Below are 70,636 nucleotides of genomic sequence, written 5' to 3'. Positions count from 1 at the left end.
TGAAGCTGTCTGCTTTGTTACGCCCACAGCTGTTGCTGCTCACTGGCGGTGTGCTGGCCACCTGGTCCAGGGTGCGAGTTCCCCAAGTGTCTTCCTGAGGACAGAGGGTAGCAGGACTCTCCCCTGCCCAGCGGCGGGAACTGGCACCCTGAACGTCAAGACGGCGTTTGTATTGACCTCCTTAACGAGCTCAGTAGACAAGCAATAAATGGGACAGCGATGGTGAGCTCGGCGGGGGAGTTGGCGTCTTCTCCTCGTGGTCGTGGGGATCTCTCCAGCGGGTGGGGAGGGCGTTGCCGTGTGCACAGGTCACTGCGGGCGGTTCTGCCACCTCCCGACGGACTCCAGGCGCACGCGTGGGGTTGCAGGCTCCCAGTCCGCGTCCCGGAGCCGCTCCATCCCTCCTGGTTTGTGTTCCGGCCCTGTGTGCGCAGCCGAGCCCTGAACTGCCTGCCTGCCTGGCTGTTTGTTTTCACCTGTTGAGAGGTTTTAACGAGAGCGGGCTTCGGACTTCGGAGTAGGATAGATAATAAGTGACGCTATGTATCCGGTCCTCGGGACGGGAGTGTGTCCGCCTTCTAGACCTGCGTGTTGTTTCTGCCCAGCGGGTGGAGGAGAGGGCCGGGAGAGTTCTGGGGGTCTCTCGGGGCGCCGTGCTGACACGCAGGACGGGGACCCTTCCTCGGAAAGCAGCCGGTGTGCAGGATCCCGGTCTCTTGTTTTTTATGGATTTTTGGACTTTGTGGACTGGGGCCAGGGGCCGAGAGGACAGCGGGCTTTAATTTATTGTTCTCTCCTGCGGTGGGTCAGCGGTGGATGGGAGAGGGGAGCCGAGGCCCAGGTGGGCCCTCCCCCTCCCCCCTGCCCGCCGCTCTGCGTGTTCCTGAAGGAGCCCCCCCCGGCGAGCACAGAGCCTGTAAACCCTCTCGCAGGGCTGCTTGGTACTGCACTGTCATTTTGTACGCGTTTCTAATAAACTGACCGACGCTCTCAGAGTGGCTGTGCTGTCTCTCCCCCTCCTGCTTCAGAGACACACGCATACACCCCCCCCCCCCTCCCCCCCCACACCCACACACACACACACACACACCCCCTTCTCCACACACACACACACGCACTGACACACACCCTTCTCCCCCCACACACACACACACACGCGCACTGACACACACCCCCTTCTCCACACACACACTGACACGCACACGCACTGACACACACCCTTCTCCCCACAAACACACGCACTGACACACACCCTTCTCCCCACACACACACACACACACACACCCCCTTCTCCACACACACACTGACACGCACACGCACTGACACACACCCTTCTCCCCACAAACACACGCACTGACACACACCCTTCTCCCCACACACGCACTGACACACACCCTTCTCCCCCCACACACACACACACACACCCCCTTCTCCACACACACACTGACACGCACACGCACTGACACACACCCTTCTCCCCACACACACACGCACTGACACACACCCTTCTCCCCACACACATACAGAGAAGAGCTCCAGCCTGCGCTCGTCGCTCCACACAGGGGACGCCCGGTGCTGGACTCTTCACTTTATTGGCTTACACGTTGCCCGGCCCTGTGGCGCTGAAAGACTGCGGCGAGGCACCGAGCCCCTCGAGGGCACTGGGGAGAACTGGGGGGGCCACAGTGAGGCCTTGCCGGCGGGTCCCCCATCGCGGCAGCAGCGACAGACCGTTGCACTAGTGTCCAGGATCCCGGCTGGCCGGCCGGGTACTGAGACACGGTTCTGGTCCCCCGTCCCTGGGGTGACGGGTCGAGGGAGGACGCTGGGGACCCCCGGGGTGGGGCGAGACGGAGAGCCAGCCGGTTCAGGATCAGGGTGCAGGCCCTCTCCTCGCTCCCCGGCGTCCTCACAGCGCCAGGCTGCCCTCGTATCTCGTGGGCGTGTCTGAAACGGTTTGTTAGAGCGCTGTTCGTTAGGATTGTCACGAAGACTCCGAGACGAAACACAGTCAAGACAGACGCGCGCACACACACACACACACACACACACACACACACACACACACACCAGTCCATCACAGACCCAGAGACACACACCACACACACACCAGTCCATCACGGACCCAGATACACACACACCACACACACACCATCACAGACACTGACTCAGACTCACACTCACACTCACACCAGTCCATCACGGACACTGACCCAGAGACACACACACACCAGACACACCAGGGCCAATATTCACCCCTGTGTGTCCCCAGAACTGCGGGAGGACAGCTGAGGACACAGAGGAAACCCCCACACACGCAGAACAGTTATATGCTCAGACGCATGGAGAGGACAGAGGGAGACGCAGGAGCGAAGAGACAGGCTGCTTACCACTGTACTGAGATCTGGGCCCTGCCTGCTGACTGACAGGGGAGTGGAGCCAGGACACTGAGCCGGACTGGAACAGAGACGGAGTCAGAGAGCCTGGCCTGAGAGACGGAGAGAGAGAGCCATACCAATACAGACACGGACTGTATGTACCCTACAGCACTAGCACTAACACACCAGCCCAAGAAACCTCATCATTTGAATGAGGATTAATTCATACGAATAAGACATGACAGTAATAAAAGCAGTTTTACCTGTAAACAACAGCACTTCCTGTTGAGTTTGTTGGAGTTCCTGCACATTTCAAATACAAACGTCAGATTTCTCCAATGGTCTTAACTATTATTTTGAATTCTTACTATTTTTTACACATATACTCACTGAAGGTCAAATTATATGGCGTACTTCTGCCTGACACACTGGTGGAGGAGCTAGGAGACTGAGAAAGAGAGTAATCAATACACACTGACTGGACACTCCAGTACATTAACACTGCACTGAGAGAGAGGGGTTCATACAGACACACTGACTGACTGGACACTCCAGTACATTAACACTGCACTGAGAGAGAGGGGTTCATACAGACACACTGACTGACTGGACACTCCAGTACATTAACACTGCACTGAGAGAGAGGGGTTCATACAGACACACTGACTGACTGGACACTCCAGTACATTAACACTGCACTGAGAGAGAGGGGTTCATACAGACACACTGACTGACTGGACACTCCAGTACATTAACACTGCACTGAGAGAGAGGGGTTCATACAGACACACTGACTGGACACTCCAGTACATTAACACTGCACTGAGAGAGAGGGGTTCATACAGACACACTGACTGACTGGACACTCCAGTACATTAACACTACACTGAGAGAGAGGGGGGTACGACTCACAGTAATATTGTCAGACAGGTTGGCTCTGTATCTCTCCAGTGAGTCAGTGTTGGAGTGGCTGAAAGATAAGACACACCTTGAAGTGATCTCTACCCCCTGACGGTGGAGGAGACTCTGGACTGAGACAGCGGGTGTGTGGGCAGCTCCCGTGGGAGCCTGGTCTCTCCTACCTGTCTGCGAGGCCATGGGGCCTGGGAGTCACTGCGGGAAACAGGGAAACAGGAGACTGAGCCCGGTCAGCACACACACACACACACACACACACACACACACACACACACACACACACAGACAGTGAAACAGCAGGGAGTCCTGGGGGACCGGCGCAGGACTGGAGGTGCCGAAATGGGGCGCTCGGGGAGGGGTCTGCTTCCCTGCAGGGGGGCCTGGGAGCCTGGCCGGCCGGGGACACTGAGGATCTGGCTCAGAAATAGGGAGACCCAAAGTGGGGTTGAGGGACTGAGGGGTTCAGGGGTGGAGGGGCTCAGGGGTTAAGGGCCTCAGGTGTTCAGGGATGGAGGGGTTGTGGGGTTCAGGTGTTCAGGGGATGAGGGGCTCAGGGGTGGAGGGACTGAGGGGGCGCAGGGGCTGAGGGGTTCAGGGGCTGAGGGACTGAGGAGCTCTGAGGGGCTCAGGGGCTGAGGGGCTCTGAGGGGTACAGGGACTGAGGGGCTAAAGGACTGGGGGGCTCAGGGGTTCAAGGGCTCAGGGGTTCAGGGGCTGAGGGGCTAAGGGTTTCAAGGGCTCAGGCAGCTGTTCGGTGGAGACAGAGTTTACTGCTCAGGCGCAGGATCACAAGTACGAACATAGAAAAGATCAGGAATTGACCAAGCGTAATAATCAGTAGGTAAACTAAATAATCGTAACCCCCTTGGAAGTGATTCCTCCAGAACATACCCCAGCGGTTGGTCTAGACAGAGGCACAGCTTGGGTGAAAAGAGTAATAATTCAAGCTCACTGGGCTAACCCAATATTTATTAATGGTGACGATACACACACAACACACAAGTTTCCCTGTGTACAAACTTTCAAATAAGGCGTCCCAGAGACCCACTGTTACAGACCCACATACAGACCGCTGCTCAAACGTGCCACACCGGTTCTGAAACAGATCAGGGTATGGCCAGAGGGAGCCACCTCAGCATCACAGGGACTGCTTTGAGCACACAGACTGGAGTATGTTCAGGGAGGCCGCTACCTATGAAAACGACATCGATCTAGAGGAGTATGCAGCACCTGCGTCGAGCTACATCAGCGAGTGCGGAGATGATGCCCCCGTCTCTAAATCCGTCATCACACGGGCCAGCCAGAAGCCACGGCTGAGAACTCGCAATGCAGCATTCAGATCAGGTGACCAGGAAGCCCTCGGGACTGCGAGGGCCAGCCTGTCTGGCGCCACCAGGGAGGCAAAGCGCAACCACGCGCGCAGGACCCGCGGTCACCAGAGACCCGCGGCGCCTGTGGCCGGGTATCCAGGCCAGTACCGACTACGGGACTCCTCCACGCGCCAGTGAGGGAGGTGCCTCCCTTCCGGCTGCGCTGAATGACTGCCGCGCGCGATCTGAAGCACTAAACACAGTGCCTGCGAGAGAGCCCGTACCTCCTGTCCGCAGCCGGTGTGAGGGAGACGCTAGCAGAAGTTAACCCAGGTCAGGCTGCTGGACCTGACCATGAACCTGGTCAGTATCTCCCTGGGCCAGGCGGTCATTCCTGTATGTTTCAGGACCAGCATGACTGGACCAGTGCCGAAGAAGTCTACTGTGTCCTGTCTCAGTGACTATCGGCCCATGGCGCTCGCACCAGTTATCACAAAGTGCTTCGAGAGGCCAGTCATGGGCCACATCAAGTCCAGACTCCCCACCCCTCCGGACCCCCTCCAGTTTGCGCATCGTCCCAGCCGGTCTACCCATGATGCAGTTTCCCTCACCCTTCACCTGGCCCTGGCCCTTCTGGATAAGAGGGACGCTTGTGTAAGAACGCTGTTCATTGACTTCAGCTCGGCATTCAACACAATCATCCCCCAGAAACTGATAGAAAAACTGAGCTTGCTGAACCTTAACACCTGCGTCTGTAACTGGATCCTGGACTTTCTGACCGAGAGACCTACAACAGTGCGGATTGGACACAACATCTCTAGTACCACGATAGTCAACACGGGAACCTCCCAGGGCTGTGTACTCAGCCCACTCCTGTTCACGCTGATGACTCATGACTGCACTGCTAAGCACATTGCAAATGACATCATCAAATTTGCTGATGACATGACAGTGGTGGGCCTCATTAGGAACAACGATGAGGCACCATACAGAGAGGAGGTGGAGCAACTAGTGGACTGGTGCCTAAACAACAATCTGTCTCTGAATGACAAAAGAGATGATAATTGACTTCAGGAGGGCCCGCGCTGATCACTCTCTACTGCACATGAACGGCTCCTCTGTGGAGACAGCTTCCACACAGATTCTACATAATTGAAAGTTCATCACCCTGTGTGTCTCTTTACACCAAGAAGAGGTGCTTTGGCAGCCTCTGCTAGAAGTTCTGCTGTAACACCAGCCCCATCTTAGGCTGCTCTGCCACAGTGTCTATACCTGTAATTGCTAAGAAGAGCGACACCCTTGTGAAGACCACACTGGGTTTAAGTCTTACAGTAGACTAAAGACACAAAGGAACCGGTTCCATAAGACTCAGCCACACTGTCAGAATCAGCCTCAGCTTGTTCTACATGTTCCACACTCACAGCAGATCCCTTGTGTCTCAAACACAGCACCACAAAACCTGCACACTGAGAAACAACAGAGGCTCCATCTACACCAGGCTTCTAAACTGACTCCCACTGATGTTACTGGCTCTGTAATGAAGAGGATCTGACAGAGAGCTCTGCTGCCACATCCCAGTTCAGCAGTGGACATAACAACAGTTCTCATGTGTTTATGGTAGAAAAGGTGACCTTGTGAGGGACATTAAACACAATCTAGAAAACAACCAGGTGAAACTCACCTTCAGCAGAGGGAGTGCCTCAACAACAATCTGTCTCTGAATGTCGATAAGACAAAAGAGATGATAACTGACTTCAGGAGGGCTCTCCGGTGGGGATCGACACTTGATCATTTACATGAGCGTTCGCTTTGATCACTGAATCTGGGACCACTGCATCTCAGCCAGCATCCCCTTGTTGTGAAACTGGACATGTTGACACTGCCAGGAGCTGCCCATTGTATCTAGATTCTCAGAGACCCTTCAGCACGATACCCATGACGTTGTGCAGGAAGCCAGGGGGGCTTCAGAGGGGTGTCAGTACCTGGGGAGGTGATGGCCACCGGTCGAGTCAGCCTGTCGGGCCTGGAAGAGAGACACAGCGTTTGACACAATCACCCCTCTCCTGTCACTACAGCTACACTCCTGTCACCTGGAGACACTGCGTCACTGTCACTACAGTCTCAAGCTACACTCCTGTCTCTCAGAGACACTGTGTCACTGTCACTACAGTCCCCAGCTACACTCCTGTCAACTGGAGACACTGCGTCACTGTCACTACAGTCTCAAGCTACACTCCTGTCTCTCAGAGACACTGCGTCACTGTCACTACAGTCTCCAGCTACACTCCTGTCACCTGGAGACACTGCGTCACTGTCACTACAGTCTCAAGCTACACTCCTGTCTCTCAGAGACACTGCGTCACTGTCACTACAGTCTCCAGCTACACTCCTGTCACCTGGAGACACTGCGTCACTGTCACTACAGTCTCAAGCTACACTCCTGTCTCTCAGAGACACTGCGTCACTGTCACTACAGTCTCCAGCTACACTCCTGTCACCTGGAGACACTGCGTCACTGTCACTACAGTCTCCAGCTACACTCCTGTCTCTCAGAGACACTGCGTCACTGTCACTACAGTCTCCAGCTACACTCCTGTCACCTGGAGACACTGCGTCACTGTCACTACAGTCTCCAGCTACACTCCTGTCTCTCAGAGACACTGCGTCACTGTCACTACAGTCTCAAGCTACACTCCTGTCTCTCAGAGACACTGCGTCACTGTCACTACAGTCTCCAGCTACACTCCTGTCACCTGGAGACACTGCGTCACTGTCACTACAGTCTCCAGCTACACTCCTGTCTCTCAGAGACACTGTGTCACTGTCACTACAGTCTCCAGCTACACTCCTGTCACCTGGAGACACTGTGTCACTGTCACTACAGTCTCCAGCTACACTCCTGTCTCTCAGAGACACTGCGTCACTGTCACTACAGTCTCAAGCTACACTCCTGTCTCTCAGAGACACTGCGTCACTGTCACTACAGTCTCCAGCTACACTCCTGTCACCTGGAGACACTGCGTCACTGTCACTACAGTCCCCAGCTACACTCCTGTCTCTCAGAGACACTGTGTCATTGTCACTACAGTCTCCAGCTACACTCCTGTCACCTGGAGACACTGCGTCACTGTCACTACGGTCTCCAGCTACACTCCTGTCACCTGGAGGCACTGTGTCACTGTCACTACAGTCTCCAGCTACACTCCTGTCTCTCAGAGACACTGTGTCACTGTCACTACAGTCTCCAGCTACACTCCTGTCACCTGGAGACACTGCGTCACTGTCACTACGGTCTCCAGCTACACTCCTGTCACCTGGAGACACTGCGTCACTGTCACTACAGTCTCCAGCTACACTCCTGTCTCTCAGAGACACTGTGTCACTGTCACTACAGTCTCCAGCTACACTCCTGTCACCTGGAGACACTGTGTCACTGTCACTACGGTCTCCATCTACACTCCTGTCACCTGGAGACACTGCGTCACTGTCACTACGGTCTCCAGCTACACTCCTGTCTCTCAGAGACACTGTGTCACTGTCACTACAGTCTCCAGCTACACTCCTGTCACCTGGAGACACTGCGTCACTGTCACTACAGTCTCCAGCTACACTCCTGTCTCTCAGAGACACTGTGTCACTGTCACTACAGTCTCCATCTACACTCCTGTCACCTGGAGACACTGCGTCACTGTCACTACGGTCTCCAGCTACACTCCTGTCTCTCAGAGACACTGTATTTGCTGTCACTACTTCCCCTTAGTCAAACCGATGCAGCGTTTTTCTCCCTCATCCCCCTGATCCACGCAGTGGGGCTGCTGGTGCATAATGTCTGCTGAGTGTCATCCAGGAGGGGGGACACAGCACCTAAGTGGTAAAGCGATCTGGAATCCATGAGAAGTGTTGTACTGAGGGATGAAAAGTGCATGAAAAGTGTTGCAGTGGAGGATGAAGAGGGGTGGAGAATCTACAGCAGTCTTGTTATTCACAGCAGGGTGACAGACACAAGCTGGGTCCTGTGCGCTGTAACGCACACGGCCTCCATCGCTTGTGAGAGCCGGCTTACCAGCGCGGTGACGTCACCGCCCTTCCCTGTGGACAGCAGGGACCGCAGCCGCCGGGCTGAAGGGAGATCTCCCTTTGGCTCAAGCGGCTGGGTCCCTGTTGAGTGAGACCGGAGGCCTGGGTTTGAGTCTCCAGTGGTGGGGGGCTGACCTGCTGTGGCAGTGGTGAGGGTGCCTGTGTGAACCCTGAAGTGTTACAGTGTGCTATCACACTGAATGGGGATGTCCATGTACTGATATTGGAGAACTGACCCTTTGTCAACAAAAACATGAAACTCATCAGCTTTCACTGTCATTATCTCATTACCTGCCCTTGGACCTGAAAGTAAAGCACAGAAGAATGTTCTTTTTTTAAACTAAATCAAGAAAAGCACATTGCCACACACTGTGCAAACAAAAGAGAAGAGCTCACAATCATAACTGCCGCATTCTAATGTACTAATATTATTACTTTATAGAAACTGCAAGTAACACCAATACCTGTTTGCTTGCAAAGGTAGAGGTGAGATCTAAAAGCAAGAAATGAGAGAGGAATTAATCCAATAGAAAATGACTGACTGGACACTGTACAGAGAGGGAAAAAATTAAATTGTACAACACACCTTGCTCTGAGACAAAAGCTTCTTCATCTCGGAGATCTGCTTTCTCAGTTCAGAGACCTCCCTGAGAAAAAAAGAGCAACACACTCACTGACTGGAAACTCCAGTACATTAACACTGCACTGAGAGAGAGGGGTTCATACAGACACACTCACTGACTGGAAACTCCAGTACATTAACACTGCACTGAGAGAGAGGGGTTCATACAGACACACTGACTGGACACTCCAGTACATTAACACTGCACTGAGAGAGAGGGGTTCATACAGACACACTGACTGACTGGACACTCCAGTACATTAACACTGCACTGAGAGAGAGGGGTTCATATAGACACACTGACTGGACACTCCAGTACATTAACACTGCACTGAGAGAGAGGGGTTCATACAGACACACTGACTGACTGGACACTCCAGTACATTAACACCGCACTGAGAGAGAGGGGTTCATACAGACACACTGACTGACTGGACACTCCAGTACATTAACACTGCACTGAGAGAGAGGGGTTCATACAGACACACTGACTGGACACTCCAGTACATTAACACCGCACTGAGAGAGAGGGGTTCATACAGACACACTGACTGACTGACTGGACACTCCAGTACATTAACACTGCCCTGAGAGAGAGGGGTTCATACAGACACACTGACTGACTGGACACTCCAGTACATTAACACTGCACTGAGAGAGAGGTCTAGAACCTGTGTCTGTCCTTGTGCAGCTGCTCCAGCTGCTTCTCCAGCTCGCAGTGCCGGTGCTTGAAGAAGGCCACCGCTCTCTCCCTGTGGCTGCGCTGGAAGGCGGAGACCTGCGGGGCCGGCAGGAGAGAGCCCCTGGTCACTCACACGAAGTCCTCTAGACCAGTGTGGCGCGCAGGAATTGACAGGAGACAGAAACCAGGGTGCGTGTGACCCCCGGAGGCGCCGGTATGAGGGAGACGGTTAGTGAGCAACCCGGCCAGTGGGGGCTCCTCCCCCCTGTGTCTGTGGGTCAGAAACACGGGAATAAGGACTGCTGGGACAGGGAGTGAGCGAGTCACGGGGCTGCTGCCCTGGGCTCCTGAAGTGGTTTGGGTTTTCACAGCCAGCAGTATCACCCTGCAGCTCACAGCTGACAGTCCCTTGAAGCTCAGCGGTGTGAGCCTGGCCAGTACCTGGGTGGGAGACTCCTGGGAGAGCTGTGAGTGGGGCCAGTAGGGGGCGCTCACCCTGCGGGCTGTGTGGGTCCTAACGCCCCAGTACAGTAACAGGGACACTAGACTGTAAACAAGGCGCCGTCCTTCAGATGAGACGTGAAACTGAGGTCGCGCCTCTCTGTGGTCAGTCAAGACCCCAGGGTGTCTCTCAGAAAGAGTAGGGGTGTGACCCCAGTGTCCTGGACAGACTCCCCCTGGTCTTTACCAGTCATGGCCTCCTGATACCCCCCCTCTCTGAACTGGCCTCATCACTCTGCTCTCCTCCCCACTGAGAGCTGGAGCATCATCACACTGGGGGGATGGAGGGGATCCCCAGTACTGGACAGCGCCGGGAGAGGGGTGGAGGGTCCAGAAAGACGCTGTAGAGGTGCAGAGGAGTCTGGTTGTAATATTCCTGGGGGGTCCTCCCTCAGGGACAGAGGGGGGCAGGGACTGACCTTGGAGATGTGCTGCAGGCGGCCTCTGCACAGCTCCCCCAGGTCTTTAAAATACACCTGCTCCTCGGGCTTGAGCTGCAGGAGGGAGCGGAGGACAGGCAGTGAGAGACAGGGGGCGCCCCCGGGCCCTGAGGGCAGCGGCGCCAGCGCTGTGCTCACCTTGCCGGACAGCTGGAGGTACCTGCAGGCCGCTCCGCACACGCTGCACTTGTCTGCAGGAGACACACACACTCACTCACACAGGAGGGGCTCAGGAACAACCAGCTCACATCCGCGTGACTGTCAGGGTGTCAGTCCTCGGGGTGTCTGTCAGTTCTCAGTGTCAGTCAGGGTGTCAGTCCTCGGGGTGTCTGTCAGTCCTCAGTGTCAGTCAGGGTGTCAGTCCTCGGGGTGTCAGTCAGTTCTCAGTGTCAGTCAGGGTGTCAGTCCTCGGGGTGTCTGTCAGTCCTCAGTGTCAGTCAGGGTGTCAGTCCTCGGGGTGTCAGTCAGTTCTCAGTGTCAGTCAGGGTGTCAGTCCTCGGGGTGTCAGTCAGTTCTCAGTGTCAGTCAGGGTGTCAGTCCTCGGGGTGTCTGTCAGTCCTCAGTGTCAGTCAGGGTGTCAGTCCTCGGGGTGTCTGTCAGTTCTCAGTGTCAGTCAGGGTGTCAGTCCTCGGGGTGTCTGTCAGTCCTCAGTGTCAGTCAGGGTGTCAGTCCTCGGGGTGTCAGTCAGTTCTCAGTGTCAGTCAGGGTGTCAGTCCTCGGGGTGTCAGTCAGTCCTCAGTGTCAGTCAGGGTGTCAGTCCTCGGGGTGTCAGTCAGTTCTCAGTGTCAGTCAGGGTGTCAGTCCTCGGGGTGTCTGTCAGTCCTCAGTGTCAGTCAGGGTGTCAGTCAGTTCTCAGTGTCAGTCCTCAGTGTCAGTCAGGGTGTCAGTCAGTTCTCAGTGTCAGTCAGGGTGTCAGTCCTCGGGGTGTCTGTCAGTCCTCAGTGTCAGTCAGGGTGTCAGTCCTCGGGGTGTCTGTCAGTCCTCAGTGTCAGTCAGGGTGTCAGTCAGTTCTCAGTGTCAGTCAGGGTGTCAGTCCTCGGGGTGTCTGTCAGTCCTCAGTGTCAGTCAGGGTGTCAGTCCTCGGGGTGTCAGTCAGTCCTCAGTGTCAGTCCTCAGTGTCGGTCAGTCTGGGTGTCAGCCAGTCGGGGTATCAGTCAGTGGGGGTGACTGTCAGTCGGGGTGTCAGTTAGTGGGGATATCAGCCAGTCTGGGTGTCAGTCAGTCGGGGTGTCAGTCAGTGGGGGTATCAGTCAGTCGGGGTATCAGCCAGTTGGGGTGTCAGTCAGAAGGGGTGTCAGCCAGTCGGGGTGTGACTCAGGCGGGGTGTCAGTCAGTGGGAGTATCAGAGGGGGTGTCAGCCAGTCAGGGTGTGACTCAGGGGGGGTGTCAGTCTGTTGTGGTGTGAGTCAGTCTTGGTGTGAGTCCTCAGGGTGTCACTCAGTGGGGGTGTCACTCAGTCAGGGTGTCAGTCAGGGAGTGAGTCAGTAGGGGTGTCAGCCAGTCGGGGTGTCAGTCAGAGGGGGTGTCAGCCAGTCGGGGTGTGACTCAGTGGGGGTTTCAGTCAGTGGGGGTATCAGAGGGGGTGTCAGCCAGTCAGGGTGTGACTCAGGGGGGGTGTCAGTCTGTTGTGGTGTGAGTCAGTCTTGGTGTGAGTCCTCAGGGTGTCACTCAGTGGGGGTGTCACTCAGTCAGGGTGTCAGTCCTCGGGGTGTCTGTCAGTCCTCAGTGTCAGTCAGGGTGTCAGTCCTCGGGGTGTCAGTCAGTTCTCAGTGTCAGTCAGGGTGTCAGTCCTCGGGGTGTCAGTCAGTTCTCAGTGTCAGTCAGGGTGTCAGTCCTCGGGGTGTCAGTCAGTTCTCAGTGTCAGTCAGGGTGTCAGTCCTCGGGGTGTCTGTCAGTCCTCAGTGTCAGTCAGGGTGTCAGTCCTCGGGGTGTCAGTCAGTTCTCAGTGTCAGTCAGGGTGTCAGTCCTCGGGGTGTCAGTCAGTTCTCAGTGTCAGTCAGGGTGTCAGTCAGTTCTCAGTGTCAGTCAGGGTGTCAGTCCTCGGGGTGTCAGTCAGTTCTCAGTGTCAGTCAGGGTGTCAGTCCTCGGGGTGTCTGTCAGTCCTCAGTGTCAGTCAGGGTGTCAGTCCTCGGGGTGTCAGTCAGTTCTCAGTGTCAGTCAGGGTGTCAGTCCTCGGGGTGTCAGTCAGTTCTCAGTGTCAGTCAGGGTGTCAGTCAGTTCTCAGTGTCAGTCAGGGTGTCAGTCCTCGGGGTGTCAGTCAGTTCTCAGTGTCAGTCAGGGTGTCAGTCCTCGGGGTGTCTGTCAGTCCTCAGTGTCAGTCAGGGTGTCAGTCCTCGGGGTGTCAGTCAGTTCTCAGTGTCAGTCAGGGTGTCAGTCCTCGGGGTGTCTGTCAGTCCTCAGTGTCAGTCAGGGTGTCAGCCAGTCGGGGTGTCAGTCAGTCCTCAGTGTCAGTCAGGGTGTCAGTCCTCGGGGTGTCAGTCAGTCCTCAGTGTCAGTCAGGGTGTCAGTCCTCGGGGTGTCTGTCAGTCCTCAGTGTCAGTCAGGGTGTCAGTCAGTCCTCAGTGTCAGTCAGGGTGTCAGTCCTCGGGGTGTCTGTCAGTCCTCAGTGTCAGTCAGGGTGTCAGTCAGTTCTCAGTGTCAGTCAGGGTGTCAGTCCTCGGGGTGTCTGTCAGTCCTCAGTGTCAGTCAGGGTGTCAGTCCTCGGGGTGTCAGTCAGTCCTCAGTGTCAGTCCTCAGTGTCGGTCAGTCTGGGTGTCAGCCAGTCGGGGTGTCAGTCAGTCGGGGTATCAGTCAGTGGGGGTGACTGTCAGTCGGGGTGTCAGTTAGTGGGGATATCAGCCAGTCTGGGTGTCAGTCAGTTGGGGTGTCAGTCAGTGGGGGTATCAGTGGGGGTGTCAGTCAGTCGGGGTGTCAGTCAGTGGGGGTATCAGTCAGTCGGGGTATCAGCCAATTGGGGTGTCAGTCAGAAGGGGTGTCAGCCAGTCGGGGTGTGACTCAGGGGGGGTGTCAGTCAGTGGGAGTATCAGAGGGGGTGTCAGCCAGTCAGGGTGTGACTCAGGGGGGGTGTCAGTCTGTTGTGGTGTGAGTCAGTCTTGGTGTGAGTCCTCAGGGTGTCACTCAGTGGGGGTGTCACTCAGTCAGGGTGTCAGTCAGGGAGTGAGTCAGTAGGGGTGTCAGCCGGTCGGGGTGTCAGTCAGAGGGGGTGTCAGCCAGTCGGGGTGTGACTCAGTGGGGGTTTCAGTCAGTGGGGGTATCAGAGGGGGTGTCAGCCAGTCAGGGTGTGACTCAGGGGGGGTGTCAGTCTGTTGTGGTGTGAGTCAGTCTTGGTGTGAGTCCTCAGGGTGTCACTCAGTGGGGGTGTCACTCAGTCAGGGTGTCAGTCAGGGAGTGAGTCAGTAGGGGTGTCAGCCGGTCGGGGTGTCAGTCAGAGGGGGTGTCAGCCAGTCGGGGTGTGACTCAGTGGGGGTGTCAGTCAGTGGGGGTATCAGAGGGGGTGTCAGCCAGTCAGGGTGTGACTCAGGGGGGGTGTCAGTCTGTTGTGGTGTGAGTCAGTCTTGGTGTGAGTCCTCAGGGTGTCACTCAGTGGGGGTGTCACTCAGTCAGGGTGTCAGTCAGGGAGTGAGTCAGTAGGGGTGTCAGCCGGTCGGGGTGTCAGTCAGAGGGGGTGTCAGCCAGTCGGGGTGTGACTCAGTGGGGGTGTCAGTCAGTGGGGGTATCAGAGGGGGTGTCAGCCAGTCAGGGTGTGACTCAGGGGGGGTGTCAGTCTGTTGTGGTGTGAGTCAGTCTTGGTGTGAGTCCTCAGGGTGTCACTCAGTGGGGGTGTCACTCAGTCAGGGTGTCAGTCAGGGAGTGAGTCAGTAGGGGTGTCAGCCGGTCGGGGTGTCAGTCAGAGGGGGTGTCAGCCAGTCGGGGTGTGACTCAGTGGGGGTTTCAGTCAGTGGGGGTATCAGGGGGTGTCAGCCAGTCAGGGTGTGACTCAGGGGGGGTGTCAGTCTGTTGTGGTGTGAGTCAGTCTTGGTGTGAGTCCTCAGGGTGTCACTCAGTGGGGGTGTCACTCAGTCAGGGTGTCAGTCAGGGAGTGAGTCAGTAGGGGTGTCAGCCGGTCGGGGTGTCAGTCAGAGGGGGTGTCAGCCAGTCGGGGTGTGACTCAGTGGGGGTGTCAGTCAGTGGGGGTATCAGAGGGGGTGTCAGCCAGTCAGGGTGTGACTCAGGGGGGGTGTCAGTCTGTTGTGGTGTGAGTCAGTCTTGGTGTGAGTCCTCAGGGTGTCACTCAGTGGGGGTGTCACTCAGTCAGGGTGTCAGTCAGGGAGTGAGTCAGTAGGGGTGTCAGCCGGTCGGGGTGTCAGTCAGAGGGGGTGTCAGCCAGTCGGGGTGTGACTCAGGGGGGGTGTCAGTCAGTGGGGGTATCAGAGGGGGTGTCAGCCAGTCAGGGTGTGACTCAGGGGGGGTGTCAGTCTGTTGTGGTGTGAGTCAGTCTTGGTGTGAGTCCTCAGGGTGTCACTCAGTGGGGGTGTCACTCAGTCAGGGTGTCAGTCAGGGAGTGAGTCAGTAGGGGTGTCAGCCGGTCGGGGTGTCAGTCAGAGGGGGTGTCAGCCAGTCGGGGTGTGACTCAGTGGGGGTGTCAGTCAATGGGGGTATCAGAGGGGGTGTCAGCCAGTCAGGGTGTGACTCAGGGGGGGTGTCAGTCTGTTGTGGTGTGAGTCAGTCTTGGTGTGAGTCCTCAGGGTGTCACTCAGTGGGGGTGTCACTCAGTCAGGGTGTCAGTCAGGGAGTGAGTCAGTAGGGGTGTCAGCCAGTCGGGGTGTGACTCAATGGGGGTTTCAGTCAGTGGGGGTATCAGAGGGGGTGTCAGCCAGTCAGGGTGTGACTCAGGGGGGGTGTCAGTCTGTTGTGGTGTGAGTCAGTCTTGGTGTGAGTCCTCAGGGTGTCACTCAGTGGGGGTGTCACTCAGTCAGGGTGTCAGTCAGGGAGTGAGTCAGTAGGGGTGTCAGCCGGTCGGAGTGTCAGTCAGAGGGGGTGTCAGCCAGTCGGGGTGTCACTCAGTGGGGGTATCAGTCAGTTGGGGAGTGAGGCGGGGCTCTGCCGGTGGTACCCCAGCCTCCTGAGAGCTGTCCCGGCGGGCCTGCCTGGCGGTACCTGGAGTGGCACAGGCCCCTCCACAGAAGATGTGCCCACAGCTGGACACGCAGAAGCCAGGCCCCTCTGTGCGGAAGCAGCTGTTGCAGTGGAACCAGTCCATGGCCCAGTCACTGCAGCGCTGGGGAGGGGAGGAAGGACACAGACCGGGCCGGTGAGACTCTGCTCCCTCCTCTGCCTCGCTCTGCTGCCGCCAGCAGCCTGTCGCCAGCTACAAGCACGCGCACATGCTGTCTACAGACACGCCATTCCTCCCAGAAAAGAAACATCTCTGTAACGCAGCAGGGTGGCGCAGTGGTCAGGATTGCTCCCTCAGAGCGCTGGGGCCCTGGGTTCAACTCCAGACCTGGGGTGCTGCCTGTGTGGAGTCTGCCTGTTCCCCCTGTGGGTGTCCTCCAGGTGTTCTCTTTTCCTCCCACAGTTCAAAGTCTTGGTGTGTGTGTGTCTCTGTGTCCAGGCTGTACCCTGTCTCTGTGTCTGGTGTGTGTGTGTGTGTGTGTCCAGGCTGTACCCTGTTTCTGTGTCTGTGTCCAGGCTGTACCCTGTTTCTGTGTCTGGTGTGTGTGTGTGTGTCCAGGATGTACCCTGTCTCTGGTGTGTGTGTGTCTCTGTCTCTTGTGTCCAGGCTGTACCCTGTCTCTGTGTGTGTGTCCAGGCTGTACCCTGTCTCTGTGTCTGGTGTGTGTGCGTGTGTGTGTCCAGGCTGTACCCTGTCTCTGTGTCTGGTGTGTGTGTGTGTGTGTGTCCAGGCCGTACCCTGTCTCTGTGTGTGTGTGTGTGTCTCTGTGTCCAGGCTGTACCCTGTCTCTGTGTCTGGTGTGTGTGTGTCCAGGCTGTACCCTGTCTCTGTGTCTGGTGTGTGTGTGTGTCCAGGCTGTACCCTGTCTGTGTCTGGTGTGTGTGTGTGTGTCCAGGCTGTACCCTGTCTCTGTGTCTGGTGTGTGTGTGTGTCCAGGCTGTACCCTGTCTCTGTGTCTGGTGTGTGTGTGTGTGTCCAGGCTGTACCCTGTCTGTGTCTGGTGTGTGTGTGTGTGTCCAGGCTGTACCCTGTCTCTGTGTCTGGTGTGTGTGTGTGTCCAGGCTGTACCCTGTCTGTGTCTGGTGTGTGTGTGTCTCTGTGTGTGTGTGTGTGTGTGTCTCTGTGTCCAGGCTGTACCCTGTCTCTGTGTCTGGTGTGTGTGTGTGTCCAGGCTGTACCCTGTCTCTGTGTCTGGTGTGTGTGTGTGTCCAGGCTGTACCCTGTCTCTGTGTCTGGTGTGTGTGTGTGTCCAGGCTGTACCCTGTCTCTGTGTCTGGTGTGTGTGTGTCCAGGCTGTACCCTGTCTCTGTACCCTGTAGCTTACAGTGTTGGTAGACTCCAGCTCTAGTGACCCTGTATTGGATGAAGCTGTGAGAGGATGAATGGAACAGCTCTTTTTGACAACCTTCTGGGACTTTTCAATGTCAAGGTCTGTCAAGGTCAATGTAAGTCATGAATGGATATTGCATTAATTTTCTTTTCCTTTTTCCTTTTGTTTTAAAAAAGATGCATTTTCTTATTTGACTGAGTAAATGACTGGGTCTGCTTCAGTAACCGAACCAGGGCAGGTCTTGATCTTCATGTTCACCTGTCACAGTCCAGACTGCCCGCTCCCCACAGTATCACTGACGGTGAGCCGTTTCTGTGTCAAAAACACGCCGGGGCGTCCTCGGTCTGTCGATTTTGGATCAAAATGCGCCTTTACAGACATCAGGCTGACACGTAATCTAAAAACCGCGCTACCCTTCACGGAAAAAAAAACTAAAATGAAAAAAAATCTCGAGGGATAAGCGCGACCTCCTAAAACCAGTACGAAAAGAGGAAGCGAGCGGCGTCACGTACCCGGTCTCTGGGGGTAGGAAGGCCCTGGGGGGAAAGTTAAGTGAAATAAAGTGATAAAAACTCGTCAGTTGTCTCCGCGCTCGGAGACGGCGCCTCGCTCACGCGCACCTTCCCGCCGAAAACCCGACCTCGCGGGCAGAGGCGCGGGACGGCTCATGGCAGCGCGCATGCGCTCTGGGGGCGTGAAGAACACGAAGATGCTCGCCGGGTCTTGGGATCGCGCCTGCGCACTGTGAGGACCACTAAGGGGGAGGGCGCTAGCCGAGGGAGCTCGACGCCAGGGCGGAAGTGTGTGCGGCCGGAACCGGAAAGAGAGACTGTGACGGACTCTGGTCACTCTCTTTTCTGGACAAGGTTTGTTTACAAAAACAAACACGGCAACAGCAGTAATATGACCTTCAGAATAGACGGTATCATGAACATACGCTTGAGTTTAAAAAATCTGTCTTTGTCCTTGGAGATATATGGAGTTTTTTTTATTTTGTCTGACTCTAAACATCTGACTCTCAACAGTCTGACCCAACTATTATGACACACACTGACAAACTGACACAAGCAAAACATCTATTTGCTCTAATGTTGGGTAGGTTATTTTTGTGTTTATTATTTCAATATGTAAGAAAATAAAAACAGTCACAGGTCAGACAAAGGCATTAGGCCCATGCAGCCTCTTTGGTACTTTGTATATTATTGACAAGTCAGGGTATCGGCTTCAACAACATGCCTGGGCAACTTGTTCCCCACCCCCACCACCCTCTGTGTAAAGAAGAGCCTCCTGTCCTGACTGGAGGAGCTCACCCAGCTGTGTCTGGAGAGGAGCCAGGGTATCGGCTTCAACAACACGGCTGGGCAGCTTGTTTCCCACCCCCACCACCCTCTGTGTAAAGAAGAGCCTCCTGTCCTGACTGGAGGAGCTCACCCAGCTGTGTCTGGAGAGGAGCCAGGGTATTGGCTTCAACAACATGGCTGGGCAGCTTGTTCCCCACCCCCACCACCCTCTGTGTAAAGAAGAGCCTCCTGTTCTTGGTTTTAAACGCTGAAATGTGTGACTCCCATCCCCCACCCAGAGGGGCAGCCGTGTGGAGCAGTGGTCAGGGTACCAGGAGGGTCGTGGGCTCAAATCCCAGGTGAGACTCTGCTGTTGTTCCCTTGAGCGAGAAATATCACTCGAATGAAAGTACCCAGTTCTGCAAAATTGGGCAAACGCAAGTTACTTTAGACAAAAGTGTCGACCCAATAGATGAGGAGTAATTAATATAGATGGACAGAAAGATGAATACAGGTCCTTGAATATGGAGATTAGATTAATCTGGGCGGCAGGGGATGGCGCAGTGGTCAGAGCGCTGGGGCCCTGGGTTCAACTCCAGGCCTGGGGTGCTGTCTGTGTGGAGTTTGCATGTTCCCCCTGTGGGTTTCCTCCAGGTGCTCTGGTTTCCTCCCACAGTTCAAAGACATACTGGTAGGCTGATTGGCCTCTGGGAAAGCTGGCCCTGGGGTGGGAGTGTGTCTGTGTCCTGGGCGAGTGACACTGCAATGCCTGAATCTTATACCCCAACCAGCACAGAGCACACTTCTCCGCACACAGACCGCACAGCAGGACGACAGAGCAGCAGGGCCAAGGAAAACAGGACGAGCACGGGCGCAGTTCCCGCAGGGAATCGAGGGAGGCGGGATCAGAGTTCTGTGGCAGCGGGATCGTGGTCGACGCTCAGTCCCAGCTCTCCTGCAGCTCCGCGGGATCGTGCCACTGGTCCGCACCTTCGATGACGCGGCGAATCAGAGAGGCTGACGCCATCAGCAGGTGACCCAGAGCTTGGAGGAGAGTGGAGGAAAGACGGAGGACTTCCCTAAGAGAGAGAGAGAGGGGTTCATACAGACACACTGACTGACTGGACACTCCAGTACATTAACACTGCACTGAGAGAGAGGGGTTCATACAGACACACTGACTGACTGGACACTCCAGTACATTAACACTGCACTGAGAGAGAGGGGTTCATACAGACACACTGACTGACTGGACACTCCAGTACATTAACACTGCACTGAGAGAGAGGGGTTCATACAGACACACTGACTGGACACTCCAGTACATTAACACTGCACTGAGAGAGAGGGGTTCATACAGACACACTGACTGACTGGACACTCCAGTACATTAACACTGCACTGAGAGAGAGGGGTTAATACAGACACACTGACTGACTGGACACTCCAGTACATTAACACTGCACTGAGAGAGAGGGGTTCATACAGACACACTGACTGGACACTCCAGTACATTAACACTGCACTGAGAGAGAGGGGTTCATACAGACACACTGACTGGACACTCCAGTACATTAACACTGCACTGAGAGAGAGGGGTTCATACAGACACACTGACTGACTGGACACTCCAGTACATTAACACTGCACTGAGAGAGAGGGGTTAATACAGACACACTGACTGACTGGACACTCCAGTACATTAACACTGCACTGAGAGAGAGGGGTTCATACAGACACACTGACTGGACACTCCAGTACATTAACACTGCACTGAGAGAGAGGGGTTCATACAGACACACTGACTGGACACTCCAGTACATTAACACTGCACTGAGAGAGAGGGGTTCATACAGACACACTGACTGACTGGACACTCCAGTACATTAACACTGCACTGAGAGAGAGGGGTTCATACAGACACACTGACTGACTGGACACTCCAGTACATTAACACTGCACTGAGAGAGGGGGGTTCATACAGACACACTGACTGGACACTCCAGTACATTAACACTGCACTGAGAGAGAGGGGTTCATACAGACACACTGACTGACTGGACACTCCAGTACATTAACACTGCACTGAGAGAGGGGGGTTCATACAGACACACTGACTGGACACTCCAGTACATTAACACTGCACTGAGAGAGAGGGGTTCATACAGACACACTGACTGACTGGACACTCCAGTACATTAACACTGCACTGAGAGAGAGGGGTTCATACAGACACACTGACTGGACAGACCTCAGGACTTTCTTGGGTCCGAGGCACTTGAAGTCAGCGCTGACGGAGTACAGCCCCTGGAAAGTGGCCTTCACGCTCAGACTGCCGAACATGTCGCGAGGTGAGAGGCGATACAGGTCAAAGGTCACTCTGGCAATATCTTTAGTATTCCGAGGCTTGCGGTTCGCAGATGAAAAGGAGAGGACACTCTTCTGGAAGAGAAAGAGAGAGAAGGTCATCTATAATCTGTTAACCCATCCTTTATCTGTACAGGCCTGAGGGAGCTGGTCTACCAACACTGTAAGCTGCAGGGTACAGAGACAGGGTACAGCCTGGACACACACACACACCAGACACAGACAGGGTACAGCCTGGACACACACACACACCAGACACAGAGACAGGGTACAGCCTGGACACACACACACACCAGACACAGAGACAGGGTACAGCCTGGACACACACACACACCAGACACAGAGACAGGGTACAGCCTGGACACACACACACACCAGACACAGAGACAGGGTACAGCCTGGACACACACACACACCAGACACAGACACAGGGTACAGCCTGGACACACACACACACCAGACACAGAGACAGGGTACAGCCTGGACACACACACACACACACACACACACACACACCAGACACAGAGACAGGGTACAGCCTGGACACACACACACACACACACACACACACTCCAGACACAGAGACAGGGTACAGCCTGGACACACACACACACACACACACACACACACCAGACACAGAGACAGGGTACAGCCTGGACACACAGACACACTCCAGACACAGAGACAGGGTACAGCCTGGACACACACACACACACACACACACACACACACACACACCAGACACAGAGACAGGGTACAGCCTGGACACACACACACACCAGACACAGAGACAGGGTACAGCCTGGACACACACACACACACACACACACACACACACACACACACTCCAGACACAGAGACAGGGTACAGCCTGGACACACACACACACACACACACACCAGACACAGAGACAGGGTACAGCCTGGACACACAGACACACTCCAGACACAGAGACAGGGTACAGCCTGGACACACACACACACACACACACTCTCCAGACACAGAGACAAGGTACAGCCTGGACACACACACACACCAGACACAGACACACTGAGCAGACACAAACACCAGCAGACAGCAGACACACACACACTCACACCAGACTCACACACTCACACCAGTTTCCTCAGATACCAAGGAATGTCCCGTCTTGTCTCTGTAGGAGCAAACTGGAGCACACAGGAAGACCCCGCGCGGGTGGGGGGGGTGAACGTGCAAACTCCCCACAGACAGACCCCCCCGGAGCTGACGCGAGGGTCCGTGCTGCGAGGCGGCGGGTCAGACCAGGGCTAGTGCGGACGGACTCCGGGGCACAGCGGCCCGTCCCCCACCCACCTTGCTGGGCGTCCAGCGCTGGCCGGGCTCCAGCGCCACGAGCGCCGCGCCGTCCTGCAGGGAGGCCAGGAAGTCGTCCGACTCGACTTCCGTTCCGTCCTCCTCACATACCAGGGAGAGGAGAGAGGACAGGAGGAGGACTTCGGCAGCCTGAGAGAGAGAGGAGAGAGAGTCCTGACCACCCACAGACCAGCACACTGACTGACTGACCAGCACACTGGTGACTAATCCACACACTGACTGACTGACACACTGGTGACTAATCCACACACTGACTGACTGACACACTGGTGACTAATCCACACGCTGACTGACCGACACACTGCTGACTAATCCACTTACTGACTGACCAGTACACTGACTGACTGATACACTGGTGACTAATCCACACACTGACTGACTGACACACTGGTGACTAATCCACACGCTGACTGACCGATACACTGGTGACTAATAAACACACTGACTGACTGACACACTGGTGACTAATCCACACACTGACCAGTGTATGTCACTCACGGTGATTGACACACACTCACAGTGAGAAACACACACACTCTCACAGTGACTGACACACACACTCACAGTGACAGACACACACTCTCACAGTGACAGACACACACTCTCACAGTGACAGACTGACACACACACTCTCACAGTGACTGACTGACACACACACTCTCAGTGTGACTGACTGACACACACACTCTTACAGTGACTGACACACACACTCACAGTGACAGACACACACTCTCAGAGTGACAGACACAAACTCTCACAGTGACTGACACACAGTCTCACAGTGACTGACTGACACACACTCTTACAGTGACTGACACACTCTCACAGTGACTGACTGACACACACACTCTCACAGTGACAGACACACTCTCACAGTGACTGACTGACACACACACACTCTCACAGTGACTGACACACTCTCAGAGTGACTGACACACACTCTCACAGTGACTGACTGACACACACACTCTCACAGTGACTGACACACTCTCACAATGACTGACACACACACTCACAGTGACAGCCACACTCTCACAGTGACTGACTGACACACACACTCTCACAGTGACTGACACACACTCTCACAGTGACTGACTGACACACACACTCTCACAGTGACTGACACACTCTCACAGTGACTGACTGACACACACTCTCACAGTGACTGACACACACACTCTCACGGTGACAGCCACACTCTCACAGTGACTGACACACACTCTCACAGTGACTGATTGACACACACTCTCACAGTGACTGACTGACAGCCACACTCTCACAGTGACTGACACACACTCTCACAGTGACTGAAACACACACTCTCACAGTGACAGCCACACTCTCACAGTGACTGACACACACTCTCACAGTGACTGACACACACTCTCACAGTGACTGACTGACACACACACTCTCAGTGTGACTGACTGACACACACACTCTTACAGTGACTGACACACACACTCACAGTGACTGACACACACTCTCAGAGTGACAGACACAAACTCTCACAGTGACTGACACACAGTCTCACAGTGACTGACTGACACACACTCTTACAGTGACTGACACACTCTCACAGTGACTGACTGACACACACACACTCTCACAGTGACTGACACACTCTCAGAGTGACTGACACAAACTCTCACAGTGACTGACTGACACACACACTCACAGTGACAGCCACACTCTCACAGTGACTGACTGACACACACACTCTCACAGTGACTGACACACACTCTCACAGTGACTGACTGACACACACACTCTCACAGTGACTGACTGACACACACACTCTCACAGTGACTGACACACTCTCACAGTGACTGACTGACACACACTCTCACAGTGACTGACTGACACACACTCTCACAGTGACTGACACACACACTCTCACGGTGACAGCCACACTCTCACAGTGACTGACACACACTCTCACAGTGACTGACACACACACTCTCACGGTGACAGCCACACTCTCACAGTGACTGACACACACTCTCACAGTGACTGATTGACACACACTCTCACAGTGACTGACTGACAGCCACACTCTCACAGTGACTGACACACACACTCTCACAGTGACACACACACTCTCACAGTGACAGACACACTCTCACAGTGACTGACACACACTCTCACAGTGACTGACACACACACTCTCACAGTGACTGACACACACTCTCACAGTGACTGATTGACACACACTCTCACAGTGACTGACTGACAGCCACACTCTCACAGTGACTGACACACACTCTCACAGTGACTGACACACACACTCTCACAGTGACAGCCACACTCTCTCACAGTGACTGACACACACTCTCACAGTGACTGACTGACACACTCTCACAGTGATTGACTGACACACACTCTCACAGTGACTGACACACACTCTCACAGTGACTGACTGACACACACACTCTCACAGTGACTGACACACTCTCACAGTGACTGACTGACACACACACTCTCACAGTGACTGACTGACACACACACTCTCACAGTGACTGACACACACTCTCACAGTGACTGACTGACACACACACTCTCAGAGTGACTGACACACACTCTCACAGTGACTGACACACACACACTCTCACAGTGACTGACACACACACTCTCACAGTGACTGACTGACACACTCTCACAGTGACTGACAGACACACACACTCTCACAGTGACTGACACACACTCTCACAGTGACTGACAGACACACTCTCACAGTGATTGACTGACACACACTCTCACAGTGACTGACAGACACACACTCTCACAGTGACTGACACACACACTCTCACAGTGACTGACTGACACACACACTCTCAGAGTGACTGACACACACTCTCACAGTGACTGACACACACACACTCTCACAGTGACTGACACACACACTCTCACAGTGACTGACTGACACACTCTCACAGTGACTGACAGACACACACACTCTCACAGTGACTGACACACACTCTCACAGTGACTGACAGACACACACTCTCACAGTGATTGACTGACACACACTCTCACAGTGACTGACAGACACACACTCTCACAGTGACTGACACACACACTCTCACAGTGACTGACTGACACACTCTCACAGTGACTGACAGACACACACACTCTCACAGTGACTGACACACACTCTCACAGTGACTGACAGACACACACTCTCACAGTGACTGACACACACTCTCACAGTGACTGACAGACACACACACTCTCACAGTGACTGACACACATTCTCACAGTGACTGACACACATTCTCACAGTGACTGACTGACACACACTCTCACAGTGATTGACTGACACACACTCTCACAGTGACTGACACACACACTCTCACAGTGACTGACACTGAACCGGTTGCTCTCTCACCCTCTCTTTCAGTTCTCCCAGAGTCCCTGCTGTCACGCCCTTCCTGACGGTGCGGTCGTGGGTGCACACCCGAAATGGGCGCTGGGGGGGCGACCACACTCTCCGAGAGACCGACCTGTGACAGAGGGGGGAGAGGGGCTGTGTCTGTGAGTGACGTGTTTGTCTGGTGCAGCAAGCAGCAGGTCAGGCCACTTACCTGTTCAATCTCTTCACCGACTGACACACCTGAACACACCGCTACAACACTCACCCGATCACACACAGCTACAACACTCACCCGATCACACACAGCTACAACACTCACACACAGCTACAACACTCACTCGATCACACACACAGCTACAACACTCACCCGATCACACACACAGCTACAACACTCACCCGATCACACACAGCTACAACACTCACCCGATCACACACACAGCTACAACACTCACCCGATCACACACAGCTACAACACTCACACACAGCTACAACACTCACCCGATCACACACAGCTACAACACTCACCCGATCACACACAGCTACAACACTCACCGATCACACACAGCTACAACACTCACTCGATCACACACAGCTACAACACTCACCCGATCACACACACAGCTACAACACTCACCCGATCACACACAGCTACAACACTCACTCGATCACACACACAGCTACAACACTCACTCGATCACACACACAGCTACAACACTCACTCGATCACACACACAGCTACAACATTCACCCGATCACACACAGAACACACAGCTACAACACTCACCCGATCACACACAGCTACAACACTCACCCGATCACACACAGCTACAACACTCACTCGATCACACACGCAGCTACAACATTCACCCGATCACACACAGAACACACAGCTACAACACTCACCCGATCACACACAGCTACAACACTCACTCGATCACACACAGACCACACAGCTACAACACTCACCCGATCACACACACAGCTACAACACTCACCCGATCACACACAGCTACAACACTCACCCGATCACACACAGCTACAACACTCACTCGATCACACACAGCTACAACACTCACTCGATCACACACACAGCTACAACACTCACCCGATCACACACAGCTACAACACTCACCCGATCACACACACAGCTACAACACTCACCAGATCACACACACAGCTACAACACTCACCCGATCACACACAGCTACAACACTCACCGATCACACACAGCTACAACACTCACTCGATCACACACACAGCTACAACACTCACCCGATCACACACAGCTACAACACTCACCCGATCACACACAGCTACAACACTCACCCGATCACACACACAGCTACAACACTCACCGATCACACACACAGCTACAACACTCACCCGATCACACACACAGCTACAACACTCACCCGATCACACACAGCTACAACACTCACTCGATCACACACTGCTACAACACTCACCCGATCACACACACAGCTACAACACTCACCCGATCACACACACAGCTACAACACTCACCCGATCACACACACAGCTACAACACTCACCCGATCACACACAGCTACAACACTCACTCGATCACACACAGCTACAACACTCACTCGATCACACACAGCTACAACACTCACTCGATCACACACGCAGCTACAACACTCACCGATCACACACAGAACACACAGCTACAACACTCACCCGATCACACACACAGCTACAACACTCACCCGATCACACACAGCTACAACACTCACCCGATCACACACACAGCTACAACACTCACTCGATCACACACACAGCTACAACACTCACTCGATCACACACACAGCTACAACACTCACTCGATCACACACGCAGCTACAACACTCACCCGATCACACACACAGCTACAACACTCACCCGATCACACACAGCTACAACACTCACTCGATCACACACACAGCTACAACACTCACCCGATCACACACACAGCTACAACACTCACCCGATCACACACAGCTACAACACTCACTCGATCACACACGCAGCTACAACATTCACCCGATCACACACAGAACACACAGCTACAACACTCACCCGATCACACACAGCTACAACACTCACTCGATCACACACAGACCACACAGCTACAACACTCACCCGATCACACACAGACCACACAGCTACAACACTCACCCGATCACACACAGAACACACAGCTACAACACTCACTCGATCACACACACAGCTACAACACTCACCCGATCACACACAGCTACAACACTCACCCGTTCACACACTGCTACAACACTCACCCGATCACACACAGAACACACAGCTACAACACTCACCGATCACACACAGACCACACAGCTACAACACTCACCAGATCACACACAGAACACACATCTACAACACTCACCAGATCACACACAGAACACACAGCTACAGCACTCACCCGATCACACACACAGCTACAACACTCACCCGATCACACACAGCTACAACACTCACTCGATCACACACAGACCACACAGCTACAACACTCACCCGATCACACACAGAACACACAGCTACAACACTCACCCGATCACACACAGCTACAACACTCACCCGATCACACACTGCTACAACACTCACCCGATCACACACAGAACACACAGCTACAACACTCACCGATCACACACAGACCACACAGCTACAACACTCACCAGATCACACACAGAACACACATCTACAACACTCACCAGATCACACACAGAACACACAGCTACAGCACTCACCCGATCACACACACAGCTACAACACTCACTCGATCACACACACAGCTACAACACTCACCCGATCACACACAGCTACAACACTCACTCGATCACACACAGCTACAACACTCACCCGATCACACACAGAACACACAGCTACAACACTCACCAGATCACACACAGAACACACAGCTACAGCACACACCGATCACACACAGAACACACAGCTACAGTACACACTGATCACACACAGAACACACAGCTACAACACTCACCGATCACACACAGAACACACATCTACAACACTCACCAGATCACACACAGAACACACAGCTACAGCACTCACCGATCACACACAGAACACACAGCTACAACACTCACCGATCACACACACAGCTACAACACTCACCCGATCACACACAGAACACACAGCTACAACACTCACCGATCACACACAGACCACACAGCTACAACACTCACCAGATCACACACAGAACACACAGCTACAGCACTCACCGATCACACACAGACCACACAGCTACAACACTCACCGATCACACACAGAACACACAGCTACAACACTCACCAGATCACACACAGAACACACAGCTACAACACTCACCAGATCACACACAGAACACACAGCTACAACACTCACCCGATCACACACACAGCTACAACACTCACCCGATCACACACAGAACACACACTACAACACTCACCAGATCACACACAGCTACAACACTCACCGATCACACACACAGCTACAACACTCACCCGATCACACACACAGCTACAACACTCACCCGATCACACACAGAACACACTGCTACAACACTCACCCGATCACACACACAGTTATATAACTAACCTGATCAAGGATGAAGTTGCTGACAGAGTCTCCATTGTTCTCTCTTGGTCTCTCTTCAGAATTCCCGTCCTGTCTGTCCTTCCTGTGTGTGAGAGGCTGTATCTGTCTGTGTCCTGCTGGGAGATACTGGTGATACTGGTGTGCGCAGTACTGGTGCTGGGAGGTGTGCAGCCAAGGTTTGTGTGAGTCCGTTTACAACAACAGGGACTTTAGACTTTTCCTATGTGATGACATTGCATAATCAGATAGAGCAGACCAAAGTCCTCACCAATAAAGTCTATTTTAACCCCTCTCTCTCAGTGCAGTGTTAATGTACTGGAGTGTCCAGTCAGTCAGTGTGTCTGTATGAACCCCTCTCTCTCAGTGCAGTGTTAATGTACTGGAGTGTCCAGTCAGTCAGTGTGTCTGTATGAACCCCTCTCTCTCAGTGCAGTGTTAATGTACTGGAGTGTCCAGTCAGTCAGTGTGTCTGTATGAACCCCTCTCTCTCAGTGCAGTGTTAATGTACTGGAGTGTCCAGTCAGTCAGTGTGTCTGTATGAACCCCTCTCTCTCAGTGCAGTGTTAATGTACTGGAGTGTCCAGTCAGTCAGTGTGTCTGCGTGAACCCCTCTCTCTCAGTGCAGTGTTAATGTACTGGAGTGTCCAGTCAGTGTGTCTGTATGAACCCCTTTTCTCTGTTGCCCTATTAGGCAAATTGTCAGTATTAACCACAATCCCGCTAAGTGCAGTATTAATTTACTTCTATGTAATCTAAAGCGTTTTGAAATGAGTGCTTCTAAAGGCGCTATAAGGTACGTTTCAGACTTTCCCTGTCTTAGATTACCCGCCTGCGTGTGATTGAAAAAACTACATTTCCCTCCATGCACCGCTCGGCCCTGCGTCCTCAGGAAGTCGAGTGGCGTCTGTCGTTTTTCCGCTCTTGTCAGTTGGCGCGAGTTCCGCGTTTGCCGGTGCTGGTCAGCGGTCCGTCGCGCCGGCTGGCTTTGTCGTGCGCGCTGTCCGTGAAGTCCGGGGACGCGCATCGTGGGCGATGACCATGGCGAGACCGGGGGCTGAGCGGCCGGGCGGAGGTGAGCCCCGTGTCCGACCGCCGTTGTGTGCGGAGGAGAGGCGACTTGACACTCGGCGTGTGCAGCTGCGGACTGCGGACTCATAGGGGCGATTGGATCAGTGTTGATTGATAGGTGATTGATGATCGATTAGTGGGCTCCTAGATCGGCGGTCAGTGGTCAGCAGGCGAGTCACGGGTGGTCCGCGCCGGGCTGATAATGAGTCTGATCCACGCCTGGACTCTTGATTCTTGTCCACTCGTGTCGGGAAGGTTGTGTGTCAATCTCGCCTTCTGTGTCTGTCCTGTCTGTGTGTGTATGTGTCAGTCCGTTTTCAGTTTGACACAGTCCTGAGTGGACACTGTGTGGACGAGTTCAGGGTACGTGTGGGTTCTGTAATAGGGTCTTGAGTGGACGCTGTGTGGACGAGTTCAGGCTCCGTGTGGGTTCTGTGACAGTCCTGAGTGGACGCCGTGTGGACTAGCTGACGGTCAGTGTGGAGGGTGTGACAGTCCTGAGTGGACGCCGTGTGGACTAGCTGACGGTCAGTGTGGACTCTGGCCCTTTTCCCCAGGTCACTCCCCCCCTGTGGACGCTCTGTGGCTGCTGGCTCCGCCCCTCCGGCTGGTCTGTGCGACTGTGTGGGACGTGGTCCGTCGCCGGGACCTGGTGCATTATGGGAAGGTGCTGGAGTTCCTGGAGACAGTGAGCAACGCAGTGCCTGAGATACTGACCTACAGACACATGGCCAAGCTGACCCTGGGGCTGAGAGCCAAGGTACTGACTGGACACTCCAGTACATTAACACTGCACTGAGAGAGAGGGGTTCATACAGACACACTGACTGGACACTCCAGTACATTAACACTGCACTGAGAGAGGGGGGTTAATACAGACACACTGACTGGACACTCCAGTACATTAACACTGCACTGAGAGAGAGGGGTTCATGCAGACACACTGACTGGACACTCCAGTACATTAACACTGCACTGAGAGAGAGGGGTTAATACAGACACACTGACTGGCTGGACACTCCAGTACATTAACACTGCACTGAGAGAGAGGGGTTCATACAGACACACTGACTGACTGGACACTCCAGTACATTAACACTGCACTGAGAGAGAGGGGTTCATACAGACACACTGACTGGACACTCCAGTACATTAACACTGCACTGAGAGAGAGGGGTTCATACAGACACACTGACTGGACACTCCAGTACATTAACACTGCACTGAGAGAGAGGGGTTCATACAGACACACTGACTGACTGGACACTCCAGTACATTAACACTGCACTGAGAGAGAGGGGTTCATACAGACACACTGACTGACTGGACACTCCAGTACATTAACACTGCACTGAGAGAGAGGGGTTCATACAGACACACTGACTGACTGGACACTCCAGTACATTAACACTACACTGAGAGAGAGGGGTTCATACAGACACACTGACTGGACACTCCAGTACATTAACACTGCACTGAGAGAGAGGGGTTCATACAGACACACTGACTGGACACTCCAGTACATTAACACTGCACTGAGAGAGAGGGGTTCATACAGACACACTGACTGGACACTCCAGTACATTAACACTGCACTGAGAGAGAGGGGTTCATACAGACACACTGACTGACTGGACACTCCAGTACATTAACACTGCACTGAGAGAGAGAGGTTCATACAGACACACTGACTGACTGGACACTCCAGTACATTAACACTGCACTGAGAGAGAGGGGTTCATACAGACACACTGACTGGACACTCCAGTACATTAACACTGCACTGAGAGAGAGGGGTTCATACAGACACACTGACTGACTAGACACTCCAGTACATTAACACTACACTGAGAGAGAGGGGTTCATACAGACACACTGACTGGACACTCCAGTACATTAACACTGCACTGAGAGAGAGGGGTTCATACAGACACACTGACTGGACACTCCAGTACATTAACACTGCACTGAGAGAGAGGGGTTCATACAGACACACTGACTGACTGGACACTCCAGTACATTAACACTGCACTGAGAGAGAGGGGTTCATACAGACACACTGACTGGACACTCCAGTACATTAACACTGCACTGAGAGAGAGGGGTTCATACAGACACACTGACTGACTGGACACTCCAGTACATTAACACTGCACTGAGAGAGAGGGGTTCATACAGACACACTGACTGACTGGACACTCCAGTACATTAACACTGCACTGAGAGAGAGGGGTTCATACAGACACACTGACTGACTGGACACTCCAGTACATTAACACTGCACTGAGAGAGAGGGGTTCATACAGACACACTGACTGACTGGACACTCCAGTACATTAACACTGCACTGAGAGAGAGGGGTTCATACAGACACACTGACTGACTGGACACTCCAGTACATTAACACTGCACTGAGAGAGAGGGGTTCATACAGACACACTGACTGGACACTACAGTACATTAACACTGCACTGAGAGAGAGGGGTCCATACAGACACACTGACTGACTGGACACTCCAGTACATTAACACTGCACTGAGAGAGAGGGGTTCATACAGACACACTGACTGACTGGATACTATTTTTTGGTCCAAAAGTAACTTAACAGTGGGGAAAAATGATTTTTTATCTTATTTTTAGATGATACTGGGGATGTTGGTCAAGCAGTTTTCTCCAGATGTCATTTCAGCTGAGCTCGAAAAAGTTGTCCCTCCGAACATTCTACGACCTTCTAGAGCAGTGAGTACGGTTTTATTTTAATTACCCATCTGATTGTATTAATCACTAATCAAGATCACAGTCCAGTCAGTCCAGTCCAGCCTGGAGTGTCTCACACTGCTCTGTCAGTGTCAATGAGTCTGATTATAATCTCAGTAAATCACTAATCAAGATCACAGTCCAGTCAGTCCAGTCCAGCCTGGAGAGTCTCACACTGCTCTGTCAGTGTCAGTGGAGTCTGATTATAATCTCAGTTAATCACTAATCAAGATCACAGTCCAGTCAGTCCAGTCCAGCCTGGAGTGTCTCACACTGCTCTGTCAGTGTCAGTGGAGTCTGATTATAATCTCAGTTAATCACTAATCAAGATCACAGTCCAATCAGTCCAGTCCAGCCTGGAGTGTCTCACACTGCTCTGTCAGTGTCAGTGGAGTCTGATTATAATCTCAGTTAATCACTAATCAAGATCACAGTCCAGTCAGTCCAGTCCAGCCTGGAGAGTCTCACACTGCTCTGTCAGTGTCAGTGGAGTCTGATTATAATCTCAGTTAATCACTAATCAAGATCACAGTCCAGTCAGTCCAGTCCAGCCTGGAGAGTCTCACACTGCTCTGTCAGTGTCAGTGGAGTCTGATTATAATCTCAGTTAATCACTAATCAAGATCACAGTCCAGTCAGTCCAGTCCAGCCTGGAGAGTCTCACACTGCTCTGTCAGTGTCAGTGGAGTCTGATTATAATCTCAGTTAATAACTAATCAAGATCACAGTCCAGTCAGTCCAGTCCAGCCTGGAGTGTCTCACACTGCTCTGTCAGTGTCAGTGGAGTCTGATTATAATCTCAGTTAGTCACTAATCAAGATCACAGTCCAGTCAGTCCAGTCCAGCCTGGAGTGTCTCACACTGCTCTGTCAGTGTCAGTGGAGTCTGATTATAATCTCAGTTAATAACTAATCAAGATCACAGTCCAGTCAGTCCAGTCCAGCCTGGAGTGTCTCACACTGCTCTGTCAGTGTCAGTGGAGTCTGATTATAATCTCAGTTAGTCACTAATCAAGATCACAGTCCAGTCAGTCCAGTCCAGCCTGGAGAGTCTCACACTGCTCTGTCAGTGTCAGTGGAGTCTGATTATAATCTCAGTTAATCACTAATCAAGATCACAGTCCAGTCAGTCCAGTCCAGCCTGGAGAGTCTCACACTGCTCTGTCAGTGTCAGTGGAGTCTGATTATAATCTCAGTTAATCACTAATCAAGATCACAGTCCAGTCAGTCCAGTCCAGCCTGGAGAGTCACACTGCTCTGTCAAGTGTCAGTAGGAGTTTTAATTTTTTTTTCTTTTCAGATGAAAACGAAGGATGACAGGAAAGTTCGGGAATCAGCTGAAAATTTCCAGAAACTGATACGTTACCTGCTTAAAGATCCAGAGTTACTGAACGTTTTCATTAAGGTGAGGAGGAGGTCATTTGTGAAATTGATGTTTGTGTTTAATTTGTTGTTCTGAAAACCAGGCTTCTCTCTTCTGAGCTGTTTTTCTCTCTTCTCTCTCTTGTCCCTCTCTCCCTCTCCTTCCCTCTCTCCCCCTCTCTCTCCCCCTGTATCTCTGTGCTGGATTCTGCCAGAACCCAGTCTGTCTCTCCTGTGCGTGTGATTGTGCTCAGGGGTCAGTTTCTGGGCTTTTGTGCGCAGCAGTGTGGTCCGCTCCAGGTTTTACAGTGCGTCTCTGTGACCAGGAGAGCCCCAGTGTGGGGCAGTGTGGTCCGCTCCAGGTTTTACAGTGTGTCTCTGTGACCAGGAGAGTCCCAGTGTGGGGCAGTGTGGTCCGCTCCAGGTTTTACAGTGTGTCTCTGTGACCAGGAGAGTCCCAGTGTGGGGCAGTGTGGTCCGCTCCAGGTTGTACAGTGCGTCTCTGTGACCAGGAGAGTCCCAGTGTGGGGCAGTGTGGTCCGCTCCAGGTTGTACAGTGTGCTGTGTGTCTCTGTGACCAGGAGAGTCTCCCAGTGCAGTACGGAGACCAGTTTGACTTGGCGCTGGAGAAACTGGTGTGGGAGTTCGTTATCCGACTGGACGAGCTGCTACCCATCCCTGACCTGAGCCAGGTACTGAGAGAGATACCGAGGTACACAGAGTGAGAAACTGGGGTGCAGAGAGAGAGAGGAGGGGTACAGAGATACAGGGGTGCAGAAAGAGAGGAGGGGTACAGAGATGCAGGGGTACACACAGAGAGAGGTGGGGTACTGGGACAGATACAGGGGTACACAGAGAGAGAGGAGGGGTACAGAGATATAGGGGTACACAGAGAGAGAGAGGATGGGTACAGAAAGAGATACAGGGGTACACACAGAGAGAGAGAGGAGGGGTACACACAGAGAGAGATACAGGGGTACACACAGAGAGAGAGAGGAGGGGTACACACAGAGAGAGATACAGGGGTACACACACAGAGAGAGGAGGGGTACAGAGAGAGATACAGGGGTACACACACAGAGAGAGAGGAGGGGTACAGAGAGAGATACAGGGGTACACACACAGAGAGAGAGGAGGGGTACAGAGAGAGATACAGGGGTACACACACAGAGAGAGAGGAGGGGTACAGAGAGAGATACAGGGGTACACACAGAGAGAGGAGGGGTACAGTGGGACAGAGACACAGAGAGGGGTCAGTCTGAATAAAGGGCCTGTGTCAAGCATCAGGCACACTCTTATATTCCTGTATTCCTCCTTCCAGGCAGTCAGAATGTATTAACACCCCTGTCTCTCCAGACTGTCAAGTTGCTCAGTGCTGCCGCCTCTGGATTGGAGGACCCACTGCACCTGCCAGAGCCAGAACTCCTGCAGAACCTCCTTCAGCACCACAGACCACTGGAACACCTGGATCAGGGTACTGTCTCTCTCTCAGTGCAGTGTTAATGTACTGGAGTGTCCAGTCAGTGTGTCTGTATGAACCCCTCTCTCTCAGTGCAGTGTTAATGTACTGGAGTGTCCAGTCAGTCAGTGTGTCTGTATGAACCCCTCTCTCTCAGTGCAGTGTTAATGTACTGGAGTGTCCAGTCAGTCAGTGTGTCTGTATGAACCCCTCTCTCTCAGTGCAGTGTTAATGTACTGGAGTGTCCAGTCAGTCAGTGTGTCTGTATGAACCCCTCTCTCTCAGTGCAGTGTTAATGTACTGGAGTGTCCAGTCAGTCAGTGTGTCTGTATGAACCCCTCTCTCTCAGTGCAGTGTTAATGTACTGGAGTGTCCAGTCAGTCAGTGTGTCTGTATGAACCCCTCTCTCTCAGTGCAGTGTTAATGTACTGGAGTGTCCAGTCAGTCAGTGTGTCTGTATGAACCCCTCTCTCTCAGTGCAGTGTTAATGTACTAGAGTGTCCAGTCAGTCAGTGTGTCTGTATGAACCCCTCTCTCTCAGTGCAGTGTTAACGTACTGGAGTGTCCAGTCAGTCAGTGTGTCTGTATGAACCCCTCTCTCTCAGTGCAGTGTTAACGTACTGGAGTGTCCAGTCAGTGTGTCTGTATGAACCCCTCTCTCTCAGTGCAGTGTTAACGTACTGGAGTGTCCAGTCAGTCAGTGTGTCTGTATGAACCCCTCTCTCTCAGTGCAGTGTTAACGTACTGGAGTGTCCAGTCAGTGTGTCTGTATGAACCCCTCTCTCTCTCTCTGTCTCCAGGTGTCTCTGTGCTCTCAGTGTCCTGTGGCGACTGCATCCTCTCCTCTCTGTCCTCTGCTGTCCAGCTGCAGGACACAGTCCACCTAGCAGGACGTGACCCAGCCTTGAGGATGACCCTCAGCCCCTCCTCTGACTGGACAGGAGTGAGGCAGAGAGGAGCCAGGAGAGAGAGACGCAGTAGGGGGACGTGCAGGGTGACAGGGGGGCGGACAGACGGAGGGAGAGAGGAGGAGGAGGAGGGAGGAGGAAGAGGAAGAGGGACGATGAAGGGTCAGTCTATCCCAGCAGGAGCGAGGAGCACGGAGGAAGAGGAGGGAGGAGGGAGAGGGACGATGAAGGGTCAGTCTATCCCAGCAGGAGAGAGGAGAAAGGAGGAAGAGGAGGGAGGAGGGAGAGGGAAGATGAAGGGCGGGTCTGGTCTAGCAGGAGCGAGGACCGAGGAGGAAGAGAAGGGAGGAGGAAGAGGGACGATGAAGGGTCAGTCTGTCCCAGCAGGAGCGAGGAGAGAGGAGAAAGAGGAGGGAGGAGGAAGAGGGACGATGAAGGGTCAGTCTGTCCCAGCAGGAGCGAGGAGAGAGGAGGAAGAGGAGGGAGGAGGGAGAGGGACGATGAAGGGTCAGTCTATCCCAGCAGGAGCGAGGAGAGAGGAGGAAGAGGAGGGAGGAGGGAGAGGGACGATGAAGGGCGGGTCTATCCCAGCAGGAGCGAGGAGAGAGGAGGAAGAGGAGGGAGGAGGGAGAGGGACGATGAAGGGCGGGTCTATCCCAGCAGGAGCGAGGAGGGAGGAGGAAGAGGAGGGAGGAGGGAGAGGGACGATGAAGGGCGGGTCTATCCCAGCAGGAGCGAGGAGAGAGGAGGAGGAGGAGGAGCAGGAGGAGGGGCAGCAGGGGCCGGTGTCAGGAGGCGGCCGATCTCTGCCCTGCTGCGTCTTCTACCGGAGTCACCGGAGGGGGGCGGACTCCAGCTCCGGAAGAGGGGTCCCCCGGAGGGAGGGGGTGAGGGCGGCCGAGGAGTCCCTGGACTCCACGCCCCGGCCGCCGGTCACTTCCTGTCCGCGGAGCAGGGAGCTGAGAGTCCTGATTCGCCGGCTGAGCTTCCCGGACCCACCCCTCTGCCCGGTACCCGCAACATCACTTCCTCTTCCTGTTCCCCTGGCTGGGCCGACGGACAGCCCCATCTGCGGCGCCGTGACCCGGAAGCGGAAGCTGAGCTCTGAGCGCATGACCCCTGACAACCGCTGGCCAGAGGCGCTATCGTCATCGGGAGAGAAAGAGTGAGACACACGCAGAGTCACACACACTCCTGAGACACACACGCAGGGTCACACACACCCCTGAGACACACAGACAGGGTCACACACACTCCTGAGACACACAGACAGGGTCACAGACACTCCTGAGACACACGCGCCAGGTCACACACACTCCTGAGACACACACGCAGTCACACACACTCCTGAGACACACAGACAGGGTCACACACACTCCTGAGACACACGCGCCGGGTCACACACACTCCTGAGACACACATGCAGGGTCACACGCACTCCTGAGACACACGCGCCGGGTCACAGACACTCCTGAGACACACGCGCCAGGTCACACACACTCCTGAGACACACACGCAGTCACACACACTCCTGAGACACACACGCAGAGTCACACGCACTCCTGAGACACACAGACAGGGTCACACACACTCCTGAGACACACGCGCCGGGTCACACACACTCCTGAGACACACATGCAGGGTCACACGCACTCCTGAGACACACGCGCCGGGTCACACGCACTCCTGAGACACACGCGCAGGGTCACACGCACTCCTGAGACACACGCGCAGGGTCACACGCACTCCTGAGACACACAGGCAGGGTCACACGCACTCCTGAGACACACAGGCAGGGTCACACGCACTCCTGAGACACACACGCAGGGTCACACGCACTCCTGAGACACACGCGCTGGGTCTCACACACTCCTGAGACACGCGCAGAGTCACACACACTCCTGAGACACACACACCCAGGGAAACTAGGTATCTTGCTGAAACATCACCTCCAGGTGTAAGTAGTGTACACAATACTGGAGACACAAACGTTCTTTCATTATTTGTAATGATTGTGACTTCGACCCCACGCATTCTTTTTAATATTGCAGGAACCGTGCTGGTCTCTCCAGAACCAGAACTGCTTCTCCTGTTATTTCCCCTGTGAAACGTCATGCAGGTGAAGAAAGCTTCTTACTAACTCAGTGCAGTGTTAATGTACTGGAGTGTCCAGTCAGTGTGTCTGTATGAACCCCTCTCTCTCAGTGCAGTGTTAATGTACTGGAGTGTCCAGTCAGTCAGTGTGTCTGTATGAACCCCTCTCTCTCAGTGCAGTGTTAATGTACTGGAGTGTCCAGTCAGTCAGTGTGTCTGTATGAACCCCTCTCTCTCAGTGCAGTGTTAATGTACTGGAGTGTCCAGTCAGTCAGTGTGTGTGTATGAACCCCTCTCTCTCAGTGCAGTGTTAATGTACTGGAGTGTCCAGTCAGTCAGTGTGTCTGTATTAACCCCTCTCTCTCAGTGCAGTGTTAATGTACTGGAGTGTCCAGTCAGTCAGTGTGTCTGTATGAACCCCTCTCTCTCAGTGCACTGTTAATGTACTGGAGTGTCCAGTCAGTCAGTGTGTCTGTATTAACCCCTCTCTCTCAGTGCAGTGTTAATGTACTGGAGTGTCCAGTCAGTGTGTCTGTATGAACCCCTCTCTCTCAGTGCAGTGTTAATGTACTGGAGTGTCCAGTCAGTCAGTGTGTCTGTATGAACCCCTCTCTCTCAGTGCAGTGTTAATGTACTGGAGTGTCCAGTCAGTGTGTCTGTATGAACCCCTCTCTCTCAGTGCAGTGTTAATGTACTGGAGTGTCCAGTCAGTCAGTGTGTCTGTATGAACCCCTCTCTATCCTTGCAGACGGATCTTTGCTTTCTCCAGAAGCAAATGATGAGATTATTCTGGATTCTGAGGATGAAGACACACGAAATTTTAAAGGACGAGTAAGTGTCTGACTGGACTGTGATCTTGATTAGTGATTAACTGAGATTATAATCAGACTCCACTGACACTGACAGAGCAGTGTGAGACACTCTAGGCTGGACTGGACTGACTGGACTGTGATCTTGATCAGTTACTAACTGAGATTATAATCAGACTCCACTGACAGAGCAGTGTGAGACACTCTAGGCTGGACTGGACTGACTGGACTGTGATCTTGATCAGTTACTAACTGAGATTATAATCAGACTCCACTGACAGAGCAGTGTGAGACACTCCAGGCTGGACTGGACTGACTGGACTGTGATCTTGATTAGTGATTAACTGAGATTATAATCAGACTCCACTGACACTGACAGAGCAGCGTGAGACACTCCAGGCTGGGCTGGACTGACTGGACTGTGATCTTGATTAGTGATTAACTGAGATTATAATCAGACTCCACTGACACTGACAGAGCAGTGTGAGACTCTCCAGGCTGGACAGGACTGACTGGACTGTGATCTTGATTAGTGATTAACTGAGATTATAATCAGACTGATTGACACTGACAGAGCAGTGTGAGACACTCCAGGCTGGACTGGACTGACTGGACTGTGATCTTGATCAGTTACTAACTGAGATTATAATCAGACTCCACTGACACTGACAGAGCAGTGTGAGACACTCCAGGCTGGACTGGACTGACTGGACTGTGATCTTGATTAGTGATTAACTGAGATTATAATCAGACTCCACTGACACTGACAGAGCAGTGTGAGACTCTCCAGGCTGGACTGGACTGACTGGACTGTGATCTTGATTAGTGATTAACTGAGATTATAATCAGACTCATTGACACTGACAGAGCAGTGTGAGACTCTCCAGGCTGGACTGGACTGACTGGACTGTGATCTTGATTAGTGATTAACTGAGATTATAATCAGACTCCACTGACACTGACAGAGCAGTGTGAGACTCTCCAGGCTGGACTGGACTGACTGGACTGTGATCTTGATCAGTTACTAACTGGGATTATAATCTGACGTTTGTCTCTCTGCGTCTCCTTCAGTTGTTCTTGAAGAAGTACTACAGGACCAAGTACAACACCTTCATCCCGACCCTCAGGGAGTTCCTGCGGCCCAGTCGGACCAGAACCAGGAAGCGCTGAGTTACAGTCACTGCCCAGTTACAGCTTTTCATGTCCTCCAGGCAGTGAGAGTCAGTGGTACATGTGTTATCAGTGTATTTATACCTAATAGTTTATTTTTAAGTTATGTTCATATATTAAGGCTCACTGTAGATCAGACTTCACACACAGCATGTGTCTTGTGTGTCAGTGTGTCGGGACAGTGCAGCTGTGTCACACTGTAGTGTGTCAGTGTGTCAGGACAGTACAGCTGTATCTGTCTGCAGTGTGTCAGTGTGTCGGGACAGTGCAGCTGTGTCACTGCAGTGTGTCAGTGTGTTGGGACAGTGCAGCTGTGTCACTGCAGTGTGTCAGTGTGTCGGGACAGTGCAGCTGTATCTGTCTGCAGTGTGTCAGTGTGTCGGGACAGTGCAGCTGTATCTGTCTGCAGTGTGTAGGGACAGCTGTGTCACTGCAGTGTGTCAGTGTGTCGGGACAGTGCAGCTGTATCTGTCTGCAGTGTGTAGGGACAGTGCAGCTGTGTCACTGCAGTGTGTCAGTGTGTCGGGACAGTGCAGCTGTATCTGTCTGCAGTGTGTCAGTGTGTCGGGACAGTGCAGGTGTATCTGTCTGCAGTGTGTCAGTGTGTCGGGACAGTGCAGCTGTGTCACTGCAGTGTGTCAGTGTGTCGGGACAGTGCAGCTGTGTCACTGCAGTGTGTCAGTGTGTCGGGACAGTGCAGCTGTGTCACTGCAGTGTGTCAGTGTGTCGGGACAGTGCAGCTGTATCTGTCTGCAGTGTGTCAGTGTGTCGGGACAGTGCAGCTGTGTCACTGCAGTGTGTCAGTGTGTCGGGACAGTGCAGCTGTATCTGTCTGCAGTGTGTCAGTGTGTCGGGACAGTGCAGCTGTGTCACTGCAGTGTGTCAGTGTGTCGGGACAGTGCAGCTGTGTCACTGCAGTGTGTCAGTGTGTCGGGACAGTGCAGCTGTATCTGTCTGCAGTGTGTCAGTGTGTTGGGACAGTGCAGCTGTGTCACTGCAGTGCGTCAGTGTGTCGGGACAGTGCAGCTGTATCTGTCTGCAGTGTGTCAGTGTGTTGGGACAGTGCAGCTGTGTCACTGCAGTGCGTCAGTGTGTCGGGACAGTGCAGCTGTATCTGTCTGCAGTGTGTCAGTGTGTCGGGACAGTGCAGCTGTGTCACTGCAGTGTGTCAGTGTGTTGGGACAGTGCAGCTGTATCTGTCTGCAGTGTGTCAGTGTGTCGGGACAGTGCAGCTGTATCTGTCTGCAGTGTGTCAGTGTGTTGGGACAGTGCAGCTGTGTCACTGCAGTGCATCAGTGTGTCGGGACAGTGCAGCTGTATCTGTCTGCAGTGTGTCAGTGTGTCGGGACAGTGCAGCTGTGTCACTGCAGTGTGTCAGTGTGTCGGGACAGTGCAGCTGTATCTGTCTGCAGTGTGTCAGTGTGTCGGGACAGTGCAGCTGTGTCACTGCAGTGTGTCAGTGTGTCGGGACAGTGCAGCTGTATCTGTCTGCAGTGTGTCAGTGTGTCGGGACAGTGCAGCTGTGTCACTGCAGTGTGTCAGTGTGTCGGGACAGTGCAGCTGTATCTGTCTGCAGTGTGTCAGTGTGTCGGGACAGTGCAGCTGTATCTGTCTGCAGTGTGTCAGTGTGTCGGGACAGTGCAGCTGTATCTGTCTGCAGTGTGTCAGTGTGTCGGGACAGTGCAGCTGTGTCACTGCAGTGTGTCAGTGTGTTGGGACAGTGCAGCTGTATCTGTCTGCAGTGTGTCAGTGTGTCGGGACAGTGCAGCTGTGTCACTGCAGTGTGTCAGTGTGTCGGGACAGTGCAGCTGTATCTGTCTGCAGTGTGTCAGTGTGTCGGGACAGTGCAGCTGTGTCACTGCAGTGTGTCAGTGTGTCGGGACAGTGCATCTGTATCTGTCTGCAGTGTGTCAGTGTGTTGGGACAGTGCAGCTGTGTCACTGCAGTGCGTCAGTGTGTCGGGACAGTGCAGCTGTATCTGTCTGCAGTGTGTCAGTGTGTCGGGACAGCGCAGCTGTGTCACTGCAGTGTGTCAGTGTGTTGGGACAGTGCAGCTGTGTCACTGCAGTGTGTCAGTGTGTCGGGACAGTGCAGCTGTATCTGTCTGCAGTGTGTCAGTGTGTCGGGACAGTGCAGCTGTGTCACTGCAGTGTGTCAGTGTGTTGGGACAGTGCAGCTGTGTCACTGCAGTGTGTCAGTGTGTCGGGACAGTGCAGCTGTATCTGTCTGCAGTGTGTCAGTGTGTTGGGACAGTGCAGCTGTGTCACTGCAGTGTGTCAGTGTGTCGGGACAGTGCAGCTGTATCTGTCTGCAGTGTGTCAGTGTGTTGGGACAGTGCAGCTGTGTCACTGCAGTGTGTCAGTGTGTCGGGACAGTGCAGCTGTATCTGTCTGCAGTGTGTCAGTGTGTCGGGACAGTGCAGCTGTGTCACTGCAGTGTGTCAGTGTGTCGGGACAGTGCAGCTGTATCTGTCTGCAGTGTGTCAGTGTGTCGGGACAGTGCAGCTGTGTCACTGCAGTGTGTCAGTGTGTCGGGACAGTGCAGCTGTATCTGTCTGCAGTGTGTCAGTGTGTTGGGACAGTGCAGCTGTGTCACTGCAGTGCGTCAGTGTGTCGGGACAGTGCAGCTGTATCTGTCTGCAGTGTGTCAGTGTGTCGGGACAGTGCAGCTGTGTCACTGCAGTGTGTCAGTGTGTCGGGACAGTGCAGCTGTATCTGTCTGCAGTGTGTCAGTGTGTTGGGACAGTGCAGCTGTGTCACTGCAGTGCGTCAGTGTGTCGGGACAGTGCAGCTGTATCTGTCTGCAGTGTGTCAGTGTGTTGGGACAGTGCAGCTGTGTCACTGCAGTGCGTCAGTGTGTCGGGACAGTGCAGCTGTATCTGTCTGCAGTGTGTCAGTGTGTCGGGACAGTGCAGCTGTGTCACTGCAGTGTGTCAGTGTGTCGGGACAGCGCAGCTGTATCTGTCTGCAGTGTGTCAGTGTGTCGAGACAGTGCAGCTGTGTCACTCTGTAATGTTATCTGGATTTTGTAATACCTTGTATAATGGGTGAACTTTTGAACCAAAACTACCTTTTATAATCTGACTACCTGTACAGAGATTTTTACAATAAAGATGATTATATGTGTACAGTGACTTTATTAACCTCCCTCTGTGTATTAACCCTACAGGTTCAGTGACTATATTAACCTCCCTCTCTCTGTGTATTAACCCTTCAGTCTCAGTGACTATATTAACCTCCCTCTCTCTGTGTATTAACCCTTCAGTCTTAGTGACTATATTATCCTCCCTCTGTGTATTAACCTTTCAGTGTCAGTGACTATATTATCCTCCCTCTCAGTGTATTAAACCTCCAGTCTCAGTGACTGTATTAACCCTCCAGTCTTGGTGACTTTATTAACCTCTCTATTAACCCTTCAGTCTCTGACTATATTAATCTCCCTCTCAGTGTATTAACCCTCCAGTCTGACTGTATTAACCCTCTCTGTCTCTGTGTATTAACCCTTTAGTCTCTGACTTTATTTACCTCCCTCTCTCTGTGTATAAGCCCTCCAAGGAGGCTGTCAATTTCTGAAGTATTTTTATGTCCAGGCTGTGGTCACTGAGCCTGTCCTCTCTGGACAGTCAGGTCTGTCTGTGTCCAGGCTGTGGTCACTAAGCCTGTCCTCTCTGGACAGTCAGGTCTGTCTGTGTCCAGGCTGTGGTCACTGAGCCTGTCCTCTCTGGGCAGCCAGGTCTGTCTGTGTCCAGTGTCTGTGTCCAGGCTGTGGTCACTGAGCCTGTCCTCTCTGGACAGTCAGGTCTGTCTGTGTCCAGTCTCTGTGTCCAGGCTGTGGTCACTGAGCCTGTACTCAGTCCACAGTCAAAAACGATGAAGAAAAAAAAAACGGACAAATGGAATGAGTTTACTGCAGTTTTGTCAAGACTGTTAGAGATTTGCGCTTACAGACACAGCTGTCCCCCAGCTCAGCCGCTGTCTCCTCAACCCCACGGCCCTCCTCTTCCTCCTCACCCTCCCCACCCCCAACCCTCCTCCTCCTCCTCCCTCTTCACAGTCGGCTGTTCATCCCTCCAGTCACACTGACGGTCTCTCCAGTGATGTACTGGGCTTCATCGGAACACAGGAAGGCGACGATCCCCGCAACGTCATCCGGTTCCCCGATCCTACAACACAGCAGCCTTCGTCATCATCATCACCATCACGACGACAACCAGAGTAAAACTAGCCAACCCCACCCAGGCACAGGGACAACACGCGGACTCCAGTCCAGACAGCTCCAGCTCCCCAAGATCCGGCTCCAGATCTTTGTTTTACCTTTTGATACTCAGCTGCTTCATGAATTCTTCTGCAAAGTCTTTGTTCTTCCACATCTGGGGAGAAACACAGACAGCAGGATGTCAGACAGACATATATCTCTCTATATATATAACAGACAGTCCCATTCATTACTTTATCTGTGTTCGACTGCTACTTATTTAGCATTTGTTAACTCATTTCAAAATCATGAACAGGAATCCTCTCTTTACACAAAGAGGCTCCTCTTCTGGCAGAATGCAAGTGGAACAAGCTGCCCAGCCATGTTGTTGAAGCCGATACCCTGGCTTCTCTCAGTACACAGCTGGGTGAGACCCTCCAGTCAGGACAGGAGGCGCTTCTTTACACAGAGGGTGGTGGGGGTAGGGAGCAAGCTGCCCAGCCATGCTGTTGAAGCCGATACCCTGGCTTCTCTCAGTACACAGCTGGGTGAGACCCTCCAGTCAGGACAGGAGGCACTTCTTTACACAGAAGGTGGTGGGGGTGGGGAACAAGCTGCCCAGCCCTGTTGTTGAAGCCGATACCCTGGCTTCTCTCCAGACACAGCTGGGTGAGCTCCTCCAGTCAGGACAGGAGGCTCTTCTTTACACAGAGGGTGGTGGGGGTGGGGAACAAGCTGCCCAGCCATGTTGTTTAAGCCGATACCCTGGCTTCTCTCCAGACACAGCTGGGTGAGATCCTCCAATCAGGACAGGAGGCTCTTCTTTACACAGAGGGGGGTGGGGGTGGGTAACAAGCTGCCCAGCCATGTTGTTGAAGCCGATACCCTGGCTTCTCTCCAGACACAGCTGGGTGAGCTCCTCCAGTCAGGACAGGAGGCTCTTCTTTACACAGAGGGGGGTGGGGGTGGGGGTGGGGAACAAGCTGCCCAGCCATGTTGTTAAAGCCGATACCCTGGCTTCTCTCCAGACACAGCTGGGTGAGATCCTCCAGTCAGGACAGGAGGCTCTTCTTTACACAGAGGGGGGTGGGGGTGGGTAACAAGCTGCCCAGCCATGTTGTTGAAGCCGATACCCTGGCTTCTCTCCAGACACAGCTGGGTGAGACCCTCCAGTCAGGACAGGAGGCTCCACAAGGGTAGTAGCAACCACAGGGGCTGAATGCCTTTTCATTGGTGACCTGTTTAATGTCCATAAATTCATCTTGCTCTAACATCAATTACGAACAGAATTATAGAGCCTGTGTAACACTGTTCATGCTCCTCCTCCTCAGACTCACCGCAGAGCTGAAGCGGGTTCGGATCAGGCCCGGTGCCACACAGTTGACCCGGATGTTGTAGGGGGCGAGTTCAGGGGTCAGAGCCTTCGTCAGGCCCAGCAGAGCCGTCTTACTGACACTGTAGGGACCCAGACCCTGAGAGAGAGACAGGTTCACACAGTAAAAGAGCTCATGAGTGAGATTAATACAGACATACTGACTGACTGGACACTCCAGTACATTAACACTGCACTGAGAGAGAGGGGTTCATACAGACACACTGACTGGACACTCCAGTACATTAACACTGCACTGAGAGAGAGGGGTTAATACAGACACACTGACTGACTGGACACTCCAGTACATTAACACTGCACTGAGAGAGAGGGGTTCATACAGACACACTGACTGACTGGACACTCCAGTACATTAACACTGCACTGAGAGAGAGGGGTTAATACAGACACACTGACTGGACACTCCAGTACATTAACACTGCACTGAGAGAGAGGGGTTCATACAGACACACTGACTGACTGGACACTCCAGTACATTAACACTGCACTGAGAGAGAGGGGTTCATACAGACACACTGACTGACTGGACACTCCAGTACATTAACACTGCACTGAGAGAGAGGGGTTCATACAGACACACTGACTGGACACTCCAGTACATTAACACTGCACTGAGAGAGAGGGGTTCATACAGACATACTGACTGACTGGACACTCCAGTACATTAACACTGCACTGAGAGAGAGGGGTTCATACAAACACACTGACTGGACATTCTCTCACCTGGAAAGGCTGATATCCAGCAACTGAGGAGACAAACACAACTGACCCGCCCCTGCAAATGAACAGACCAATGACAGCTGGGAATTAGAGACACGCCCCCCAACACTGCTTCAAGTCCCACCCACACAGCACTTGCCTGGAGATGGGCACACCCACTTTCATGACCCAATCACAGGATGGCATGGCGTGCACGCCCACACAGTCACATGACCCCCCACATGGACACCAGCGGCTCTTCCTGTTTCCTCTCACCCGCGTTTCTCCATGTGGGGCACGACCAGCTGGGTGAGGAAGAAGGCGGCCTTGACGTTCACATCGAGGATCTGGGCACAGCAGGAGAAGAGATATGGCAGCTCTGAGGAGGGGCCCTTGCTCGCTGTGCACGCAGAGGAGCGGGTGTAGTTAGCAGAAGTAACCGCAGGAGAGAGAAGCAACACTCTACCCTAAAATACCCAAACTTCTCCCAGAACTCCCACTCCTGCCACAAACAAAACACCTCCCAATCCTGCTGGGAGAGGGGGGAGAGAACAGGCAGCACAGTGTGTGATCTCCTGTCACAGTCTGAGGAACAGACAGTGAGTCTGACTCTCAATAATAATAATACAGTGTGTGATCTCCTGTCACAGCCTGAGGAACAGACAGTGAGCCTGTCTCTCAATAATAATAATACAGTGTGTGATCTCCTGTCACAGCCTGAGGAACAGTGAGCTTGTCTCTCAATAATAATAATACAGTGTGTGATCTCCTGTCACAGCCTGAGGAACAGACAGTGAGCCTGTCTCTCAATAATAATAATACAGTGTGTGATCTCCTGTCACAGCCTAAGGAACAGACAGTGAGCCTGTCTCTCAATAATAATAATACAGTGTGTGATCTCCTGTCACAGCCTGAGGAACAGACAGTGAGCCTGTCTCTCAATAATAATAATACAGTGTGTGATCCCCTGTCACAGCCTGAGGAACAGGCAGTGAGCCTGTCTCTCATTAATAATAATACAGTGTGTGATCTCCTGTCCCAGCCTGAGGAACAGACAGTGAGCCTGTCTCTCAATAATAATACAGTGTGTGATCTCCTGTCCCAGCCTGAGGAACAGTGAGCCTGTCTCTTAATAATATAAATAATAATAATAATAATACAGGCTGGATTCTTGACAGAGCTGTCCCACCTTGTCCCAGACTTCCTTTGTGGAGTCTAGTATGTTCCCGAAGAAGGGATTGACGGCCGCGTTGGAGACCAGGATGTCGATCCCGCCGTACGCCTGGACAGCCTGGAACACAAGAGCCGAGTCCCGTCAACACTCCCGCCGGAGGACAGCGCCCCCCGATGCCGCAGAGCCCCCAGAGCAGCGTTACCGTGGAGACCAGCCGCGCCCGGTCCTCCTCGTTGCCCACGTTGCAGGTGGTGCCGGTCACCTGGAGACTCTCGGCCCGGAGCTCGGCCACGGCCCGGTCCACGTTCTCCTTCCGCCGGCTGCTCACGACGACCAGAGCGCCCCTCCGCGCCAGGCCCCGCGCCGCGGCCAAACCGATCCTGAGGGAAACACGGCACGGACAGGTAGGGGCTGTGTGCGACACACACATCTGCCCTGAGGGAAACATAGCACTCACAGGTAGAGGCTGTGTGTAACACTCAAGTGTGTCCTGAGGGAAACACAGCACTCACAGGTAGAGGCTGTGTGTAACACTCAAGTGTGTCCTGAGGGAAACACAGCACTCACAGGTAGAGGCTGTGTGTAACACTCAAGTGTGTCCTGAGGGAAACACAGCACTCACAGGTAGAGGCTGTGTGTAACACTCAAGTGTGTCCTGAGGGAAACACAGCACTCACAGGTAGAGGCTGTGTGTAACACTCAAGTGTGTCCTGAGGGAAACACAGCACTCACAGGTAGAGGCTGTGTGTAACACTCAAGTGTGTCTTGAGGGAAACACAGCACTCACAGGTAGAGGCTGTGTGTAACACTCAAGTGTGTCCTGAGGGAAACACAGCACGGACAGGTGGTTACTGTGTGTAACACTCAAGTGTGTCCTGATGGAAACACAGCAAGGACTGGTAAAGGCTGTGTGTAACACTCAAATCTTCCCTGAGGGAAACACAGCACTGAGAGGTAGATGTTGCACAACAGCAAAATACAGGAAACAAAGATTGACTAAAGATGTCCCTTTACCCACAGAAATCATGTGCAAGTCCTTAGTGAACTGAGACAGTCTGTCGCTGAAAAGTGAATGCGAAACAAAATATAAAATGAGCAGCTAGCACAACATGTTATTTTAACAACTAGCGTCCACGTTCTTCAATCATACCCATCTGTCGACGCTGTCACTATGGCGACCTTCCCCGTCAGACTGCTTTGTGACATCATTCTCTTCCCAGCCATGTGGTTGGTCAGGAGATGCTTCCAAAACAGAGCAGTGGATCTCAAAAACATCACTGAGAGAGAGAGGGGTTCATACAGACACACTGACTGGACACTCCAGTACATTAACACTGCACTGAGAGAGAGGGGTTCATACAGACACACTGACTGACTGGACACTCCAGTACATTAACACTGCACTGAGAGAGAGGGGTTCATACAGACACACTGACTGACTGGACACTCCAGTACATTAACACTGCACTGAGAGAGAGGGGTTCATACAGACACACTGACTGACTGGACACTCCAGTACATTAACACTGCACTGAGAGAGAGGGGTTCATACAGACACACTGACTGGACACTCCAGTACATTAACACTGCACTGAGAGAGAGGGGTTCATACAGACACACTGGCTGACTGGACACTACAGTACATTAACACTGCACTGAGAGAGAGGGGTTAATACAGACACACTGACTGGACACTCCAGTACACTAACACTGCACTGAGAGAGAGGGGTCATACAGACACACTGACTGGACACTCCAGTACATTAACACTGCACTGAGAGAGAGGGGTTCATACAGACACACTGAGTGACTGGACACTACAGTACATTAACACTGCACTGAGAGAGAGGGGTTAATACAGACACACTGACTGGACACTCCAGTACACTAACACTGCACTGAGAGAGAGGGGTCATACAGACACACTGACTGGACACTCCAGTACATTAACACTGCACTGAGAGAGAGGGGTTCATACAGACACACTGACTGGACACTCCAGTACATTAACACTGCACTGAGAGAGAGGGGTTCATACAGACACACTGACTGACTGGACACTCCAGTACATTAACACTGCACTGAGAGAGAGGGGTCATACAGACACACTGACTGGACACTCCAGTACATTAACACTGCACTGAGAGAGAGGGGTTCATACAGACACACTGACTGGACACTCCAGTACATTAACACTGCACTGAGAGAGAGGGGTTAATACAGACACACTGACTGACTGGACACTCCAGTACATTAACACTGCACTGAGAGAGAGGGGTTCATACAGACACACTGACTGGACACTCCAGTACATTAACACTGCACTGAGAGAGAGGGGTTAATACAGTCACACTGACTGACTGGACACTCCAGTTCATAAACACATTTTTTAATTTGAAAAGACGGTATTACTAGCGTTTATAATAATAATAAAAATAAAATTCCTGGCTAAGGGTTAAATTAAGTTGCAAAACTTCGACCGAAACAGCAGAGATACCGAAAATTGTAATTTATTGTAAAGTTATTGTAACGAGGACAGCAGTTGCTAGAATCTCACCCGAGTGAGGACGGAGCTCCGGTGTTGTTCCAGCCGTACAAGTACCGAAAACAGCGCACCGAACTCCAGACTGAACTCCGCGCTACTGGACCACTGTGTATGAAACTGACGCCATTTTGGCTCCAGTGGAGATCGAGAGGCGTTATCTCCTTAACAGTAAACTAGAGCCGTAATGTCCGCTTCCGAAACTCCAGATTCTTCGTTTGATCAACTTCCCAACATAGTGGGCAAAGGTCGTAGGCGATACTTTCGTCCGCCTTTTAAAGGGGAAGTGTCTTCTTAAAGGCAAATTAATTTTCGTTGGCGTTCATTTATAATCCTCCTTCTAATCGCCAGATATGAAGATAGATACTTTATTGATCCCGTGAGGGAAACTGCAGTGCAACAGCAGCTTAACACAAACAACACAGCCACAGTGTAACGAATGATACAATAATAATAATAATAATAATACAATACATACAATACAATCAGTACAGTGAGGGGTGCACTAAAAGAATGTCATAGAGGGGATGGGAGACGTTGTCCATGATGTTGTCCATAAAACCCCCTTTGACTCTCCAGGCTGGACTGGACTGACTGGACTGTGATCTTGATTAGTGATTAACTGAGATTATAATCAGACTCCACTGACACTGACAGAGCAGTGTGAGACACTCCAGGCTGGACTGGACTGACTGGACTGTGATCTTGATTAATGATTAACTGAGATTATAATCAGACTCATTGACACTGACAGAGCAGTGTGAGACACTCCAGGCTGGACTGGACTGACTGGACTGTGATCTTGATTAGTGATTAACAAACTCAGGTGAGTTCAGCTACAGTCAGACTAGATAAAGGACCACAGAGAATGTTAAGGAATGACTCAAATTCTGTTTATTGTGACCAAAAAAACAAATGCAGGATCACATTACTGTTGCTTACATGAAAACACTGCATCAAGCACTTTCTCTGTAGAACTGTATTTCAAGACAAATCCCAAATGTGTGCTGGGTCTGAGCCAGTGTGATTATTGTACCGATGTGGTAACAGTAACACATGCAGGTGTGTGACTCAGTTCCATGCTTGTGTTCCTCCACACTCCACCTCTCCACTGTCCTCCCCCTGTCCACCTAATTTCTCTCTGTGCCCCTGTCCCCTGTAACTGTGTGCCCCTGTCTCTCCCTGTCCCCTGTAACTGTGTGCCCCTGTCCCTCTCCCTGTCCCCTGTAACTGTGTGCCCTGTCTCTCCCTGTCCCCTGTAACTGTGTGCCCCTGTCCTTCTCCCTGTCCCCTGTAACTGTGTGCCCCTGTCTCTCCCTGTCCCCTGTAACTGTGTGCCCCTGTCCCTCTCCCTGTCCCCTGTAACTGTGTGCCCCTGTCTCTCCCTGTCCCCTGTAATTGTGTGCCTCTGTCCCTCTCCCTGTCCCCTGTAACTGTGTGCCCCTGTCTCTCCCTGTCCCCTGTAACTGTGTGCCCCTGTCCCTCTCCCTGTCCCCTGTAACTGTGTGCCCCTGTCCCTCTCCCTGTCCCCTGTAACTGTGTGCCTCTGTCCCTCTCCCTGTCCCCTGTAACTGTGTGCCCCTGTCCCTCTCCCTGTCCCCTGTAACTGTGTGCCTCTGTCCCTCTCCCTGTCCCCTGTAACTGTGTGCCCCTGTCTCTCCCTGTCCCCTGTAACTGTGTGCCCCTGTCCCTCTCCCTGTCCCCTGTAACTGTGTGCCCCTGTCTCTCTCCCTGTCCCCTGTAACTGTGTGCCCCTGTCTCTCCCTGTCCCCTGTAACTGTGTGCCCCTGTCCCTCTCCCTGTCCCCTGTAACTGTGTGCCCCTGTCCCTCTCCCTGTCCCCTGTAACTGTGTGCCCCTGTCTCTCCCTGTCCCCTGTAATTGTGTGCCTCTGTCCCTCTCCCTGTCCCCTGTAACTGTGTGCCCCTGTCTCTCCCTGTCCCCTGTAACTGTGTGCCCCTGTCCCTCTCCCTGTCCCCTGTAACTGTGTGCCCCTGTCTCTCTCCCTGTCCCCTGTAACTGTGTGCCCCTGTCTCTCCCTGTCCCCTGTAACTGTGTGCCCGTCTCTCTCCCTGTCCCCTGTAACTGTGTGCCCCTGTCTCTCCCTGTCCCCTGTAACTGTGTGCCCCTGTCCCTCTCCCTGTCCCCTGTAACTGTGTGCCCCTGTCTCTCCCTGTCCCCTGTAACTGTGTGCCCCTGTCCCTCTCCCTGTCCCCTGTAATTGTGTGCCTCTGTCCCTCTCCCTGTCCCCTGTAACTGTGTGCCCCTGTCTCTCCCTGTCCCCTGTAACTGTGTGCCCCTGTCCCTCTCCCTGTCCCCTGTAACTGTGTGCCCCTGTCTCTCCCTGTCCCCTGTAACTGTGTGCCCCTGTCTCTCCCTGTCCCCTGTAACTGTGTGCCCCTGTCCTTCTCCCTGTCCCCTGTAACTGTGTGCCCCTGTCTCTCCCTGTCCCCTGTAACTGTGTGCCCCTGTCCCTCTCCCTGTCCCCTGTAACTGTGTGCCCCTGTCTCTCCCTGTCCCCTGTAACTGTGTGCCCCTGTCTCTCCCTGTCCCCTGTAACTGTGTGCCCCTGTCCTTCTCCCTGTCCCCTGTAACTGTGTGCCTCTGTCCCTCTCCCTGTCCCCTGTAACTGTGTGCCTCTGTCCCTCTCCCTGTCCCCTGTAACTGTGTGCCCCTGTCTCTCCCTGTCCCCTGTAACTGTGTGCCCCTGTCCCTCTCCCTGTCCCCTGTAACTGTGTGCCCCTGTCCCTCTCCCTGTCCCCTGTAACTGTGTGCCTCTGTCCCTCTCCCTGTCCCCTGTAACTGTGTGCCCCTGTCCCTCTCCCTGTCCCCTGTAACTGTGTGCCCCTGTCCCTCTCCCTGTCCCCTGTAACTGTGTGCCTCTGTCCCTCTCCCTGTCCCCTGTAACTGTGTGCCCCTGTCTCTCCCTGTCCCCTGTAACTGTGTGCCCCTGTCTCTCCCTGTCCCCTGTAACTGTGTGCCCCTGTCTCTCTCCCTGTCCCCTGTAACTGTGTGCCCCTGTCTCTCCCTGTCCCCTGTAACTGTGTGCCCGTCTCTCTCCCTGTCCCCTGTAACTGTGTGCCCCTGTCTCTCCCTGTCCCCTGTAACTGTGTGCCCCTGTCTCTCCCTGTCCCCTGTAACTGTGTGCCCCTGTCTCTCCCTGTCCCCTGTAACTGTGTGCCCCTGTCCCTCTCCCTGTCCCCTGTAACTGTGTGCCCCTGTCTCTCTCCCTGTCCCCTGTAACTGTGTGCCCCTGTCTCTCCCTGTCCCCTGTAACTGTGTGCCCCTGTCTCTCCCTGTCCCCTGTAACTGTGTGCCCTACCTATCTGCCCATCTCTCTCTCTTGGAGGGACAGACAGATAGAGACAGAAAGAGGAGCGAGACTGCGAGAGACAGACAGACAGGGACACAGACTGTGAGGGACACAGACAGACAGGAAGCTCGTTAATTAATTGCCCCCTAACAGCCTGCGGCAGACCGGGCCCTGGAGCAGCAGGAAGAGTGCCTGGCATTTCTACAGAAGGTGCGCTGGCGTCGGCTGGTTTAAGACATGAGCAGGCACCTCGTTAACGAACTGATCCCTAACGAGGTGGTGTATCTGAGACCCCGTTTCCGTGACGCCCGGGCACTGCAGGAATGCGCTCCTGATGGGGCGAGTTTTGTGAAACCCTACGCTGGGCAGAGCTGGACCGAGCTGCGCAGGGCTGGGTCGAGCTGGGTCGAGCTGGGCAGAACAAGGCCGAACTGAACTGGGCCGAGCTGTGCTGAGCTGTGCTGAACTGGGCCGAGCTGTGCTGAACTGGGCTGACCTGGGCCGTGCTGTGCTGAACTGGGCCGTGCTGTGCTGAACTGGGCCGAGCTGGGCCGTGCTGGGCCGTGCTGGGCCGTGCTGTGCTGAACTGGGCTGACCTGGGCCGTGCTGTGCTGAACTGGGCCGAGCTGTGCTGAGCTGGGCCGAGCTGGGCCGTGCTGGGCCGTGCTGGGCCGTGCTGTGCTGAACTGGGCTGAGCTGTGCTAAACTGGGCCATGCTGGACCAAGCTGTGCTAAACTGGGCCGAGCTGGACCGGGGTGGGGGGGAGACTGGAATGTTCCTGGGGGCTGCGTGTGCCGGGGGCGGGCCTGCTGCCTGACCGCCGGACCCAGGGAATGGGGGGGGGGGAGAGAAGGGGCGAGGAGCGGCCAGCAGGGGGCGCTCAGTCTCCGAAGACGGTGTTGAGCTGCTGGGTGACCCGGATGAAGGTGGTCCTGCGGCTCAGCTCCTTCAGCTTCGCCGCCCCCACGTAGGTGCAGGTGGAGCGAACCCCCCCGAGGACGTCTCTCAGGGTGTTGTCCACATCCCCCTTATAGGGGACCTCCACTGTCTTCCCCTCCGACGCCCTGAGAGAGAGAGAGGGGTTACATTAACACTGCACTGAGAGAGGGGGGTTCATACAGACACACTGACTGACTGGACACTCCAGTACATTAACACTGCACTGAGAGAGAGGGGTTCATACAGACACACTGACTGACTGGACACTCCAGTACATTAACACTGCACTGAGAGAGGGGGGTTCATACAGACACACTGACTGGACACTCCAGTACATTAACACTGCACTGAGAGAGAGGGGTTCATACAGACACACTGACTGACTGGACACTCCAGTACATTAACACTGCACTGAGAGAGAGGGGTTCATACAGACACACTGACTGACTGGACACTCCAGTACATTAACACTGCACTGAGAGAGAGGGGTCATACAGACACACTGACTGGACACTCCAGTACATTAACACTGCACTGAGAGAGAGGGGTTAATACAGTCACACTGACTGACTGGACACTCCAGTTCATAAACACATTTTTTAATTTGAAAAGACGGTATTACTAGCGTTTATAATAATAATAAAAATAAAATTCCTGGCTAAGGGTTAAATTAAGTTGCAAAACTTCGACCGAAACAGCAGAGATACCGAAAATTGTAATTTATTGTAAAGTTATTGTAACGAGGACAGCAGTTGCTAGAATCTCACCCGAGTGAGGACGGAGCTCCGGTGTTGTTCCAGCCGTACAAGTACCGAAAACAGCGCACCGAACTCCAGACTGAACTCCGCGCTACTGGACCACTGTGTATGAAACTGACGCCATTTTGGCTCCAGTGGAGATCGAGAGGCGTTATCTCCTTAACAGTAAACTAGAGCCGTAATGTCCGCTTCCGAAACTCCAGATTCTTCGTTTGATCAACTTCCCAACATAGTGGGCAAAGGTCGTAGGCGATACTTTCGTCCGCCTTTTAAAGGGGAAGTGTCTTCTTAAAGGCAAATTAATTTTCGTTGGCGTTCATTTATAATCCTCCTTCTAATCGCCAGATATGAAGATAGATACTTTATTGATCCCGTGAGGGAAACTGCAGTGCAACAGCAGCTTAACACAAACAACACAGCCACAGTGTAACGAATGATACAATAATAATAATAATAATAATACAATACATACAATACAATCAGTACAGTGAGGGGTGCACTAAAAGAATGTCATAGAGGGGATGGGAGACGTTGTCCATGATGTTGTCCATAAAACCCCCTTTGACTCTCCAGGCTGGACTGGACTGACTGGACTGTGATCTTGATTAGTGATTAACTGAGATTATAATCAGACTCCACTGACACTGACAGAGCAGTGTGAGACACTCCAGGCTGGACTGGACTGACTGGACTGTGATCTTGATTAGTGATTAACTGAGATTATAATCAGACTCATTGACACTGACAGAGCAGTGTGAGACACTCCAGGCTGGACTGGACTGACTGGACTGTGATCTTGATTAGTGATTAACAAACTCAGGTGAGTTCAGCTACAGTCAGACTAGATAAAGGACCACAGAGAATGTTAAGGAATGACTCAAATTCTGTTTATTGTGACCAAAAAAACAAATGCAGGATCACATTACTGTTGCTTACATGAAAACACTGCATCAAGCACTTTCTCTGTAGAACTGTATTTCAAGACAAATCCCAAATGTGTGCTGGGTCTGAGCCAGTGTGATTATTGTACCGATGTGGTAACAGTAACACATGCAGGTGTGTGACTCAGTTCCATGCTTGTGTTCCTCCACACTCCACCTCTCCACTGTCCTCCCCCTGTCCACCTAATTTCTCTCTGTGCCCCTGTCCCCTGTAACTGTGTGCCCCTGTCTCTCCCTGTCCCCTGTAATTGTGTGCCTCTGTCCCTCTCCCTGTCCCCTGTAACTGTGTGCCCCTGTCCTTCTCCCTGTCCCCTGTAACTGTGTGCCCCTGTCTCTCCCTGTCCCCTGTAACTGTGTGCCCCTGTCCCTCTCCCTGTCCCCTGTAACTGTGTGCCCCTGTCTCTCCCTGTCCCCTGTAATTGTGTGCCTCTGTCCCTCTCCCTGTCCCCTGTAACTGTGTGCCCCTGTCCCTCTCCCTGTCCCCTGTAACTGTGTGCCCCTGTCCCTCTCCCTGTCCCCTGTAACTGTGTGCCCCTGTCTCTCCCTGTCCCCTGTAACTGTGTGCCCCTGTCCCTCTCCCTGTCCCCTGTAACTGTGTGCCCCTGTCTCTCCCTGTCCCCTGTAACTGTGTGCCCCTGTCCCTCTCCCTGTCCCCTGTAACTGTGTGCCCCTGTCTCTCTCCCTGTCCCCTGTAACTGTGTGCCCCTGTCTCTCCCTGTCCCCTGTAACTGTGTGCCCCTGTCCCTCTCCCTGTCCCCTGTAACTGTGTGCCCCTGTCTCTCCCTGTCCCCTGTAACTGTGTGCCCCTGTCCCTCTCCCTGTCCCCTGTAACTGTGTGCCCCTGTCCCTCTCCCTGTCCCCTGTAACTGTGTGCCCCTGTCTCTCCCTGTCCCCTGTAACTGTGTGCCCCTGTCCCTCTCCCTGTCCCCTGTAACTGTGTGCCCCTGTCTCTCTCCCTGTCCCCTGTAACTGTGTGCCCCTGTCCCTCCCTGTCCCCTGTAACTGTGTGCCTCTGTCTCTCCCTGTCCCCTGTAACTGTGTGCCCCTGTCTCTCTCCCTGTCCCCTGTAACTGTGTGCCCCTGTCTCTCCCTGTCCCCTGTAACTGTGTGCCCCTGTCTCTCCCTGTCCCCTGTAACTGTGTGCCCCTGTCTCTCCCTGTCCCCTGTAACTGTGTGCCCCTGTCCCTCCCTGTCCCCTGTAACTGTGTGCCTCTGTCTCTCCCTGTCCCCTGTAACTGTGTGCCCCTGTCTCTCTCCCTGTCCCCTGTAACTGTGTGCCCCTGTCTCTCTCCCTGTCCCCTGTAACTGTGTGCCCCTGTCTCTCCCTGTCCCCTGTAACTGTGTGCCCCTGTCTCTCTCCCTGTCCCCTGTAACTGTGTGCCCCTGTCTCTCCCTGTCCCCTGTAACTGTGTGCCCCTGTCTCTCCCTGTCCCCTGTAACTGTGTGCCCCTGTCCCTCTCCCTGTCCCCTGTAACTGTGTGCCCCTGTCTCTCCCTGTCCCCTGTAACTGTGTGCCCCTGTCTCTCCCTGTCCCCTGTAACTGTGTGCCCCTGTCTCTCCCTGTCCCCTGTAACTGTGTGCCCCTGTCTCTCTCCCTGTCCCCTGTAACTGTGTGCCCCTGTCTCTCCCTGTCCCCTGTAACTGTGTGCCCCTGTCTCTCCCTGTCCCCTGTAACTGTGTGCCCCTGTCTCTCCCTGTCCCCTGTAACTGTGTGCCCCTGTCTCTCTCCCTGTCCCCTGTAACTGTGTGCCCCTGTCCCTCTCCCTGTCCCCTGTAACTGTGTGCCCCTGTCCCTCTCCCTGTCCCCTGTAACTGTGTGCCCCTGTCTCTCCCTGTCCCCTGTAACTGTGTGCCCCTGTCCCTCTCCCTGTCCCCTGTAACTGTGTGCCCCTGTCTCTCTCCCTGTCCCCTGTAACTGTGTGCCCCTGTCTCTCCCTGTCCCCTGTAACTGTGTGCCCCTGTCCCTCTCCCTGTCCCCTGTAACTGTGTGCCTCTGTCCCTCTCCCTGTCCCCTGTAACTGTGTGCCCCTGTCTCTCTCCCTGTCCCCTGTAACTGTGTGCCCCTGTCTCTCCCTGTCCCCTGTAACTGTGTGCCCCTGTCCCTCTCCCTGTCCCCTGTAACTGTGTGCCCCTGTCTCTCCCTGTCCCCTGTAATTGTGTGCCTCTGTCTCTCCCTGTCCCCTGTAACTGTGTGCCCCTGTCTCTCCCTGTCCCCTGTAACTGTGTGCCCCTGTCTCTCCCTGTCCCCTGTAACTGTGTGCCCCTGTCTCTCCCTGTCCCCTGTAACTGTGTGCCCCTGTCTCTCTCCCTGTCCCCTGTAACTGTGTGCCCCTGTCTCTCCCTGTCCCCTGTAACTGTGTGCCCCTGTCTCTCCCTGTCCCCTGTAACTGTGTGCCCCTGTCTCTCTCCCTGTCCCCTGTAACTGTGTGCCCCTGTCTCTCCCTGTCCCCTGTAACTGTGTGCCCCTGTCTCTCCCTGTCCCCTGTAACTGTGTGCCCCTGTCTCTCTCCCTGTCCCCTGTAACTGTGTGCCCCTGTCTCTCCCTGTCCCCTGTAACTGTGTGCCCCTGTCTCTCCCTGTCCCCTGTAACTGTGTGCCCTACCTATCTGCCCATCTCTCTCTCTTGGAGGGACAGACAGATAGAGACAGAAAGAGGAGCGAGACTGCGAGAGACAGACAGACAGGGACACAGACTGTGAGGGACACAGACAGACAGGAAGCTCGTTAATTAATTGCCCCCTAACAGCCTGCGGCAGACCGGGCCCTGGAGCAGCAGGAAGAGTGCCTGGCATTTCTACAGAAGGTGCGCTGGCGTCGGCTGGTTTAAGACATGAGCAGGCACCTCGTTAACGAACTGATCCCTAACGAGGTGGTGTATCTGAGACCCCGTTTCCGTGACGCCCGGGCACTGCAGGAATGCGCTCCTGATGGGGCGAGTTTTGTGAAACCCTACGCTGGGCAGAGCTGGACCGAGCTGCGCAGGGCTGGGTCGAGCTGGGTCGAGCTGGGCAGAACAAGGCCGAACTGAACTGGGCCGAGCTGTGCTGAGCTGTGCTGAACTGGGCCGAGCTGGGCCGTGCTGGGCCGTGCTGTGCTGAACTGGGCTGAGCTGGGCCGTGCTGTGCTGAACTGGGCCAAGCTGTGCTGAGCTGGGCCGAGCTGGGCCGTGCTGGGCCGTGCTGGGCCGTGCTGGGCCGTGCTGTGCTGAACTGGGCCGAGCTGGGCCGTGCTGGGCCGTGCTGGGCCGTGCTGTGCTGAACTGGGCTGACCTGGGCCGTGCTGTGCTGAACTGGGCCGAGCTGTGCTGAGCTGGGCCGAGCTGGGCCGTGCTGGGCCGTGCTGGGCCGTGCTGTGCTGAACTGGGCTGAGCTGTGCTAAACTGGGCCATGCTGGACCAAGCTGTGCTAAACTGGGCCGAGCTGGACCGGGGTGGGGGGGAGACTGGAATGTTCCTGGGGGCTGCGTGTGCCGGGGGCGGGCCTGCTGCCTGACCGCCGGACCCAGGGAATGGGGGGGGGGAGAGAAGGGGCGAGGAGCGGCCAGCAGGGGGCGCTCAGTCTCCGAAGACGGTGTTGAGCTGCTGGGTGACCCGGATGAAGGTGGTCCTGCGGCTCAGCTCCTTCAGCTTCGCCGCCCCCACGTAGGTGCAGGTGGAGCGAACCCCCCCGAGGACGTCTCTCAGGGTGTTGTCCACATCCCCCTTATAGGGGACCTCCACTGTCTTCCCCTCCGACGCCCTGAGAGAGAGAGAGGGGTTACATTAACACTGCACTGAGAGAGGGGGGTTCATACAGACACACTGACTGACTGGACACTCCAGTACATTAACACTGCACTGAGAGAGAGGGGTTCATACAGACACACTGACTGACTGGACACTCCAGTACATTAACACTGCACTGAGAGAGGGGGGTTCATACAGACACACTGACTGGACACTCCAGTACATTAACACTGCACTGAGAGAGAGGGGTTCATACAGACACACTGACTGACTGGACACTCCAGTACATTAACACTGCACTGAGAGAGAGGGGTTCATACAGACACACTGACTGACTGGACACTCCAGTACATTAACACTGCACTGAGAGAGAGGGGTCATACAGACACACTGACTGGACACTCCAGTACATTAACACTGCACTGAGAGAGAGGGGTTAATACAGTCACACTGACTGACTGGACACTCCAGTTCATAAACACATTTTTTAATTTGAAAAGACGGTATTACTAGCGTTTATAATAATAATAAAAATAAAATTCCTGGCTAAGGGTTAAATTAAGTTGCAAAACTTCGACCGAAACAGCAGAGATACCGAAAATTGTAATTTATTGTAAAGTTATTGTAACGAGGACAGCAGTTGCTAGAATCTCACCCGAGTGAGGACGGAGCTCCGGTGTTGTTCCAGCCGTACAAGTACCGAAAACAGCGCACCGAACTCCAGACTGAACTCCGCGCTACTGGACCACTGTGTATGAAACTGACGCCATTTTGGCTCCAGTGGAGATCGAGAGGCGTTATCTCCTTAACAGTAAACTAGAGCCGTAATGTCCGCTTCCGAAACTCCAGATTCTTCGTTTGATCAACTTCCCAACATAGTGGGCAAAGGTCGTAGGCGATACTTTCGTCCGCCTTTTAAAGGGGAAGTGTCTTCTTAAAGGCAAATTAATTTTCGTTGGCGTTCATTTATAATCCTCCTTCTAATCGCCAGATATGAAGATAGATACTTTATTGATCCCGTGAGGGAAACTGCAGTGCAACAGCAGCTTAACACAAACAACACAGCCACAGTGTAACGAATGATACAATAATAATAATAATAATAATACAATACATACAATACAATCAGTACAGTGAGGGGTGCACTAAAAGAATGTCATAGAGGGGATGGGAGACGTTGTCCATGATGTTGTCCATAAAACCCCCTTTGACTCTCCAGGCTGGACTGGACTGACTGGACTGTGATCTTGATTAGTGATTAACTGAGATTATAATCAGACTCCACTGACACTGACAGAGCAGTGTGAGACACTCCAGGCTGGACTGGACTGACTGGACTGTGATCTTGATTAGTGATTAACTGAGATTATAATCAGACTCATTGACACTGACAGAGCAGTGTGAGACACTCCAGGCTGGACTGGACTGACTGGACTGTGATCTTGATTAGTGATTAACAAACTCAGGTGAGTTCAGCTACAGTCAGACTAGATAAAGGACCACAGAGAATGTTAAGGAATGACTCAAATTCTGTTTATTGTGACCAAAAAAACAAATGCAGGATCACATTACTGTTGCTTACATGAAAACACTGCATCAAGCACTTTCTCTGTAGAACTGTATTTCAAGACAAATCCCAAATGTGTGCTGGGTCTGAGCCAGTGTGATTATTGTACCGATGTGGTAACAGTAACACATGCAGGTGTGTGACTCAGTTCCATGCTTGTGTTCCTCCACACTCCACCTCTCCACTGTCCTCCCCCTGTCCACCTAATTTCTCTCTGTGCCCCTGTCCCCTGTAACTGTGTGCCCCTGTCTCTCCCTGTCCCCTGTAATTGTGTGCCTCTGTCCCTCTCCCTGTCCCCTGTAACTGTGTGCCCCTGTCCTTCTCCCTGTCCCCTGTAACTGTGTGCCCCTGTCTCTCCCTGTCCCCTGTAACTGTGTGCCCCTGTCCCTCTCCCTGTCCCCTGTAACTGTGTGCCCCTGTCTCTCCCTGTCCCCTGTAATTGTGTGCCTCTGTCCCTCTCCCTGTCCCCTGTAACTGTGTGCCCCTGTCCCTCTCCCTGTCCCCTGTAACTGTGTGCCCCTGTCCCTCTCCCTGTCCCCTGTAACTGTGTGCCCCTGTCTCTCCCTGTCCCCTGTAACTGTGTGCCCCTGTCCCTCTCCCTGTCCCCTGTAACTGTGTGCCCCTGTCTCTCCCTGTCCCCTGTAACTGTGTGCCCCTGTCCCTCTCCCTGTCCCCTGTAACTGTGTGCCCCTGTCTCTCTCCCTGTCCCCTGTAACTGTGTGCCCCTGTCTCTCCCTGTCCCCTGTAACTGTGTGCCCCTGTCCCTCTCCCTGTCCCCTGTAACTGTGTGCCCCTGTCTCTCCCTGTCCCCTGTAACTGTGTGCCCCTGTCCCTCTCCCTGTCCCCTGTAACTGTGTGCCCCTGTCCCTCTCCCTGTCCCCTGTAACTGTGTGCCCCTGTCTCTCCCTGTCCCCTGTAACTGTGTGCCCCTGTCCCTCTCCCTGTCCCCTGTAACTGTGTGCCCCTGTCTCTCTCCCTGTCCCCTGTAACTGTGTGCCCCTGTCCCTCCCTGTCCCCTGTAACTGTGTGCCTCTGTCTCTCCCTGTCCCCTGTAACTGTGTGCCCCTGTCTCTCTCCCTGTCCCCTGTAACTGTGTGCCCCTGTCTCTCCCTGTCCCCTGTAACTGTGTGCCTCTGTCTCTCCCTGTCCCCTGTAACTGTGTGCCCCTGTCTCTCCCTGTCCCCTGTAACTGTGTGCCCCTGTCTCTCCCTGTCCCCTGTAACTGTGTGCCTCTGTCTCTCCCTGTCCCCTGTAACTGTGTGCCCCTGTCTCTCTCCCTGTCCCCTGTAACTGTGTGCCCCTGTCTCTCCCTGTCCCCTGTAACTGTGTGCCCCTGTCTCTCCCTGTCCCCTGTAACTGTGTGCCCCTGTCTCTCCCTGTCCCCTGTAACTGTGTGCCCCTGTCCCTCTCCCTGTCCCCTGTAACTGTGTGCCCCTGTCCCTCTCCCTGTCCCCTGTAACTGTGTGCCCCTGTCTCTCCCTGTCCCCTGTAACTGTGTGCCCCTGTCTCTCTCCCTGTCCCCTGTAACTGTGTGCCCCTGTCTCTCCCTGTCCCCTGTAACTGTGTGCCCCTGTCTCTCCCTGTCCCCTGTAACTGTGTGCCCCTGTCTCTCCCTGTCCCCTGTAACTGTGTGCCCCTGTCTCTCTCCCTGTCCCCTGTAACTGTGTGCCCCTGTCTCTCCCTGTCCCCTGTAACTGTGTGCCCCTGTCTCTCCCTGTCCCCTGTAACTGTGTGCCCCTGTCTCTCCCTGTCCCCTGTAACTGTGTGCCCCTGTCTCTCTCCCTGTCCCCTGTAACTGTGTGCCCCTGTCTCTCCCTGTCCCCTGTAACTGTGTGCCCCTGTCTCTCCCTGTCCCCTGTAACTGTGTGCCCCTGTCTCTCCCTGTCCCCTGTAACTGTGTGCCCCTGTCTCTCTCCCTGTCCCCTGTAACTGTGTGCCCCTGTCCCTCTCCCTGTCCCCTGTAACTGTGTGCCCCTGTCCCTCTCCCTGTCCCCTGTAACTGTGTGCCCCTGTCTCTCCCTGTCCCCTGTAACTGTGTGCCCCTGTCCCTCTCCCTGTCCCCTGTAACTGTGTGCCCCTGTCTCTCTCCCTGTCCCCTGTAACTGTGTGCCCCTGTCTCTCCCTGTCCCCTGTAACTGTGTGCCCCTGTCCCTCTCCCTGTCCCCTGTAACTGTGTGCCTCTGTCCCTCTCCCTGTCCCCTGTAACTGTGTGCCCCTGTCTCTCTCCCTGTCCCCTGTAACTGTGTGCCCCTGTCTCTCCCTGTCCCCTGTAACTGTGTGCCCCTGTCCCTCTCCCTGTCCCCTGTAACTGTGTGCCCCTGTCTCTCCCTGTCCCCTGTAACTGTGTGCCCCTGTCTCTCCCTGTCCCCTGTAATTGTGTGCCTCTGTCTCTCCCTGTCCCCTGTAACTGTGTGCCCCTGTCTCTCCCTGTCCCCTGTAACTGTGTGCCCCTGTCTCTCCCTGTCCCCTGTAACTGTGTGCCCCTGTCTCTCCCTGTCCCCTGTAACTGTGTGCCCCTGTCTCTCTCCCTGTCCCCTGTAACTGTGTGCCCCTGTCTCTCCCTGTCCCCTGTAACTGTGTGCCCCTGTCTCTCCCTGTCCCCTGTAACTGTGTGCCCCTGTCTCTCTCCCTGTCCCCTGTAACTGTGTGCCCCTGTCTCTCCCTGTCCCCTGTAACTGTGTGCCCCTGTCTCTCCCTGTCCCCTGTAACTGTGTGCCCCTGTCTCTCCCTGTCCCCTGTAACTGTGTGCCCTACCTATCTGCCCATCTCTCTCTCTTGGAGGGACAGACAGATAGAGACAGAAAGAGGAGCGAGACTGCGAGAGACAGACAGACAGGGACACAGACTGTGAGGGACACAGACAGACAGGAAGCTCGTTAATTAATTGCCCCCTAACAGCCTGCGGCAGACCGGGCCCTGGAGCAGCAGGAAGAGTGCCTGGCATTTCTACAGAAGGTGCGCTGGCGTCGGCTGGTTTAAGACATGAGCAGGCACCTCGTTAACGAACTGATCCCTAACGAGGTGGTGTATCTGAGACCCCGTTTCCGTGACGCCCGGGCACTGCAGGAATGCGCTCCTGATGGGGCGAGTTTTGTGAAACCCTACGCTGGGCAGAGCTGGACCGAGCTGCGCAGGGCTGGGTCGAGCTGGGTCGAGCTGGGCAGAACAAGGCCGAACTGAACTGGGCCGAGCTGTGCTGAGCTGTGCTGAACTGGGCCGAGCTGGGCCGTGCTGGGCCGTGCTGGGCCGTGCTGTGCTGAACTGGGCTGAGCTGGGCCGTGCTGTGCTGAACTGGGCCGAGCTGTGCTGAGCTGGGCCGAGCTGGGCCGTGCTGGGCCGTGCTGTGCTGAACTGGGCTGACCTGGGCCGTGCTGTGCTGAACTGGGCCGAGCTGTGCTGAGCTGGGCCGAGCTGGGCCGTGCTGGGCCGTGCTGGGCCGTGCTGTGCTGAACTGGGCTGAGCTGTGCTAAACTGGGCCATGCTGGACCAAGCTGTGCTAAACTGGGCCGAGCTGGACCGGGGTGGGGGGGAGACTGGAATGTTCCTGGGGGCTGCGTGTGCCGGGGGCGGGCCTGCTGCCTGACCGCCGGACCCAGGGAATGGGGGGGGGGGAGAGAAGGGGCGAGGAGCGGCCAGCAGGGGGCGCTCAGTCTCCGAAGACGGTGTTGAGCTGCTGGGTGACCCGGATGAAGGTGGTCCTGCGGCTCAGCTCCTTCAGCTTCGCCGCCCCCACGTAGGTGCAGGTGGAGCGAACCCCCCCGAGGACGTCTCTCAGGGTGTTGTCCACATCCCCCTTATAGGGGACCTCCACTGTCTTCCCCTCCGACGCCCTGAGAGAGAGAGAGGGGTTACATTAACACTGCACTGAGAGAGGGGGGTTCATACAGACACACTGACTGACTGGACACTCCAGTACATTAACACTGCACTGAGAGAGAGGGGTTCATACAGACACACTGACTGGACACTCCAGTACATTAACACTGCACTGAGAGAGAGGGGTTCATACAGACACACTGACTGACTGGACACTCCAGTACATTAACACTGCACTGAGAGAGAGGGGTTCATACAGACACACTGACTGGACACTCCAGTACATTAACACTGCACTGAGAGAGAGGGGTTCATACAGACACACTGACTGACTGGACACTCCAGTACATTAACACTGCACTGAGAGAGAGGGGTTCATACAGACACACTGACTGACTGGACACTCCAGTACATTAACACTGCACTGAGAGAGAGGGGTTCATACAGACACACTGACTGGACACTCCAGTACATTAACACTGCACTGAGAGAGAGGGGTTCATACAGACACACTGACTGACTGGACACTCCAGTACATTGACACTGCACTGAGAGAGAGGGGTTCATACAGACACACTGACTGACTGGACACTCCAGTACATTAACACTGCACTGAGAGAGAGGGGTTCATACAGACACACTGACTGACTGGACACTCCAGTACATTAACACTGCACTGAGAGAGAGGGGTTCATACAGACACACTGACTGGACACTCCAGTACATTAACACTGCACTGAGAGAGAGGGGTTCATACAGACACACTGACTGACTGGACACTCCAGTACATTAACACTGCACTGAGAGAGAGGGGTTCATACAGACACACTGACTGACTGGACACTCCAGTACATTAACACTGCACTGAGAGAGAGGGGTTCATACAGACACACTGACTGACTGGACACTCCAGTACATTAACACTGCACTGAGAGAGAGGGGTTCATACAGACACACTGACTGGACACTCCAGTACATTAACACTGCACTGAGAGAGAGGGGTTCATACAGACACACTGACTGACTGGACACTCCAGTACATTAACACTGCACTGAGAGAGAGGGGTTCATACAGACACACTGACTGGACACTCCAGTACATTAACACTGCACTGAGAGAGAGGGGTTCATACAGACACACTGACTGACTGGACACTCCAGTACATTAACACTGCACTGAGAGAGAGGGGTTCATACAGACACACTGACTGGACACTCCAGTACATTAACACTGCACTGAGAGAGAGGGGTTCATACAGACACACTGACTGACTGGACACTCCAGTACATTAACACTGCACTGAGAGAGAGGGGTTAATACAGACACACTGACTGGTCACTCCAGTACATTAACACTGCACTGAGAGAGAGGGGTTCATACAGACACCCTGACTGACTGGACACTCCAGTACATTAACACTGCACTGAGAGAGAGGGGTTCATACAGACACACTGACTGGACACTCCAGTACTTTAACGCTGCACTGAGAGTGGCGAGTGCAGTGTGCCCCCACCTGTACTCGGCCACGCCCCCGGCGTGTCTCCTCATGGCGGTGTCCGAGCTCATCCCGTAGAACAGCTTGAACTTCTTGCCCTCCTTCTCGATGATGTCGCCCCCGGACTCCGTGTGGCCCGCCAGCATCCCGCCCAGCATGACGAAGTCCGCGCCCGCGCCTGTCGGTCACAGGACCGGCAGCGAGAGGTCACACGGCAGTCAGACAGACAGACAGACAGACAGACAGACAGACAGACAGACAGAAAGAGACAGACAGACAGACAAAGAGAGAGAAAGAGACACAGACACACACACAAAGAGAGAGAAAGAGACAGACAGAAACACAGACACACACACAAAGAGAGAGAAAGAGACAGACAGACAGACAGACAGACAGACAGACAGACAGACAGACAGACAGACAGACAGACAGACAGACAGACAGACAGACAGACAGACAGACAGACAGACAGACAGACAGACAGAGCTGTCAGGCTCGGGAGCAGAGCAGTATCACACAGATACTCACCAAACGCCTTGGAGACGTCACCTGGACAGGTACACCCACCATCCTGGGAGAGAGGAGAGGAGATCAGAGAGAGGAGAGAGAGACGGGCGAGAGAGAGAGAGACGGGCGAGAGAGAGATCAATACCAGAAGAAAGAGGGAGACCCTCGCAGACAGAGAGACAAGAGACACGGAGGGAGGAGAGCGGAGAGGACTCAGTGAGGGGGAAGGAGGGGGCAGAAAGAGAGGCTCCGACTTACAGAGATGATGTGCCCCCCAAGGCCGTGAGCGGCGTCAGCACACTCGATCACAGCGCTGAGCTGCGGGTACCCCACTCCCGTCTTCTTCCGGGTGGTACAGACTGACCCTGAGAGGCAGGCACAGACAGACAGGTTAATAAAGAAACGCTGCCAGACCTGCTGCCAACATGAGCTGTAAGGACACACTTGAGACACACCTCACACAGAGAGATTAATACAGACCCTAATATAGACCCTAGAGCCACACCTCACACAGAGAGATTAATACAGACCCTAATATAGACCCTAGAGCCACACCTCACACAGAGAGATTAATACAGACCCTAATATAGACCCTAGAGACACTCCTCACACAGAGAGATTAATACAGACACTAATATAGACCCCAGAGACACTCCTCACACAGAGAGATTAATACAGACCCTAATATAGACCCTAGAGACACCCCTCACACAGAGAGATTAATACAGACACTAATATAGACCCAAGAGGCACTCCTCACACAGAGAGATTAATACAGACCCTAATATAGACTCTAGAGACACTCCTCACACAGAGGGATTAATACAGACACTAATATAGACCCTAGAGACACTCCTCACACAGAGAGAATAATACAGACCCTAATATAGACCCCAAAGGCACTCCTTACACAGAGAGATTAATACAGACCCTAGAGACACCCCTCACACAGAGAGATTAATACAGACACTAATATAGACCCTAGAGACACTCCTTACACAGAGAGATTAATATAGACCCTAGAGACACCCCTCACACAGAGAGATTAATACAGACACTAATATAGACCCTAGAGACACTCCTTACACAGAGAGATTAATATAGACCCTAGAGACACCCCTCACACAGAGAGATTAATACAGACACTAATATAGACCCCAGAGACACTCCTCACACAGAGAGAATAATACAGGTCCTAATATAGACCCTAGAGACACCCCTCACACAAAGAGATTAATACAGACACTAATATAGACCCTAGAGACACTCCTGAGACAGAGAGATTAATACAGACCCTAATATAGACCCTAGAGACACTCCTCACACAAAGAGATTAATACAAACACTAATATAGACCCTAGAGACACTCCTCACACAGAGAGATTAATATAGACCCTAATATAGACCCTAGAGACACTCCTCACACAGAGATTAATACAGACACTAATATAGACCCCAGAGACACTCCTCACACAGAGAGATTAATACAGACACTAATATAGACCCTAGAGACACTCCTTACACAGAGAGATTAATATAGACCCTAATATAGACCCTAGAGACACTCCTCACACAAAGAGATTAATACAAACACTAATATAGACCCTAGAGACACTCCTCACACAGAGAGATTAATATAGACCCTAATATAGACCCTAGAGACACTCCTCACACAGAGATTAATACAGACACTAATATAGACCCCAGAGACACTCCTCACACAGAGAGATTAATACAGACACTAATATAGACCCTAGAGACACTCCTTACACAGAGAGATTAATATAGACCCTAGAGACACTCCTCACACAAAGCGATTAATACAGATCCTAATATAGACCCTAGAGACACCCCTTGAACAGAGGGATTAATGCAGATCCTAATATAGACCCTAGAGACACTCATCACACAGAAAGATTAATATAGACCCCAGAGACACCCCTCACACAGAGAGATTAATACAGACCCTAATATATACCCTAGAGACACTCCTGACACAGAGAGATTAATATAGACCCTAATATAGACCCTAGAGACACTCCTCACACAGAGATTAATACAGACACTAATACAGACCCTAGAGACACCCCTCACACAAAAAGATTAATACAGACACTAATATAGACCCTAGAGACACTCCTTACACAGAGAGATTAATATAGACCCTAGAGACACTCCTCACACAAAGCGATTAATACAGATCCTAATATAGACCCTAGAGACACCCCTTGAACAGAGGGATTAATGCAGATCCTAATATAGACCCTAGAGACACTCATCACACAGAAAGATTAATATAGACCCCAGAGACACCCCTCACACAGAGAGATTAATACAGACCCTAATATAGACCCTAGAGACACTCCTGACACAGAGAGATTAATATAGACCCTAATATAGACCCTAGAGACACTCCTCACACAGAGATTAATACAGACACTAATACAGACCCTAGAGACACTCCTCACACAGAGAGATTAATACAGACACTAATATTGACCCTAGAGACACTCCTCACACAGTGATATTAATACAGACCCTAATTA

General features: G+C 53.4%; 4 protein-coding genes across 9 annotated transcripts in view; 1 reads left to right on the top strand and 3 right to left on the bottom strand.

Annotated features, from left to right (window-relative positions):
• Nucleotides 1-18,384: 18,384 nt before the first annotated feature.
• Nucleotides 18,385-29,586, bottom strand: cideb (cell death inducing DFFA like effector b). Its single transcript, XM_088916086.1, has 5 exons — nucleotides 29,402-29,586; nucleotides 25,805-25,919; nucleotides 22,396-22,545; nucleotides 20,945-21,135; nucleotides 18,385-19,772 (listed from the first exon to the last, which is right to left on the bottom strand). Exons 1-5 carry the CDS (start codon nucleotides 29,434-29,436, stop codon nucleotides 19,634-19,636), a joined length of 630 nt encoding a protein of 209 aa, XP_088772212.1. The 5' UTR covers nucleotides 29,437-29,586; the 3' UTR covers nucleotides 18,385-19,633.
• Nucleotides 29,587-30,334: 748 nt separating this feature from the next.
• tinf2 (TERF1 (TRF1)-interacting nuclear factor 2) lies at nucleotides 30,335-42,746 on the top strand. 3 transcript variants are annotated; one of them, XM_088916070.1, is made up of 10 exons: nucleotides 30,341-30,473; nucleotides 31,027-31,229; nucleotides 33,110-33,208; nucleotides 34,526-34,630; nucleotides 35,172-35,279; nucleotides 35,944-36,061; nucleotides 36,847-38,119; nucleotides 39,006-39,073; nucleotides 39,797-39,879; nucleotides 40,929-42,746. In XM_088916070.1, the coding sequence occupies exons 1-10, from the start codon at nucleotides 30,434-30,436 to the stop codon at nucleotides 41,025-41,027; spliced, it is 2,196 nt and encodes a 731-aa protein (XP_088772196.1). In that variant the 5' UTR covers nucleotides 30,341-30,433; the 3' UTR covers nucleotides 41,028-42,746. The 3 variants fall into 3 exon arrangements, with proteins under 3 accessions (XP_088772197.1, XP_088772196.1, XP_088772195.1); XM_088916069.1 differs by having other exon boundaries at nucleotides 35,169-35,279; XM_088916071.1 differs by lacking the exon at nucleotides 31,027-31,229 and having other exon boundaries at nucleotides 30,335-30,473; nucleotides 35,169-35,279.
• A 2,170-nt stretch (nucleotides 42,747-44,916) lies between these two features.
• dhrs4 (dehydrogenase/reductase 4) lies at nucleotides 44,917-51,178 on the bottom strand. 2 transcript variants are annotated; one of them, XM_088916084.1, is made up of 9 exons: nucleotides 51,045-51,178; nucleotides 49,638-49,764; nucleotides 48,690-48,867; nucleotides 48,503-48,604; nucleotides 47,590-47,660; nucleotides 47,338-47,389; nucleotides 46,559-46,693; nucleotides 45,341-45,396; nucleotides 44,917-45,189 (listed from the first exon to the last, which is right to left on the bottom strand). In XM_088916084.1, exons 2-9 carry the CDS (start codon nucleotides 49,760-49,762, stop codon nucleotides 45,075-45,077), a joined length of 834 nt encoding a protein of 277 aa, XP_088772210.1. In that variant the 5' UTR covers nucleotides 49,763-49,764; nucleotides 51,045-51,178; the 3' UTR covers nucleotides 44,917-45,074. The 2 variants fall into 2 exon arrangements, with proteins under 2 accessions (XP_088772210.1, XP_088772211.1); XM_088916085.1 differs by having other exon boundaries at nucleotides 49,638-49,729; nucleotides 51,045-51,144.
• Nucleotides 51,179-64,334: 13,156 nt separating this feature from the next.
• Nucleotides 64,335-70,636, bottom strand: part of gmpr2 (guanosine monophosphate reductase 2) — a 13,858-nt gene continuing 7,556 nt past the window's right edge. For 2 of the 3 annotated variants that reach the window (XM_088916077.1, XM_088916079.1), the window contains exons 7-10: nucleotides 68,349-68,455; nucleotides 68,112-68,154; nucleotides 67,602-67,761; nucleotides 64,335-66,101 (exon numbers count right to left, since the gene is read on the bottom strand). In XM_088916077.1, the coding sequence (XP_088772203.1) occupies nucleotides 65,918-66,101; nucleotides 67,602-67,761; nucleotides 68,112-68,154; nucleotides 68,349-68,455 (494 nt within the window). In that variant the 3' untranslated portion in view covers nucleotides 64,335-65,917. The remainder of the gene's footprint in view (nucleotides 66,102-67,601; nucleotides 67,762-68,111; nucleotides 68,155-68,348; nucleotides 68,456-70,636) is intronic. The other variant, XR_016091055.1, reaches the window with a different exon arrangement.

The sequence above is a fragment of the Atractosteus spatula genome, chromosome 5 (assembly GCF_055471065.1).
Source record: "Atractosteus spatula isolate fAtrSpa1 chromosome 5, fAtrSpa1.hap1, whole genome shotgun sequence".
In the NCBI taxonomy this organism is placed as follows: Eukaryota; Metazoa; Chordata; class Actinopteri; order Semionotiformes; family Lepisosteidae; genus Atractosteus; species Atractosteus spatula.
This window is presented reverse-complemented; position numbering and strand designations above follow the sequence as displayed.

What these genes read in the sequence shown, in the direction of transcription:
- dhrs4 (XM_088916084.1), bottom strand. Translation starts at nt 49,762, where the DNA reads ATGTTTTTGAGATCCACTGCTCTGTTTTGGAAGCATCTCCTGACCAAC. An exon ending in GGGCGCGGCTGGTCTCCACG is followed by an intron (nt 48,605 to 48,689) that starts GTAACGCTGCTC and finishes CTTGTGTTCCAG; the next exon opens with GCTGTCCAGGCGTACGGCGG. An exon ending in CTGGATATCAGCCTTTCCAG is followed by an intron (nt 46,694 to 47,337) that starts GTGAGAGAATGT and finishes TCTCTCTCTCAG; the next exon opens with GGTCTGGGTCCCTACAGTGT.
- tinf2 (XM_088916069.1), top strand. Translation starts at nt 30,434, where the DNA reads ATGACCATGGCGAGACCGGGGGCTGAGCGGCCGGGCGGAG. An exon ending in TTCTACGACCTTCTAGAGCA is followed by an intron (nt 33,209 to 34,525) that starts GTGAGTACGGTT and finishes TTTTCTTTTCAG; the next exon opens with ATGAAAACGAAGGATGACAG. An exon ending in TCGTCATCGGGAGAGAAAGA is followed by an intron (nt 38,120 to 39,005) that starts GTGAGACACACG and finishes TTAATATTGCAG; the next exon opens with GAACCGTGCTGGTCTCTCCA.
- cideb (XM_088916086.1), bottom strand. Translation starts at nt 29,436, where the DNA reads ATGGAGACTCTGTCAGCAACTTCATCCTTGATCAG. An exon ending in TGGGAGAACTGAAAGAGAGG is followed by an intron (nt 22,546 to 25,804) that starts GTGAGAGAGCAA and finishes TCTCTCTCTCAG; the next exon opens with GCTGCCGAAGTCCTCCTCCT. An exon ending in GGACCCAAGAAAGTCCTGAG is followed by an intron (nt 19,773 to 20,944) that starts GTCTGTCCAGTC and finishes TCTCTCTCTTAG; the next exon opens with GGAAGTCCTCCGTCTTTCCT.